This window comes from Protopterus annectens, chromosome 1.part1 (genome assembly GCF_019279795.1).
Source record: "Protopterus annectens isolate FY-2018-M chromosome 1.part1, PAN1.0, whole genome shotgun sequence".
In the NCBI taxonomy this organism is placed as follows: Eukaryota; Metazoa; Chordata; order Ceratodontiformes; family Protopteridae; genus Protopterus; species Protopterus annectens.
This window is the reverse complement of record NC_056726.1, coordinates 135602746-135665961: the sequence shown is the minus strand read 5'-3', so window position 1 is coordinate 135665961 and position 63216 is coordinate 135602746. Positions and strand designations below refer to the sequence as shown.

At 38.7% G+C, this 63216-nt stretch overlaps 1 long non-coding RNA gene across 1 annotated transcript; it reads left to right on the top strand.

The window, feature by feature from the left end:
- The first annotated feature begins 11728 nt into the window (after positions 1-11728).
- Positions 11729-31162, top strand: LOC122813222. The gene is made up of 3 exons (XR_006366651.1): positions 11729-11823; positions 15700-15704; positions 31152-31162. It is a non-coding gene; the product is annotated as an uncharacterized LOC122813222 (long non-coding RNA).
- The last annotated feature ends 32054 nt before the right edge of the window (positions 31163-63216 follow it).

Below are 63216 nucleotides of genomic sequence, written 5' to 3'. Positions count from 1 at the left end.
CCTCAATAAAACTCAGTAAGATCCTTACAGAAATGCAGAAAGATTTCCACTTCCATTGTTTCCATTAAAAAAAAATAAATAAAACTTGAAAAAAAAAGAGCCCACAGAGATAACCAGGCAACTCAGCATTCTAAAATTTGTTTAATAAAATCAGAAATGCACTAACAAGCAAACAAAAAAAAAATACATAGTTTGGTAAGCACTTTCATCTCAAAAGTGTCTGTGATGGACACAAGACTTCATCAGACTAAAAATACATCTTAAAACATTTCCATTTAAGTATTCTCCCCAAAGCATGCAAACAAATCATGTGACCAAACTTTTTTCTTAACTTCTTTAAATAACAGATAAAATAAATGCAGTGACTGATTTAAACCATAATTTCAGTAAGCATCTATTTTAATCCTCTGTTCATATTGTAAGTAATCAAATGTTCATCTCTGTTGCCTGCCTCTCCCCCCACCCTATGATATTTATAGGATCTTGCTCTAATACTAAGCATTAAAATGTTTTAAATCCATTGTACCCCTTAGCATATCTACATTAACCATTCCAGTTTACTATAGTATATAAATATTTATAAATTCAATCCTTCGATTTTCTATTCGCTTTACCTATATAGAAAGAGTCACATTGGGAACATGCAACAATGTATACATCATATTCAGATGAAAAATAAACAGGTGAGCCTTAAACTGCAGTTGTGTTAAAACAAAAACAACGGAACATTAATTGATAACTCTACACACAATGATGATAAACTCCTCTGAAAACATTGCTACCTCTTTCAACACTCACTTCACACAAACCGTTCTATCACTAGCAAAACAACACAACCCCTCTCCCCTACCCCCTCCAATAACACTTAGTAACCTGCCTACTGCATTCACTTTCTCTCCTATCCCAAACAAGCAAACAGCGACAATGGAGCAAGCAGAGGTCACGTAGCTTGAACAGCAGCTTGCACCGGGTGGTGTAGAAAAAATAATAACTAAATGTGCCGGAATGCACCGTATCCAAATAAACAGACAGCCTTCCGTTTAAAACAGTTCTCCGTTAAAAGCAGTTCACAATCACAAGATGGTAATCCACAAGGTATACGATACCACAACACAACGCCCAAGTCTCCACTCGTATCAATAGAAGAATGAAACCACTCGGTTCAAAATACACTATCTGGAGTTTAATATAACAAACAGCTGACACTAGTTAAGCGCTTTCATCTGCACAAACGCAGACTTCCTCAGAACTAGTGTGTCCCTTCATGATCATTCATTTTAAAAAACATTTGGCGCCAATACTTTAATCATTTCTTAAAGAGACAAACATATAAAAGGCAAACATTTTAAAAACCACACGTATACATTGATATATTCCTTTGACCTACATGTAGTGATGATTCAAACATAAAACATTACTAAACAATTTGAGAAGTGTGATTAAAAAATATATATATGTATATTAAAAAATGTTAAATTTACCCTCTAAAAATACAATCTTCATATTTTAATAATTTAATAATCCAGCATTAATATGGTGTACTTTGTCCATATCCTACTGTGAAGTATGAGCTAACTGTATAAACCTTTTGTTAGATTAATAAATTTACTAAGAATCCAGGATCAAGAAAGGTTTAATACTAATGAAGTCATTAATACCTGGACTTCTAGTGGAGTCTGTCAGGATCTGCCATTTACTCTCTTTGCTGGCCAATCTAGTCTTCCAATCACCCCCAAATGGTCCTTCTTTTTCTTCATCTATGATAAAAAATGAAAATGTATGTTCCTCTCCAAATTCTTTTATGTGTCTAAATAATGCATTATTACAATCCTTCTTTTGAATTTTGTAGTAATGTTCATACACACGCTTCCTAAGCTCCCTTTCTGTTTTGCCTATGTAATAGGCCGAACAGATTTTACATAGAGCTAAATAGACAACACGCTTTGTGCAGCAATTACCACCGATACTTTTAATCGGAGTATGGTTAATATCACCTAATACTATTTTACTACTGGTGTTAATAAACTTGCATTGGTTGCATCGTCCACATTTACTAGTAAAAATCCTTCCTTTCTTAGTAGTCACCTTCACTGGCCTTATACATTCCAATAACCTTTTAATGTTGGGACCAGTCTTGTAAACAATTCTGGGCTTGACCCCCACAATCTTCCTGTTAGAATCAACAACAGTAATAATGTCCCAATATTTATTAAGTATATCCAGAATTCTAACACTATATGGGGTGTATGTTAAAACACATACTCTACCTGTATACCCATTCATATGTTTAGTTGACGCCATACTTTCTTTGTTGTGACCCAGTAGGGGTTTATATTTGAGCCCCCATTGGGATTCCACATAGTCAATCACATGATTGATCATACCAATGGGGTACCCTCTTTTTCCAAATAATTGTTTGACAAGGCCCATTTCTGTTGCCATTATTTCTCTCGTTGATGACATCCGAGCACATCTGATTCCTTGCCCCTTAATAATGTTTTTAAAGATATGGGGAGGATGTTCACTACCATAGAATAAGTAATCATTGGAAAAAGTACTTTGCGATGAATCTTGGAAGTGAAACCCTTGTCAGTTAATTCAATAAAAACATCTAGGTAGGCTATACCTTGGTTACTCATATTGTATGTAAACTTAAGGAAATGAGTGGTGCCATTGATGTATTCAAGGAATTCCACTATTTTCTCCTTTGGACCATTCCACAAAATAAAAATGTCATCCAAAAATCTCACGTAGAAGGTAATAAACGTCGAGAATTGACAGGAGGTAATAAATTCATTTTCCCAATCTGACATCACCAGATTAGCAAAAATGGGGGCACAAGATGCCCCCATAGCAACCCCCTTATTTTGCCTGAAGAATTCTCCTTCGAATGAAAGATAGTTGTGGTCCAAAACCAAGCCCATCATATCAATAATTAAGTTGATTTTGTCCCATGACATGTTAGAAACTTCTCAGACTGTTCGCAAACCTTTCTAATCCTTCATCCTTAGGTATGCTCGAGAATAAATCACACACATCAATGGTGAGCAGTGTACAATCCTCAGTCCAAACCTCAGGGGTAAGCCTGGATAAAAGTCCCAAGAGTCCTTGATGATAAAGGGAACATTTTGAGAAACAGACTTGGTCCATCTGTCGATGGCAACCCCAAGGTTATGCGTCTTGAACTGGATCCCGATATGATGGGTCTAAAAGGTGGCTTACTGAGAGATTTGTGGATCTTTGGTATCCCCACTATACGAGCCATCACCGGATGGTCCACTTTTAAAAGTTGTATATGTCCTCAGTAATCGATGATCAATTAAATACTCTTCCAAAGTCAGATCGATTCTTTTGAAGCCTATGTTGATCTGATTAATGGAAACTATCTCATAGTTCCCCGAGTGATGTAAGAGGTGGTATATCTCTGCTTTGTAAGCTAAACTGGGGTAAATGACAACCCCCCCACCTTTATCAGGCTTCATTATTCTCACATCCCGGTTATGTCTGATCTCGTTCAACATAGCTCTTTCTTGCTTAGTAATGTTGTCTCCGAGGGGGTCTTTATAATTTCTTTTCTCTCTACTGATATCTTTGTTTAAATAGCAGATGTCCTTACATACCATTTTATCAAACACGTTGACCTGTGTGTTGCCACTGGGAACAAAAGTACTTCTTCTCTTTAATTCCACAGATTCATACGTACCTCTATCTTCATTGTGCTCATCAAATAATAAAGCCAAATTCAACCTTCTGCTAAAAAGTTTGATCTCTTTGATGTGATCCACTATGTTGAATTTCTGTGAAGGTACAAATTTCATACCTTTACTCAAAAGGGAACATAAGTCATCCTCAACGACTAGATCTGTATAGTTGAAGACTTTGAAGCCTTCAAAGTTTTTAATGATGGGAAACTCATCACCTGGCGAGGTTAACACTGTCAGTTCGGGAATATCCTGGATGTTGTCCCTGGTGGTAACAATAGATGGGGAGGGCATGTTCGTATCAGGACCACAGCCATCAGCGTCATCCACATTGCCCACAATTAATCGTGATTGTACTTCCTGAAATTTTGATGGTGCGTTTTCCCATAATTCAGGTGGTGTCTTCCCCCCTGAAAATTCTCCTGTCTGTTCATCTCCCTCCTACTCCTAAATTGGACATTCCCTTCTTCCAATCTAGTCTTCCTGTCATGGGGCCAAATATATACTCTAAAGGTTTTGTATGACTCAATGTCACGCTCCAACTTCTTGCTTTTCCTATTATGAGTATGCTCAACAGCAATGTCCGCCTGGTGAAATTGTTTGTGATATAACTCACTCCATAACTCGAAAGAGGGGTCTCTTAAAATCATTTCATTTACTTTTTCCACTTCTTCCACTAAAGTATTTAATTTATCATCGTAACATTTTAACAACAATTTCATGTACATAAAACCGAATTCATCAAACAAACTGTTGAATTCAGTGATAATGGTTTCCTTGTATTCAACTCCCATAGGGAGTTTAAAAAATCTAATACCCTTAGGCACAATCCTGGATTTAATACATTGAGTAAGATAAGCTTTATCCATCTTAATGTTTTGTATTTGTATTAAGTGGTTCCCCATACTATATATTTTACTTTTTACAGTTTCACCTATGTCATTATCAAACGATGTTTTATTCAAATTAGTAACATATCTGCGGTCAGAAGTATGTACTTCAAAGTTATAGTCATTATTGAGAAAGTTATTAATGGCTTTATAGTCCCTAGCTCCTTCTTTATCATTCATAACACTCTTAGAGACATGACGAGTGTCTCTAGAATGAAACAAATTGTCATTGTAAACAGTACCTTTGGTTTTGGTGTTTGGCATTCGAGCCGTCGTGGAATAAGTCCTTTGCGGTAATACGCTTTTGGGTTTAGCTCCTCTGTTTTCTGCTTCAACCCGACTTTGAAAAAAACTAAAGTCGAAAGTAAAATCCTTCTCCGGAGTTTCCGTTGTGTTTCCATCTTTAAGATCCATGTCAATACGACATGTTCTATGAAAAGAATTATCGTTGTTAGAGTTACAACCCTGTCCATTTGGGATGTCCCCATATGTCCCAACAGTAGGTATCACATCATTGCACAAATTCACCTGACCCCTTGGGGTATCATTTTGCGACGATGTACGCTCATTGCTGACACTATTCTGGGTTGCTTTACATAAAGTAGTTACCATGTCCATAAGTTTTTTGACATCTTGTTGCAAAACGGCTACTTCAGCCCTTAGTATAACCACCTCCTCACTGTTCGATACAGCCGACGCCCCTTCCACAGCTTCCGCCATCGCTGGAACCAGCAACTAGTAAATGAAAACTGTATACAGACAAAACAAGCAAACAGCGACAATGGAGCAAGCGGAGGTCACGTAGCTTGAACAGCAGCTTGCACCGGGTGGTGTAGAAAAAATAACTAAATGTGCCGGAATGCACCGTATCCAAATAAACAGACAGCCTTCCGTTTAAAACAGTTCTCCGTTAAAAGCAGTTCACAATCACAAGATGGTAATCCACAAGGTATACGATACCACAACACAACGCCCAAGTCTCCACTCGTATCAATAGAAGAATGAAACCACTCGGTTCAAAATACACTATCTGGAGTTTAATATAACAAACAGCTGACACTAGTTAAGCGCTTTCATCTGCACAAACGCAGACTTCCTCAGAACTAGTGTGTCCCTTCATGATCATTCATTTTAAAAAACATTTGGCGCCAATACTTTAATCATTTCAAGAGATCAAACTTTTTAGCAGAAGGTTGAATTTGGCTTTATTATTTGATGAGCACAATGAAGATAGAGGTACGTACGAATCTGTGGAATTAAAGAGAAGAAGTACTTTTGTTCCCAGTGGCAACACACAGGTCAACGTGTTTGATAAAATGGTATGTAAGGACATCTACTATTTAAACAAAGATATCAGTAGAGAGAAAAGAAATTATAAAGACCCCCTCGGAGACAACATTACTAAGCAAGAAAGAGCTATGTTGAACGAGATCAGACATAACCGGGATGTGAGAATAATGAAGCCTGATAAAGGTGGGGGGGTTGTCATTTACCCCAGTTTAGCTTACAAAGCAGAGATATACCACCTCTTACATCACTCGGGGAACTATGAGATAGTTTCCATTAATCAGATCAACATAGGCTTCAAAAGAATCGATCTGACTTTGGAAGAGTATTTAATTGATCATCGTATTACTGAGGACATATACAACTTTTTAAAAGTGGACCATCCGGTGATGGCTCGTATAGTGGGGATACCAAAGATCCACAAATCTCTCAGTAAGCCACCTTTTAGACCCATCATATCGGGATCCAGTTCGAAGACGTACAACCTTGGGGTTGCCATCGACAGATGGACCAAGTCTGTTTCTCAAAATGTTCCCTTTATCATCAAGGACTCTTGGGACTTTTTATCCAGGCTTACCCCTGAGGTTTGGACTGAGGATTGTACACTGCTCACCATTGATGTGTGTGATTTATTCTCGAGCATACCTAAGGATGAAGGATTAGAAAGGTTTGCGAACAGTCTGAGAAGTTTCTTGAACATGTCATGGGACAAAATCAACTTAATTATTGATATGATGGGCTTGGTTTTGGACCACAACTATCTTTCATTCGAAGGAGAATTCTTCAGGCAAAATAAGGGGGTTGCTATGGGGGCATCTTGTGCCCCCATTTTTGCTAATCTGGTGATGTCAGAATGGGAAAATGAATTTATTACCTCCTGTCAATTCTCGACGTTTATTACCTTCTACGTGAGATTTTTGGATGACATTTTTATTTTGTGGAATGGTCCAAAGGAGAAAATAGTGGAATTCCTTGAATACATCAATGGCACCACTCATTTCCTTAAGTTTACATACAATATGAGTAACCAAGGTATAGCCTACCTAGATGTTTTTATTGAATTAACTGACAAGGGTTTCACTTCCAAGATTCATCGCAAAAGTACTTTTTCCAATGATTACTTATTCTATGGTAGCGAACATCCTCCCCATATTTTTTGTAACATAGTAAAAAATCAAGTAAGTAGGATAAATAGGATCTGCAGTGATAAACTGGATGCACTAAATGTCTTAACTACTCAGAAGAATTATTTCATAGATAGGGGCTACCCCATAAAATTGGTAGATGAAATATGCGAACCTATATCTGCCAATATGCCATCACAGACTAAGAAATCCTTTAGTTACCAAAGATCCACTAAGAATCTAACTAATACTTTGACTTATGACATAAAATTTACTAATGATGTACAATATTTAACTGAAATAGTGAAAAGTAATTGGAAGATCCTACTCTCAGATTTATCTATCTCAGAAGTTGTTAGTGAGAAACCAACTTTCAGATATATAAATTGTATGAATCTGAAAAGACTTCTATGTAAGGAGAAATTGATTAATACATCCATTGATATAAGATCCCATATGAAGACAGGTACTTTCCCATGTGGTAAATGTTCTTTTTGTGGATACATCTTAAAAAAGCAGGGGCCTTCCCCTCAAAGTACCCACCTAGATATAGTATCCACGTTCTATGCAAACTGCAATACTAAGAACGTGGTCTACCTGGCTAATTGTACATCTTGCGAGGCTTACTATGTGGGTTTGACCTCTCGGAGGTTAAGGGACCGAATTTATGACCACATATATAACATTAGAAGGAATAATCTTAATAATGCTTTGGCATTACATTGTAGTTCTTATCCTGAGCATAGGTTTTCATTTCAGGTACTACAAATAGTTGAGCACAATAGGAGGGAGGGTGACCATATGAACACCCTGGAAAATTTTGAATTAAGATGGATTCTAAGGCTAAAGGCTCACATACCACCAGGTCTGAATACAATAGTTAATCTTCGTCCAGCTCTAGTAGGACCTAGCTAATACTTGATCCACAACACAAATGGTTATTCCATTTTTTCTAACTTTTCTAGCTTTTCAGCTTTGTAGCCTTTTAGCTTGGATATGCCTAATACTTTTATTCTTATGAAGTAGAAATATATCTTCTCGTTAAAGATCTGATAGAAGTGTCCAATGTGACAGAATCTATATAAACTCAAAGTACTGAAATGGTAAAGTATTATAATATCATGACCATTTAGTATATAACTTGAATATGGCCAATATGAATACCACATAGAAGTATATTATTCTTTTTAATAACATCCAAGGACTTTATGTATATGTCTGCTATAACAGAATTTACATGAGTAAGAAAGCGTGGTTCCCATGTTAATCATTGACTGTTATGTTTATTACATCTAACCTAATATAAAATTTTTCTTGAAAATATGTTGGGAACCTATATTTATTATAGTCTTCCGGACCACTAATTTGAACGTTTGGTTTGGATTGTGCCGTAGTGAAATGCATTACGCTAGAGCATATCCCTTGATACAATCATCTCTTTGTTTGGTCAAGAAGTAAAAAGAGACATTTTAGTAATATTGGGTTAGTCAGCTTTCTGATAAACTATGAATGGTTAATTGTATTTGATATATTCTTTGAAAAATTAATATTATTTTTAGTTTTTAATTTTTGTATTATAATTCTATGCCTTTTTTATACAATGTGAAACTTATAATATTGTTTACATTAATATACTAGCTCGTTGTTTTCTTCAAACTTTTTATGTCTTTTGATTAATTTAGCGAATGTATATTTTTAATGGCGCTATGTGTGCGAATGAATTTTGCTAATGAATTTTGCTAATGATTCTCAGCATGGTTTTTGCTATATTTCCTATGTAGTTGTCCTTTTATATGACTATACAGCCGCATATTATATATGCCATAACTTATTAATATATATAAATAACTGCCTAGGCTATTTAATTAGTATAGTTTTAGCTAATTATGTTTGTGTCTTTATTCGTTATTCGTTATGGCGATTTTTATACTATGTACTTTGATCTGAGCTCTTTATATTCTATAGCTCTGGTATTACCCATATAATATATAAATTTAAGGTGAAAACAAAAGGTTGATCCAAATGATAAAATTACTTATTTGTAATGAGGTTATATCTGGAAAAATATTTATTAATTACATGAAGGCTATGTACGCTTGTTTTATTATTATTTTTACCTAATACTATATATAGCCTTTTGGCTTTGTCCGTAGCATCTGCTTATAATTAATATAGCTTACCTTGTGATATCTGCAGACATGACACTTAGTCATATGAGTATAATCTTTATATGTAAATAGGAATATTTGGTTCCCGATTTATTTTTGCAATGATATTTTTTGCAATGATGTTTAGTTAGCAAGAGATCGGGCACCGTACAAGTGTTGACTAAGGCAACTATAAATGCTTTGGTGAATGTTATGTTCCTGACATGGATATCTAAGCTTATATTATTTTTAGTGTTTTTAAGCACTGATAATTTAGTAATGGCTGATTTAACTATATTTTAGATTGTATCTATATGCTTTGAGTCTTGTTTCTTTAACAAAATGACAATGAATTGCAAATGAGTTTATAGAACTGTTGACCTAACTTCTGGGAATAATGAATGTAAAGTGTTAATTTACTAACAGCCCTACTTCTTCTAAAAATGGGCATTATTTCCTGCTAGGCAGGATTGTATCTAGCAATCATGCCTTTAATTAAGGGGCATTTATGTACGCTGATATGAATTTTTTGCACAAACTTTGATATTATCATGCTGCTGAATTTATGAGTAATATTATTATGTTGCTTGCTTCAATATTATATCTAATATATTTGGATTGGGTATTTAGATGCTGATTTTAGCAAACCAATAATGTAGATGAGCTTAATTTAATTAGCAAAGTTAATTGAATTATTGTAGGTAAAGCACTAATATAAAAGATGTTGGTAGTTTTGAAAAATTGTAACCTGATGAAGCGCAATCTTATTGCGTGAAAGCGCTTGTTCCTGTTTTACTTTTTGTCATTAAATGCTGTTTGACTCAATTCGTGGTGGTTTCAAGCAATTTCTTCATTAAAGGTGGGGGGGTTGTCATTTACCCCAGTTTAGCTTACAAAGCAGAGATATACCACCTCTTACATCACTCGGGGAACTATGAGATAGTTTCCATTAATCAGATCAACATAGGCTTCAAAAGAATCGATCTGACTTTGGAAGAGTATTTAATTGATCATCGTATTACTGAGGACATATACAACTTTTTAAAAGTGGACCATCCGGTGATGGCTCGTATAGTGGGGATACCAAAGATCCACAAATCTCTCAGTAAGCCACCTTTTAGACCCATCATATCGGGATCCAGTTCGAAGACGTACAACCTTGGGGTTGCCATCGACAGATGGACCAAGTCTGTTTCTCAAAATGTTCCCTTTATCATCAAGGACTCTTGGGACTTTTTATCCAGGCTTACCCCTGAGGTTTGGACTGAGGATTGTACACTGCTCACCATTGATGTGTGTGATTTATTCTCGAGCATACCTAAGGATGAAGGATTAGAAAGGTTTGCGAACAGTCTGAGAAGTTTCTCGAACATGTCATGGGACAAAATCAACTTAATTATTGATATGATGGGCTTGGTTTTGGACCACAACTATCTTTCATTCGAAGGAGAATTCTTCAGGCAAAATAAGGGGGTTGCTATGGGGGCATCTTGTGCCCCCATTTTTGCTAATCTGGTGATGTCAGATTGGGAAAATGAATTTATTACCTCCTGTCAATTCTCGACGTTTATTACCTTCTACGTGAGATTTTTGGATGACATTTTTATTTTGTGGAATGGTCCAAAGGAGAAAATAGTGGAATTCCTTGAATACATCAATGGCACCACTCATTTCCTTAAGTTTACATACAATATGAGTAACCAAGGTATAGCCTACCTAGATGTTTTTATTGAATTAACTGACAAGGGTTTCACTTCCAAGATTCATCGCAAAAGTACTTTTTCCAATGATTACTTATTCTATGGTAGCGAACATCCTCCCCATATCTTTAAAAACATTATTAAGGGGCAAGGAATCAGATGTGCTCGGATGTCATCAACGAGAGAAATAATGGCAACAGAAATGGGCCTTGTCAAACAATTATTTGGAAAAAGAGGGTACCCCATTGGTATGATCAATCATGTGATTGACTATGTGGAATCCCAATGGGGGCTCAAATATAAACCCCTACTGGGTCACAACAAAGAAAGTATGGCGTCAACTAAACATATGAATGGGTATACAGGTAGAGTATGTGTTTTAACATACACCCCATATAGTGTTAGAATTCTGGATATACTTAATAAATATTGGGACATTATTACTGTTGTTGATTCTAACAGGAAGATTGTGGGGGTCAAGCCCAGAATTGTTTACAAGACTGGTCCCAACATTAAAAGGTTATTGGAATGTATAAGGCCAATGAAGGTGACTACTAAGAAAGGAAGGATTTTTACTAGTAAATGTGGACGATGCAACCAATGCAAGTTTATTAACACCAGTAGTAAAATAGTATTAGGTGATATTAACCATACTCCGATTAAAAGTATCGGTGGTAATTGCTGCACAAAGCGTGTTGTCTATTTAGCTCTATGTAAAATCTGTTCGGCCTATTACATAGGCAAAACAGAAAGGGAGCTTAGGAAGCGTGTGTATGAACATTACTACAAAATTCAAAAGAAGGATTGTAATAATGCATTATTTAGACACATAAAAGAATTTGGAGAGGAACATACATTTTCATTTTTTATCATAGATGAAGAAAAAGAAGGACCATTTGGGGGTGATTGGAAGACTAGATTGGCCAGCAAAGAGAGTAAATGGCAGATCCTGACAGACTCCACTAGAAGTCCAGGTATTAATGACTTCATTAGTATTAAACCTTTCTTGATCCTGGATTCTTAGTAAATTTATTAATCTAACAAAAGGTTTATACAGTTAGCTCATACTTCACAGTAGGATATGGACAAAGTACACCATATTAATGCTGGATTATTAAATTATTAAAATATGAAGATTGTATTTTTAGAGGGTAAATTTAACATTTTTTAATATACATATATATTTTTTAATCACACTTCTCAAATTGTTTAGTAATGTTTTATGTTTGAATCATCACTACATGTAGGTCAAAGGAATATATCAATGTATACGTGTGGTTTTTAAAATGTTTGCCTTTTATATGTTTGTCTCTTTAAGAAATGATTAAAGTATTGGCGCCAAATGTTTTTTAAAATGAATGATCATGAAGGGACACACTAGTTCTGAGGAAGTCTGCGTTTGTGCAGATGAAAGCGCTTAACTAGTGTCAGCTGTTTGTTATATTAAACTCCAGATAGTGTATTTTGAACCGAGTGGTTTCATTCTTCTATTGATACGAGTAGAGACTTGGGCGTTGTGTTGTGGTATCGTATACCTTGTGGATTACCATCTTGTGATTGTGAACTGCTTTTAACGGAGAACTGTTTTAAACGGAAGGCTGTCTGTTTATTTGGATACGGTGCATTCCGGCACATTTAGTTATTATTTTTTCTACACCACCCGGTGCAAGCTGCTGTTCAAGATACGTGACCTCTGCTTGCTCCATTGTCGCTGTTTGCTTGTTTGTTCTCTCCTATCCCTACCTCCAACATAAAAAAAAACTCTTATCGAAACTAAACCCCACAAAACTAGCAACTGACAACCTCCCAGCTGCGTACCTTTAAAATTGCAGCTAAAGCCCTAGCCTACCCAGTTGCAATCCTGATTAACCGATCTTTATCTTAAAGCTATGTCCCTTCACAATGGAAAATATCCCACATTATCACCCTCCACAAAGGTGGACCCTCCACAGAATTCACTAACTACCGGCCCATAGCAATTCTGTCTCCTCTATCAAAAATACTTGAGAGATGCATTCATTCTCAAGTTCTAAACTACCTCCTTACTAACAACCTCCAATCTAACACACAACATGGTTTTTGGCCTTACCACGCACAACCACTGCCTTACTTGCTTTCACTAATACAATCCATCAACATAAAAACAATGGTTATTTCAGCTCTGCAACTTTCTTTCCTAGACCTCTCTAAAGCATTCAACATGGTCTCTCATAAACAGCTCATCACTGTCGTCAATACTCTATCCTTCCCTCAATCTGTCACAAACTGGTTCCAGAGCTACCTGACTCACCGCCATCAATCCGTTGTTTGGCATAATGATATATCCCCCCAACTCCCTGTCTCAATAGGTGTTCCCCAGGGATCCATCCTTGGACCCTTACTCTTCTCCATATTCACTAATAATCTAGCCTCTGCTACCAAACAGGTCATTCTCATACAGTACACAAATGATTCCACCATCATCTGCTCAGCCCACTCCCTACCTGAACTTCAAAAGACCACACAAGAAGCCTTTTCTTCAGTTGAAACGTGGCTTTCAGATGAACAATTAATACTTAACCCAAACAAAACAAACCTCCTCATCTTCCAACCCACCAAACACAATCTAAACATCCACCAATTTAATATTAAAGCCAATGACAACGCCATTATCCCCCCAACAGACCACACCAAACTACTTGGAGTTGAAATTGAAAATAACCTCAGGTTTGACATCCACATCTTGTTAACCATAAAAAATACAGAAAAAACTAGGAGCTTCATACAGAAATAAGCAATTCCTCACCAAAACAGCCACGATTTCAGCTGCAAATAGCCACTTTATCTCCACCCTACTCTACGCCTCTCCAATATTTACCAACCTGAGGCAAAGTGAGTTAGGTAAACTAGAAGCTTGCTACAACAAAATAACAAGGTTTGCCACTAGCACAAACTACCATAGCCACCACTGCACCTCACCTACTGAACTAGGCTGGCACGAACTCCCTCACCTTCTTCAATGATACAAACTCTCACTCGCCTGCAAACTACTAAATCATCCTCTAAAAGTCCCCTCCCTCCAAAATCTACTCCAACCCTATCATACCACCAGACCACTATGCTCCAACAACAAAAATCAATTACAGGTAACTAGAACCAGAAACTCTGCTGGAGAAGCTCTCTTCTCCTACTCCATAGCAAAGTTATGGAATACCCTTCCTCACACTATAACTTCTGTGTCATCATGTACTAACTTCAAGGCTGCTCTAAAATCTCATCTAAAAGAGCACCGGGCATGCCCGTGTAATAAACCTCTCTAACATCTCTACCCCAACCTCTCTAATCCCTTTCTTCCACCCCTTTAACTACCTCAGATTGTAGCCAAATACATTGCTTGTAAACCTATATCTCAGCTGTAATCTTAGCCACTGTTATTCAAGGGGAATAGCTGCTAGCTCAGCTATTAAAATACTTGCTAGTCTTTATGGCACCAATGATATAAGTGTTGTACCATTTAACTAAATACTTGATTTCATTTTGAACTATAACTGCTTACTACTATTGTTAAACAAAACCTACCTATACTTCTTGTAACTTGTAATTAATTGTTGTTTTTAATTGTTTTTATTGTGGAGCTTTTCTCCCCGGGCCTCCACTGAAAAAGGACCTGTGTCCAGTTGGATTTTCCTGGTCAACAAATGTAAATAAATAAATAATAATAAATAAAATAATTACAAGACAACTGAAGATTCTTAATGGTTGTCCAGGGGTACTGAAATGTGTGGCAATGCTCCTAGTTTTCTCAACAAAAGGGGCATAAACCAAAAAAAAACTTTGTTGAACATTATAAGGAGACTAATGGGCATCAGATTATTAAAAATGACACTTGGTGAGTCTCCATGTGTAACTGTGCTATTTTTTTGAAAGTCTGTTAACATAGTGTAGGGAAAGCACACATTTGCTGCCTGTCATACATCACACATTTGGAAGTGTGATGTGTAGCTGCTGTTCTGGCATCTTACTTTACACTTGTCACAGCTCTCTGATGAGCCCTTTGTCTCTTTGCATGAACACAGCATGGCTGTAATTGGCATCTTCTGCAGGAGACAGGAGAAGCTTACTGCCAGGAACAGTTAGTTTTCCTCACTCATGCAGGTGTATGTTGTATTATATTCAGTACAAGGTCTTGATAGTTCATGTATGGCATACTTAGCTGTGTCTTTTCACTTCAGGTCTGCATGGTAAATTTGTTCAGCTGCCATCACTTCTATGTTCCACCCTTTATGGTGTTGTTGCTTTAGAGAATGAAAGCAAAGGGGCTGAGATTGCCTTGTTGGAGGGGTACTAGCCCACATCAGCAGATAGCTTGGGCCAGTTGTGAATATGAAATAGATAGTGGAAGCTACAGTGGAGAGAGCAGTGGGAAGGTATATTCTCCTGGATGGAGAGCATCCTTGACCAGATAGCTGATTCATTCATCCAGCCAGCCCCTACTATTTGGCAACCAGGAGAGGGTACAGTCCATACCACAAGCCATCCATATCTGTCAACTGAGAATGGATCCTAGTAATATCTCCCTGGGCTAGGATGACAGACAAACAATGTCTCTCATAACCCACCCTTTTGACAGCCACACATGCCCCCTTTCTCTTGTGTCAAGACCAATCTACACCTTGAGTTTTCTGAAGGATGACAATTACATAATACAGAACTGCAGTGATGTTCAATTTCTAAAATGCAGTTAACAGGTTTGTAATATTATGGGAGCTAAAAAATGTAAGTGTTTACTTGAGGATGCATAAAAATGTTAATCTAATCAATGCACAGCAATTAGAATTATTTGGATTACACTTAGGTTAGTGTGGGTTCAGCTGAAGTTCACACAATTGAGAGATGTTTTTCCTGAATGTAATGAGCAGCTACATCCTTTCCTCACTGAGAAAACACTGGGGACACACAGCAGTGGTAATTTGCTGGAAGACGGGGGTGAAATGAATGCAGACCAAGGACCAAATTCATAAAACATTGCTGCATCACCGTAGGCAAATGTAAGTGATGACCAGCCATGCACAGGGTGTGTGTGATTCAGAAAACCAAGCAACAAGACACATGCAATCAAAACAACATAATCAGCCATGTTATATTCTATTGACCATTTATTGAAGTGCTTCATATGATAATGAGACCAAGCAATATTCTGGGGTGACTCAGAAATGTTTAAATAGTGTGCAGTGACAATATACCTGCTTTACATCTGTTCATGACCAGATACTCATGTTCAGGCAGTGCAAGGTAGTGTACAATTTTAGGATTTGCTGCAGCCATAGTGAATGTGTTTCTGCAAGAGGCAACTGTAGCCAATGGTACACAAAGTCACCCATGTGGACACTAGGTCTTCTGACCACATTTAATATTTCATGACCTTTATGACAATGACATTCTGGACCGGTGCCATGTGGATAGGGTCACCATGCAAAAAATAGTGGATATGTGTGGGTCTTGTCTGCAGCCCATGGTAGTTGTGGAGTATCCATCACAGTGGATTAAAAGGTGTGTGTTGCAATAAATATGTTAGCAACAGAGACTTTTTAGTAACTCACTTGGGACACAGTAGGGGATATACCAGACATTTCCTGTAAGAATACTCCACCAGATCCTTGATGCTGTGCTTTAGTATGTTGGGGAAAATATGTGGTTGCCATGTACCTCAAAGGGGAGAGCAAACACCATGTTATAACCTGCTTTCTGAGTTACTGGAGACCACAGACTGTACCAACATTGAAATAAAGGTGCCACAAAGTGAACTGGGAAGAAGGTACATGAACCACATAGGATATAACTCCATCAACTTGCAGGTGGTCCATAATGCACAGGGTATCATCTACAATTTACATGTGCACAAGCTAATCAGGCAGTTTCCAGGGTTCACACATATGGCACACATGTGACATCTATCGACAGTCTGTGAGGGGTGACTTTCTACATGATCAACTGAGGGTGATGCACAAAATACCATGGAACCTTGGCTCATGACACCAGTTAGTAATCTTTATAACTAAACTGACTTCAGTTACAGTCATGCTCTAGCACAAACCTTAAACATCATAGAATGTGTGCTTGGTCAGCTTAAGTCAATTCAACACTGCCTGGATACATCCAGGGGTGCCCTCTAGAATGACCCCACCATGTTTGCAAAAATACTTACTGTGTGTGCCATGTTACAAAATATAACACTTAGGAAACATTTACAGCAGGGTGGCCTCCTCTGCAGATCATTGTTCCCAACAGCATAGGTACTGGCAGTTGAAACAGACAAGCAGTCTTGGAAGGAGCAAGCAGCAAGGAATGACCATGCCAGATATAGGTGGGCACAGTATGCCTTGGAACTAGCAATGAAGCAGTGGGCTACATACAGCTTTACAACATAACTAAGAGATAAGCAGATACACAGCAGTGAAAGTGAGATATGCAAAATACTAGACTGTACTTACCCATGCACAGGCAGGCCATGCTGTGCATCAGACATGGGCAACTCAGAGCACAGTGTACACAGGTCAGGCACAGTTATCAAATGCAGGCGTGGACAAGACAGAACTTGTCTTTCACAGGGAAGTGTGTGAATGGAAGTACTGAGGTTTATTAAGATAAAAGTACAGGTGTGGTCAGTATGAGATCTATTTTTGGGGATGGTACTGTGTAGAATGGCTAGGTTCAGTGCATGTGTGGGATGTGGTTGGGGCTGTGGTGGTGTATGTTTATCTGCAGGGACACAGCCTCAGTTTGTGTTGCATTGATCAGGAGCATGCACAACAGAGGGTTCAGCTTCCCATGCATGGCCCAGCCTATGACAGCTAGCTCTGACAGGGCTTGCACCGTCTATCCCACAGCCTTGGCTAGATGTTGATGTGCTCCACATGTTGCCCATCAGTTCATCATTATGAGAGGTGGTGTCCCACCATCTATAGATGGAAGGCTGACAGTGTTCATGGTATCTTTAAGCATCTGAAGTTGGAGTCACTATTCAGCATATATTCCCAACAGCAAAAAGACAGATGGAGGACTGCCATGTTTCACACATTAAAGTGTCATTGGAATTATAGTGAAGCGGTACCCAAAATGTATTATTTTCAATCCATTGCACAAATGAAATGTCAGGCAGAGACTATCATTGCACTAAGGATATGACATGAAGTGTCTGCCATTTTTCCTCAGATATTTAAAGGTGAGACAAGTGTGGCTGGAGAAAGTGAGGGTTGTACTATTTTTAGAGCACAGAGATTATGTGAGAATGGCTATATTGAGTCACAGTAAAAGACTGTTGCCTGGAATAGTTTGACCAATACTGTCACAGATGCTGCTGGCATCTCACACATAGAGGAATAATGCCATCACCACTACAGTGACATGAGTCACTGCAAGCCAGACCTCCTTGGTGATGGGATACTAAAGTTATACCACAACCACCATCTCCATACTGTATGCATAGAATCCTGTCGTTGAGCAAATGACTTGTCAGTGCATACCACCGTAATAATAATATCCATTTGTTAACCATGTAGCCCCACTGGGCACACAGTCCCTTATCAGGGGTGATCCAGCAGCAATATCTGGTTGAGTGACTTACTGAAGGTTACACAATAGGAGATAAAGGCTGAAGGAATCAAATCCTAAACCACCGGTACTACAGCTCACCTTCTTAACCTTCTGTGCTAACTAAAACTTTTTATTTGGCCCTTTTTATCTCCAGTACCTGCAGAAATTAAAAGAAAAAAAGGAAGTACATGAAATCAGGCAAGAACAACTAAGAGAGCATCAGTGTAATTATAGCTGCTCTTGTGAAAGATGTGTCTGCTTGCAAAGTATCAGTTGCAACCATTAAAACTAATATAACTTTTACATAGCAGTGCCACATCTGTCAGTCCTGGCATAACTTTGTGGAATTAGTATGACTATGCAGTTAAACTTAAGCTTCTCACCTACATAGGTGAAGAAGTGGAGAAGTGGTTTATCATGTTAGGCCTTTGTGCACTAAGGTAGTTAGGGTGGCTGTGGGTTCAATTCCCGCCACCCCAAAAAATATATGCTGTTGTCACAGCAGACTGTGTGTAATCCTAGTAATATCAGTGCACCACTACAAAGTACTGATCTATCATAGCTGTAATTATTAATTGGTTGTGCACTTCAAAATATACAGTATACATATCTGTCCCTTGTCTATCACCTGGGCTTGACATTTGTATTATGTGATTAGCATGTTTATCATCTATACTTACAGTTGTATTATTGTTAAAACTGAAACATCACTGCCCACAAGCACAGATATGCTGTCCTGAAAATAGCTTCTGCAGTTATTATGGTATTATGTCTGACTGCATGTGATTATGGCTTTTGTCTTAGACCCCCACATCCTCATATATAATACCCAGACAAACATTTTGATGACATTGATGACATAACTGTTTAAGTCATACACTTAAAAGGTTATATTTCTTCATCTAGAAGTATCAACATAATTAAGAATGTAATTTCATTGCTTTTGTATTACTCTTCTCCCAATCTCTTTGTTGCTGTCCTTTCTCTTTCATACATTTATTTGCTTTATATCCATCTCTGGTACTGTTATTTGCAGTAGTATAACAACCTGAAACAACCACACCAGCACAGCCTGTCATCCACACAGCATGCTGCACTGACCACACTGGTATGGTGTGTCATTCCCCCTTCCACATATGGCAGCAGCAGAGTCACTCCCACTATCACCAGAGGCACCTAGCACATCTGGGTTCCAGCCTGCCAGAGTCACCTCCACACCTCTAGGCCTACCTTCACCAACTGAGTCAAGTAGCCTTGCACTGGGGGAGGTACAGTGGTACCCAATGATAGCAGTGTGAGTGAAGGTGACACTTTTTACACCCATCAATAGCTTGCAGAGCTTGTGGAAGAGATAATAGGAGGTTAAATGCCCACATTGGCCATATACGGACCATGCTGCAGTGATTCATTGGGTTGTGTCTCTGATACAGGATCCAGGGTGTGAAAGAATCTACCACTGTGGCTAGGATGGCAAAGACTACATCTCTGAACACTCAGTCCTATCCCACAATTCAGTGTTCCTATCCCTTTTTAGTCTATAATATTTCCCTTACCATCATCTGACCTCTGTTTGTCTGATGTCTCCTTCACCATCATTTTCCACCTTCATCAGTGGGTTACTCCAAAGCTTGTCAGTCATATTGGTCTTCTCCTGTAACCTATTTTCCTCTTGAACTCACTCCTAAGCTCCCTGACTTCCTCTCTCAAATTTTCTCTTCTCAGTAAGAGAAAATTCACCAGCTCCGCAAAATTACCCCTACTAATACCTGCAACTTCTCATGTATTTCAGTAACGTACTCATGATTGGCTACAATTGTTCATCCTATAAAGTGCAGTCATCTTATAAGTCAGTGATAATTGCCATCAGGAGATAATTACACTTATTGTTGTACATTTACATCATTATTGAGCTAAGAAGCTGACAGTATGTTCCTATACCGCCTCCATCCTGCTCATTCCTCATTTGATCACCTTTTATTGTACCTTCTGATACTTTTCCTATTTTCATCTCATTTTCAGACCTTTATATGGTCAAAAACAGGTAAAAACACAATAAACATGTCTACATGCAGTTTATAATTCAAAATCATATTCATGTAGGCACATGTTTCATGACAGTTAGTAGAGATCTACATTGATGGTCATCTCTAACCTCAAGGAATGATAGTTCTCTTCCTATGGAAAAAAAACAAAGAAAAATACTTAACATTCACAAATGATCTTGCCATAAATCATGTAAATGAGCTCAGCATAGATAGGTGTGCAACACCATGCAATAATGAAATATAGCAAAGTCAAAACTTTCCCTGTAAAGGCCTCAGTGGTTCAATGTATCCATGATGTGATGATTCCTTTGTCAATAGACTACATGCAGGGTTCTAATACCTTACTGGTGGAATGAAATTTTACAATATTGCATTTTCGTATTCCATTCTCCTGCAGTGCTTTTTTTATGCCTTTCCTCTTAGACCTTCAGTAGCACCTGGTTAATGCTCTGGTTCAGGAATAGAAGCAATACAGGCATGGGCTGAAACCCATCGAGGCGTACACCATGTTTCTTGCTAGCTTATGATCTGCTATCCTGACACATATTTTTCTGACACCTTCCCTATATAAGATTCTGTAGCATAACTGGCTAAAATCTCAGTTTTAGAAAATATGAGTAACATGGGCATCTTTTCAAATCCATGCAAATGTAATCATCTTGTTTTTCTATCATATCTTCCCTTACCCTGTGTAGAACAGAGCATGTGTTGTAACTTTAAGAAGCATTTCCAAGTGTAGGCATGTGCATATAAATAGTGAGCACATGCAGGCAACAGTGCCAGTTTGAGGGAACAACCAGTGTATTAACATGTGTGAGTGTAGTAGCCAGTCTGTTTATATGTTTATTTAAGTTTATGTTACTAACTCACAACTGCAGTGGTGGTGCTGCAGTAGCATTGTTGCCTCACAGTAAGACATTGTCCTGTTCGATTCTCAGCTAGAGCGTCTTCTGTGTGGAGACATACGTGAATGGGCGTACCTTCATTGAAGGTTGTGCGTCAGAGCTGGCAACTCGGCACGTAAAAATCTACTGCCAATCATTAGCAGACCGGAGTTCCATTGTGGCGACCCCTAACTGGGAAAAGCCGGAAGACACAACAACAACAACATGTTACTAACTCACAACTGTTTGTCTGTTTTATCCTGACCAGACGAGTGACATTATGTCAAAACTGGGACTGAGAGTGCAACTTCTTCAAGCCATGAAGTGCAGAGTTGATGGTGAAGGTATATTGAGCAGGTTAGGTGATACAATGCTCAAAAGATTAAAAAGGGCCAGAAATGAACTTCAGGCAACTAAAACTTGCACAAATGATTTATTTTGGATAGAAAATGATACAGAGCATTCATAAGGCACAAAATGCATTATTAATTAAACAAAGTGTTTGAAACCACAATATTTGATAAAACTATCAGAAATACTTATAAGGGGTTCAGAATTATCTCCGGTTTGCATAACGAGCATGTTTAAAGTGAAATAAGTACAAGAAAAGTATAATGAGCATGATACAAGGTTAAATGGGCATAATAAGTACAATAAAGGCCAAAATAAGCTTAAAAAAGCAAGGCAACTGAATGTTTTTTAGTGAATGACTGTGTTATGGCATAAACTACTATATCACATTGACCGAAGCCATTCAAAGCATAACTAGAGTTGTCCAAAGTATCTCAGAGTGTGCAAAGTGTTTGTAGAATGTGTGCTTTATTACGGTGTAATTATTTCAAAGAGTTTTCTGTATGCAAAGTACAGTTATTTTGCATAGTGCAGTCAAAGTACAGCCATTTCCAAAAGTTTCTTGTGCTGTGTACATTTATTCGCAGAGTGCCGCCATTTCAAAGTATTTCTTACACTGTACAGAGTTATTTCGCAAAGTACAGGCATTTTGAAAACTTCTTGTGCTGTATACAGTTCATTTACAAAGTGCATTCATTTCAAAGTGTTTCTTACTCTGAGCTTCATGTGCTGTGTACAGTTCATTCAAAAAAGTACAGTGACTTTAAAGTGTTCTTGTGCTAAGGAGAATTATTTGGCAAAGTGCAGTTATTTCAAAGAGTCTGTTGAGCTATTGGGCATAATTACAAGTTCTGGCATAAAGTACTGGCATATATATGTGTGTATGTTCATACATAATTTCAAGCACCTTCACTACTATGTGTTGATATGACAAAGGCATTTCACAGACCCAGTCCACTTGTGTTTGATCATAATATTGCAGAGAATTAGAGAGTATTTGAGCAGGAATACAAAATTTTCATACAAGCAGCTTTTTCTGTCAAAAATACACATACAATGGCATTTATTTTGCTTAACTTAGCAGGGTCAAAAGCCATTAAAAGAGAGTGTATATTTGTGTATACACCAGCAGTATATGCAGGAGAAGGGGAAATTCTCCATGTTGTTGTACTAACTGAATCAAGAGAGGACCCTGAGTGCTTGAAATGTAAATTTAGAAAAATGTGCAACCCCCAGACAAATGTTGCATTAGAGAGGCACCTATTTTATACAAGAAACCAAAAGCCAGCTGACACGTTTAAGCTTATATCATTAACTTGAGAAATAAAGCTAAAATGTGCAGATTTGGTGATTAAAAAGATGAGTTAATAAAAGACAGACGTGTGTGGCGTTAATAATGCTGCAGTTCGAAGGATTTTGCTTCATGACAGTGATTTAACATTGAGAAAGCTATACAGATTTGTCAAATCCATGAGCTCACAGAAAGGCATACAAGTATGCTTCCAAGTGATGAGAGCATAGTTTCAGCAGCTACTAGAGCAAGCGTAGGCAGCATGCAGCATGTGGCTAACAGAAGCAGATCTAAGCACATGGCAGCTTCAGCCCCTGCAGGTTTTCAAGGGAGGACCAATAACTTTCCAGGAAGTTCCACGTCCAGCCCAAGAAAATGTACATGCTCAGTACAGTATAAGGGTGAGTCAGCAAAACCCAAGTCAAGTCTTATTGTTAACTGTCATAATTGTGGTGCCGGTCATAAGTCTAAAACAGAGAAGTGCTTAGCATTTGCTCAGCAATGCCACAAGTGTAAAAAATGGAATCACTTTCAAAAGTATTGTAAATCAAGCAAGCCTCATTCAATTATTAAGAAAGGTCACTCAAAAAAGCAAGCTGATCATGTAGAAAGCTGCAACCCTACTTTCTATGTAGATTGTGTATCAGTGGTTGGTGAAAAGGTTAATGCAGTAGATTTGTTGGCAAAGAATGAAGTGTTTTGTACTGTCCTGATCAATGGTAAACCCATGGAGCTCAAACTAGACATTGGTTCAAAGTGTAATATAATGTCAGCAGAAACATTTGCTAGAGTGAGAGCTGGTGAGCAATTAAATTTGGCTAACTGTGCAAAGTCTGTTGCTTTTGGAGGTGAAGAGATTCAAACGAAAGGCTCAGTAGTGCTTTCATGCTATTTGGCTAGGAACAAATACAGCTTGCAATTTTATGTAGTCAGAAGACCTGAGCAGTCATTATTAGGTCTCAGAGACAGTTTAAAAATGAAACTGCTTTCTTTTACCAAAGAAGTGCATCATGTAAGCACATGTCCCAGTTCCAGCTTCAGTGATGCTATTTTCTCAGAGTAGGCTGATGTTTTCAATGACAAGCTAGGCAAACTTCTAGTTGTGTACTCCATGAAAGTAGATCCAGAGGTCAGTCCAGTGGTCAGACAGTGTGAAGACTTCTAATAGCTATGCAGAACAAGGTCAAGGTCCAGTTAGATAAGATGGTGCAGCAAGGTGTGATTTGTCCAGCACAGAACCAACAGAGTGAATTTGATAATCTCAAACAGCAAATTGCCAGTCCTACATTGAGATACTATGATGTCCACAAACCAGTAGTTTTTTCCTGAGATGTTTCAAAGTTCGGTCTTGGTGCAGTTATTCTTCAAGAGGGCAGACCAGTTGCCTCTGCATCTAGAGCTCTTACCTAAAGTGAAATGCAGTATACTCAAATTGAGATGGAACTTTTGGCAATTGTGTTTGCATGTTTGAAGTTCCATGATTATATTTATGGCCGAGCTATCCAAGTCAAAACTGATCATCAACCTCTAGTCACTATTTTAAAGAAGCCTATTAATACAACTCCAGTAAAACTACAAAGAATGATGTTCAGATTACAAAAATACAACTTCAAAATGGTCTATACAAAAGGCAAACTTCTTTATCTGGCTGATACCTTATCCAGATCACCCAGATATACAACAGAACAGTTTGATGCAGAGAACTTTGACTTTGATGTTGTGGACGTGCGTAATATTTCTACCACAAGACTTGATGAGCTGAGAGATCACACAAAGACTGATCCAGTTTTGCAGAAGCTCAACCACTTCATAAATGTTGGATGGCCTTCAAAGCAATCTTGTGTACCACCAGAAGTACAACCTTATTTTCCAAAAGGAGATGAGGTGCTGATGGAAGATGGTATAATTTTCAAAGGTCCCAAAGTTATTGTTCCTACTTTCTTACAACATGAATACATTCAGATTTTGCACTGTCACCACCCAGGTTCCAAAGCTACCAAAAGAAGGCTGAGAAGATTAGTGTTTTGGCCTTCTCTGTCAAAGGACATTGATAAGGTGCTTTCAACTTGTTCAGTATGCAATAGTACTAAACTGCATTTGCAAAATGAACCACTTCATCTAAGCCAGATTCCCAAACTACCTTGGTCAACAGTAGCCACTGACATATTTGAGTGGAACAATCAGCATTACTTAGTGTTGGTAGACTCTTATTCAAACTGGTTTGATATTGATTTGCTACCTAATGCCCAGTGCTATTATTACTAAGTTGAAATATCACAAGTCCACACAAAGTTATTTCTGACAATGGTACCCGGATTACCAGTCAGTTGTTTCAGAAATTTCCAAAAGAGTGGGACTTTATCCATGTTACTAGTAGTCTGGGGTACCCACAATCAAATGGCCCTGCTGAACATGCAGTACAGAGTGCAAAGCAATTACTAGAGAGGTCAAAGTGTGAAAATACTGATATCTTCCTGAATTTACTTAATCTCAGAAATATACCCCATGACAACCTGCTCGGCTCGCCTGCTCAGAGACTTATCTAGGCAAACCAGAACAACCTTGCCTATCAGTTCTAGTTTGTTGGTGCCTAATTCTAAAACCAACATAGCAATCAAAGCCCAACTCTTTAAGAAGTGTTCCTTTCAGAAGTCCAGCTATGATAAAATGAGCAGATTTCTTTGTCCGTTAAAAAAAGGAGAGGTAGTGAGGATGCAAACAGTGAAAGGCTTTGATTGAATTTGTCAATTGAGAGGCATATGTGCTGAGCCAAGATCCTACTTAGTGGAATCTGATGGTATAGAATGCAGGAGAAACCACAGGCATCTTCTTCTAGTGTCTGAATTGATATTGCAGCATCATACCTGTGATAAAGACTCTAGATCTCAGAGCAACCCTGACAATGTTCCTACTGAAGAACATGTCTCAATATTTATTCCCATTCCTGATGATGTTGCAGATGTCCCCAAAGTTGAACATCCCTTGAAGACAGTCCCCGTTTCTAGATCTAATTTGGATTTTTATGTTACATGATCAGGTTGTATTTCTAGACCTAGTGAAAATACACAGCAACCTGGACATGATTGTTTCATATGTGTTTCATTTTGTATGATTACATGTCAAATAATTAGCTCTATATAACTGCATGTCAATGAATACTGTCATTTGGTGCGTGATCTATTTCTCAAAGAAGGAGAATGTAGAACAGAGAGTGTGTTGTAATTTTAAGAAGCATTTCCAAGTGTAGCCACATGCATATAAATAGTGAGCACATGCAGGCAGCAGTGCCATTTTGAGAGAACAGCCAGAGGGTTAACATGTATGAGTGCAGTAGTCAGTCTATTTATAAGTTTATTTAAGTTTAAGTTACTAAGCCTTAATCCTGATGTATTTGTGTGTAATAAAGCTGCATGAATTGAACCTACAACTGTTTGTTTAACCTTGACCGGATGAGCAGCACCCTGAAATAAATAATTCCTATCATCACTGTGTGCATTCTGTATGGAGGTTTTGCAGTGTATAACATAATATGAGTCATCTAGCATTACTGAGCAAAGAAGTTGTGAGATATGCTCCCTGCCCACCACCATTCAGCTCATTCCTTAGTAGCTCAACTTGTTTTCTACCTCCGTGTGCTTCTTCTTTTCATTTCTGTCCTATACTCCTCATTTCCAAACTTCAACCTGGCCAAAAAATAGATGAGTACAACAAACACATAACCACAAAGGGCTTATAAAGCAACTCATATTTCCATCGTCATATATCGTGCGACAGTTGCCATGGAGCAACATTGGTGGTCATATATAACCATAAGATACCTAGACAGTTCCAATAGTAGTAGGAGCAATGGGGCTTATAAAAAAGAATTTACAATCATATGTAGATATGTTACCAACTCATGTAACACCATACAAATTGTAGGAGTCATTACTGGGCACATTGCGGGTGCTGTGAAGAGCAGTTTTTGCTGACATCAAGGAGTGAAACAATACTAATTTCATAAACTTTAATTATACTTTGACTTAGGAATGGGGTCCATTCCTGTCATGGTATTAGAAACCAACTAAGCAGCAGACTCAACTACCACCAACTAAGAAATCTAGCCATAAAACAAACCCATAATGACAAGAAATTGTACTACACTCTAATCCAGCAAAAAACATAAAAATAATCCTCAGAAATTCTGGCATGTCATTTAACAACTCTTATCCCCCTGCCAAACCACCACCCCTTCCCCCTTTAATCCCAAATAACAACACATCAATAGCAGCCCAATTCAATTCACATTTCATTAACTCCATCCAAACCTTATTAAATAACAGCAACAACACTGCTCTAATTATACCCATTACTCTTGACCTTCATTCCCCCACCTTCTCATTTCAACCCATCCAGACTAGTTACATAAAAAAACTCCTTCTTAAACTTAAACCCAATACTCTTGCCACCAATCAACTCCCAAATTAATTTCTAAAACTCGGAGCTGACTACGTTTTCTACCCAATATCCATGCTCATCAATCGCTCTATCACTGAACAATAGGTACCAGTACTATGGAAATTCTCCCACATCATTTCCCTGTATAAAGCAGGCCCTTCCACAGAAATAACCAACTACAGGCCCATTTCCATATTCTCACCCCTTAGCAAAATATTGGAGAAATATATACATTCTGACCTACTTACTACAAAACAACCTGCTCTCTAATGCTCAGCAGGGCTTTAGACCTAAACACAGTACTAGCACCGCTCTCTTAAGCTTCACAGATACAATCAGTAGCCACAAAAATAACAATAACCTTGTCTCTTCCATATTCTTAGACATGTCTAAAGCTTTCAACACTGTTTCCCAGCAAATACTACTGCAAGAACTAGCATCCATGCACATTTCTTTCTCAGCACTTACTTGGTTCCATAGCTAACTGTCTAACCAACAAGAAGCACATCCATGATCTATTACTGTTGTTGGTGTCCCACAAGGTTCTATACTCGGCCCTCTATTCTTCTCCATCTTTACAAACAAATTAAATACTGCCACCCCGCTTGCTAATATAGTCCAATATCCAGATGACTCCACAGTCATTTGCATAGCCTCCTCGAACCCAGAACTACAACTCAAAATCCAGCAAGCCTTCTCAGATATAGAACTATATCTCAATGAGAACCAACTCATATTAAACCCTAACAAAACAAAGCTTATGATATTTACACATAATAAATCCATGGAACCCACTTCACCTCTCTATATCCTCTCTTCCAATGCCACCAAAATCGTACCAGTAGATAACACTACACTTCTAGAGGTAATAATAGACAGCTCCTTAAGATATGACAAACAAATAGCCCTTTCTGTCAAGAAGATACACATTAAACTCGGCTGCCTATATAGGTCCAGTACATTCATCACCCCTCTCACCAAACTGGTCCTAGCTGGAACCTACCTTCTCTCCACACTTCTGTATGCTTCCCCCATCTTCACTTGAAAGAAAATAGTATTCTGTCTCCATTTAAACTGTTGTTAGCATGATTATTAGCTTGAATAAAAAGCTGCAAGCATGATATGAAATATAAAGGGTTCATTTAGAAATAGTATAAAATGTTGAAAAATAAGAAGTAGTAAGTGTGCTGACATAGCTTAGATATTGGCATCCATGTAAAGGAGTATGTTATTGAGAAAAAAAGTCTGTAAAAAATAACTGCACAGATGGCAGCTGGAAGGACATCAACGAAGTAAAGAGATGTAACATCAAGTTTCAGATAGTGCTGGAACACCACATTTCAGATAATGCAAGACTGAGTTTCCATGGATCATCAAACTACAGAGAACCAAGGACAAAGGAAGAACTATTATACATCAGACTCTGAGAAAAAATATAAAACTTTTGGTATAAATATGAATGTAATTAAACCAATTTAAAACTAAACTAAAAGGCTACCTGGGGTCTGATATTACCTGCCATTGTTTTAACCCTGGCTAGCTATCTCTCTGAATATACTACTCCTTGATCCTGGTTATCTGAGTACTCCTTACTATAATAAATTTCTGTCATCATGTATAATTATTAAGTAAACTAACTAAATTTAAGCTATTATTTACATATCATGTAATGACTAACCTCACCTTGCTGTAAATGCTTATGTTTTGTTATTTCTGTAAATGTCTCATATTGTCTTGCTTGGAGCTTTTCTCCCCGGGCCTCCGCTGTAAATGGACATGTATCCAGTCGGACTATCCCGGTTAACAAATGTAAAATAAATAAATAAATAAAATAATAGTAAACAAGCTTTGGGGATTTGCTACAGAGAGCTGACAGCATCTGTGTTGCATGCTTGTAGATCTGAAAGGAAAATGTAATAGTAAAAAAATGCGTACTAACTGAAGCAGTGCCTCGGTGTATTTATTGTACTTAGTACAATACAGTAATAAGACTAGTTGATCACAATAAGTAGTTACATATACTTTGGTATGTTTGCATTTAAATGCAAGTAACAGTAAGAAACAAACAGAAGATATCATATAATTTTTCATCACTAACCTTAGTAAATCAGAATTCTCCAAACTAGAGCTAACACAAAATTGCTCCTTTTGCTGCCAACCTCCCTAATAGAGCACATCACTGCATTGCCTTAAAGCAACTGCACTGGCTAGAACTACCACATCTTCTATTACTAAGCCAACTGACAATTGCTCATAATATCATTTATCAAATGGTTGTCTGTCCAGCACTAAAAAACCTAGTCCAACCCTATTCGCCACCCGTACACTTTGCTCATCCAATATAAACAACTTTTAAAAAGCCGCAAATCTAGTAACTCTTTTGGTGACTCTCTATTTGCTAATAACATTGCTGAAATCTGGAACTATATCCCACAAAGCATACTCACCACCCTCACCAATATTAGATTTAAGCAACTACTCAAAGAACACCTCTTACCTGTTCAATAACTGGCTCTGCACCTGTATTACCCCTGGATAATCTCCTTCCACCTCCTTTTCTTTCTCATTCATACTTATGTTACTATCTAGGGAGCTTTTCTCCCCAGGCCTCCGCTGGAAATGGGCTACTAGCCCAGTTGGACTATCCCGGTAAACAAATGTAAAATAAATAAAATAAATAAACATGCCCCTGAAATGTGTTTTTCAGAAAACATTCCTACAAGTGATTCTGTGGCATGGCTTACTAGTGCACTACTCTATGGAACATCAGTAAAAAGGCATAGGTTCAATTCCATTTTGATATACATCTCTTTTATTTATATAATGTGTTGCATTTTCCTGAATATTTGTTCAGAAACCTTTCCTGTGAGTGCTTCTGTGGCATGCTGTGATAGCCCTCTTGTCTGCCGAATCTCAGTAATAAAGGCATGGGTTCCATTCTATTCACGTTTATGTTTCTAAGACATAGGTTCCATTCTATTCACATGTATGTTTCTAAGGCATGTGTTCCATTCTATTCACATGTATGTTTCTAAGGCATGGATTCCATTCTATTCATGTGTATGTTTCTAAGGCATGGGTTCCATTCTATTCACGTTTATGTTTCTAAGACATAGGTTCCATTCTATTCACATGTTTGTTTCTAAGGCATGTGTTCCATTCTATTCACATGTATGTTTCTAAGGCATGGATTCCATTCTATTCACGTGTATGTTTCTAAGGCATGGGTTCCATTCTATTCACGTGTATGTTTCTAAGGCATGGGTCCTATTCTATTCACATGTATCTTTCTAAGGCATGGGTCCCATTCTATTCATATGTATGTTTCTAAGGCATGAGTTCCTTTCTATTCACATGTATGTTTCTAAGGCATAGGCTCCATTCTATTCATGTGTATGTTTCTAAGGCATGGGTCCCATTCTATTCATGTGTATGTTTCTAAGGCATGGGTCCCATTCTATTTGCTTGTATGTTTCGTGGTTCATAGGTTCATAGGTAGGTACTAGGCTATCGGCCCTAGGGCCTATACAAGCCCAACCAAAAAGGTACCCTGGCTTTTGCCACCCAAGAAAATTATTTTCCTGTGCCATTGTTGAACAGAGCCACAGAAGTGATCCCCAGGGTGAATTTCCTATTTCCCATCCAGTCATCAAGATTTTTCTTGAAGAGTGCTAATGAGCAGCTTTGTTTGATATAGATAGGTAGTTCATTCCAGAGTATAGAAAGTCTCTGGGACAGGAATCTATCCCTCCGGCATGTTCTGTTTATTGTGGTGACAAGGTTTAGGTCCCTAGAGTGTATATCTTGGAGGGATTGGGATTTCTTTGTGAATGTAATCCATGCCTTAGAAACATACATGTGAAAAGAATGGAACCCATGCCTTAGAAACATACACATAAATAGAATGGGATCCATGCTTAAGAAACATACACATGAATAGAATGGAACTCATGCCTTAGAAATGTACTAAGGCATATATTCCATTCTATTCACATGTATGTTTCTAAGGCATGGGTTCTATTCTATTCACGTGTATGTTTCTAAGGCATGGGTTCCATTCTATTCATGTGTATGTTTCTAAGGCATGGGTCCCATTCTATTCACATGTATGTTTCTAAGGCATGGGTTCCATTCTATTCACATGTATGCTTCTAAGGCATGGGTTCCATTCTATTCACATGCATGTTTCTAAGGCATGGGTTCCATTATATTCATGCACATGTTTCTAATGCATGGGTTCCATTCTATTCATGTGTATGTTTCTAAGGCATGGGTCCCATTCTATTCACATGTATGTTTCTAAGGCATGGGTTCCATTCTATTCATGTGTATGTTTCTAAGGCATGGGTTCCATTCTATTCACATGTATGTTTCTAAGTCCTGGGTTCCATTCTATTTGCATATATGTTTCTAAGGCATGGGTTCTATTCTATTCACATGTATGCTTCTAAGGCATGGGTTCCATTCTATTCACATGTATGTTTCTAAGGCATGGGTTCCATTATATTCATGCACATGTTTCTAATGCATGGGTTCCATTCTATGTTCACATGTATGCTTCTTTTCTTGTGATCATGAGTTGAATTCCCCTTAAAATCTACTTACCTATCATACATTTATAAATTATGTTAAGGCTGGCACTTTGTAAAAGAATATATAAATGGACTCATGCAAAGGTTTTCAGCTGAGAAGCTGAGAAAAATAGGCTTCTATTCCACTTCCATCCCACTTATTCCTTGGTGGCTCAGTTAGTGTTCTACCCTCTCCTTCCTTCCCTTTTTCATCAATGTGTTACACTTCCATTTCCAAACTAAAAGACTGCCAAATCATAATAGCAATAACTAACACATGCCCACAAAGGGCATATTAAAAAGCCATATTTCTGCAGTCATATATTTTATTTTATTTATTTTATTTTACATTTGTTGACCGGGATAGTCCGACTGGATGCATGTCCATTTTCAGCGGAGGTCCGGGGAGAAAAGCTCCAAGGGTAAGCAGATACAGCATTACATAATACCAGCATCACATATTACAAACAGACTATGTACAAGGATTACATAAGTAAGCAAGTTAAACAAGTTCCACAGGTTAGAGTTAATCCCGAGCGTAAATCAGGATTAAATTAAATTACACAGTAAACTGGTTAACAAATTTTTGCACATTCTAGAGAGAGTTAGCCAGGCTTGATACATTGACATAGCCAGTTAAGTGATAAATGTTGTTTGAGTCTAGTTTTAAATTGACCTAAGGTGGAAAGTAAGGTAATATCAGCTGGAAGAGAGTTCCAGGATCTACTTACAGAGTTTGCAAAGAGAGAATCACCGGCTGTGTTATTAATTTTGCTAGTCTGAATTAGTAGTTTGCTAGAGGATCAAAGCGGTCTAGGATTGTTATAGGGGGTGATAATATTTTTAAGTGCAGGAGTATTGTCCAGATTATAGAGGATTTTATAGGCCATAATCAGCTGGTTATACTGGATTAGGCTGGTAGTTCAAGCTACCCAAGCTGATTTAGATTGATGCAATGATGTGTCCTAAAAGGCAGCCCAGTGACAAACCTGGCAATGTGGTTGTAGCAAACTGAGAGTTTATTAAGGACAGTCTTGTTTAAATTCGAGAGTAGAGGGGATGCATACAGAAGGGTTGAAAGAAGGTTTGAGCGAGCTATGGCAATTTTAGCTGGAGGGGTTAGGAAGGCTTTTATTCTATAAAGTGACCCTAGTTTTTTATTGATGGTTTTGATAGTTTGGTTAACATGTAGGTCAATTTTTAGATTATTATCTATGATGACACCTAATAGTTTTGTAGAGGGGTCAGGGGAGATTATTGTGCCATCATTTGAATTTATGGTAAAGGTGAAAGCAGTAGACCTATGTGTTTGTGAAAATAACAGCATTTTAGGTTTTTGGGGATTTAGGATCAGACGACATTCAGAAAGCCAGTTTTCTATTGTATTAAAGATGGTCTGGGTAGCTGACCATAACTCTATTGGAGATGTGGACGAGCAAATCAGAGTAGAGTCATCAGCATATTGGATACAGCTGACGTTTGGGAGGACAGTATAAAGTTCGTTAATTGAAGATAGAGAACAGCAAGGGCCCTAATATAGAGCCTTGTGGTACTCCATGGGTGTTAGGTAGAAGATTAGAGAGTTTGTTCTGCCAGAGGACAGCCTGCTGTCGACCAATCAGGTAGGATTGAAACCATTGACGGGCTCTAGTATCTAGACAGAATGTTTGCAGGGTGTGGATTAAAAGTTGGTGATCAACCATATCAAATGCCTTGGAAAGATCCAAGAAGAGGGCTGAGGACATGCGCGCCTGCACCCCCCTGGAACTGGCTGGCCAAGAAATTCATTGTATTTTAATTTAAAAAAAAAGTTTTTTTGTTTTTTTTTAAAGGGTGTTCCTCTTTAAGAATGCCCTTTGCATCCCGTCCAGTCGTACAGACACAACAGGTGTTTGTGACCTGTTTTCATCTTCTGTGTCTGTGCGACTGATGGTTTATGTCTGTCTTTCACGCCTGCTGGGAATTTGAATTCCAGAGGACAGTCAGATTGCGCGGATGAAGTGAGAGGTAGGTGTGTATAATCAGTGAAGTTTAAGAGGGAATTACGTGTTTGATATGCATTTGCAATTCAGCTTCTTTTGGAGTGTTTTAGGCTGCACCCTTTAAATCTTATCTTCTACATGCTCTGCTGCTTCTGCTGATAAAAGGTAGAACAAGTGCTAAGTATGTTCTCTGGCGAACCATGTCCTGTCATACTTAAAAAGGGTTGTAAGGTATCTTGTGGGAAAACTAGTATCTATGTGGTTATATATAGCAAGTAATGAAGTAGGTGTGTCATTTTACTGTTTTAAATAGCAGCCATGCATAATGTTTTAAAAATAAATAGCTTTAAAGTTTACATTTATTGGAAACCAAGCACATTATACAGCCGCTTTACTGTAAAGGTTTAGTAAAATGTGTTTTGGACATAATTTACGTGCACGTAATTAAAAGTTGTGTGCCCGTTTCTACTTGAGTATGTTCTATAAAGGTTGAAGGTTGTACTCTCCTTAATATACGCCCACTTGTGTGCATGCTACACTAAAAAGTGCGTATGTGTAAAGTAAGACTGTTGACTCACGGCTGCCAGGCTATAGCAGGCTAGTTGAATGTGCAGTTTGTGACCAGGCATGAACTTTTTTAAGTTGAAATTGAGAACTCTGAGCATTCTTCTAATCATTACACCCCTTTAGAAAATGCTGCAGTGGTGTCAATTGGAAATGTATATATGACATGTCTCTTTATATCTTTAACAGTGTTAATAGTGATTAAAGTAGAAGGTAGTATAAAAATGCTTTGTGGCTGATTTGGTAGAATGAGGTTGTATTACCCCATTAAAGGTGTGTGTACTTGTCATGATACCCCTTTAAAAGTTTAATTGCATTTAGCATAACATAACAAGTAATATGGTTTTGTGTGTGTGTGTGTCCAACTGTTGTATTCATAACCTGATAAAATAAGCTTCCTGTCTCCATTTTGCTAGGAATCTTGGCTGATTTTAGCATATTAGTTAACTCCTCTTCCATTTATTTCAACTAGGGTTCTAGAGTGTCGTTGCTCCAGCCACATGATCATTGAAAATAAAACTGGTCATCCCTTACTTTTGGGGTGTATCGTGAACTCCACTGTTCATCATGAGATACACGCACCGAATCATACATTATGGCTAAGGTATGGCTTTAGTCGCCCTCCATCTGTACACTTGGGTTAAGTTACCATTACTAACATTTGAATTTTTCAAGATAAAGGCATTATTAAACTCATGTTAAGTTGATTTGTTGTTTGAGTCCTACAGTAATGCTAGCTATTTTTATTTAAAGCAGTCTCCAGGTTCATTTAAGCTGGTTAGTGGTTCATTCCTGTTGTTTACTCTCCTACAGGCCTCCCAAAAATAAACTTAAATTTTGAGTATTAGATTCCTCTGGACTTAACTGGGAACAAGAAGAGGGCAGTGACAAATCCTGTTGCATTTTCAAAGAATCTTTAGAAATCACATTTGCTAGCCATCCACAAGAAGAAAGGTGCTCTGCATTCAGTATGTTATAGAGGCCTTCACTGTCTACTTTTTTGGAGGTTGTTGAAAAGGCAAGATTGTCTTAGCTTTTGCAACAGATGTTGTGTCTTCAGTTTGCAACAGTTAACTTTAGCAAACACTACTCATTCCTAGGTGTGATCTGGAACTGGAAACTGCATCTCTTTTAGGCAGTCTTTCACATCTTTTCTTGTTTTCCACAGCTGCTGCTTTAAGAAAGCTGTTTATATTAATTAACTTGGTGAGTACTGAGACAACCAAATATATCTGAATATAGCTGGTTAATAAATAATGACATGCATTTCAGTTTCAGACTTCATATCATTCAAAAAATGCATTCTAACACAAATCATTTTATTCTAGCAACTTTCTAAACATGTCCCTAGTTTTGGGCCTTTATCCCCAACATTATAATAGGCTTTGTCCAGATTTCTTGTGTTAAGAGATTGAGAGGTATGGTGTGTGTGTGTGTGTGTGTCTGTATGTATAAGAAGGAGGTAGCATACCACTCAGCTGTCCAGGTTTTTGGAGAATGTCCAGATTTTTGCCCCATATGCCTCCTAAAAAGCACTGAAATTGCTAAATAATGACAGACATTTGAGTTTTAGATGTCATATCCTTTAGAAAAATGCATACTAACATAAATGCTGTTATTCTAGCAATGTTCTAAGTTTGAGAGGAATATTTATAATCTACTCTTATTTATTTTAGGCTTTGTCCAGATTTCTTGCACTAAGAGGTTGAGGTGTTTGTTAGAGAGAGTGAAATGCCCTAGTTAGAGTTAGCAGGTAGAATTTATTTTCAAGTGCATTTTCAAGGAATTCTGAGTTTCAAGGGAATAGAAGTTTACTGCTGCTCATGTTAAGTCTGCTTAAAATATGCAACTGTTTTGTTTAGCAAATGCTATCACTATTGTGGTATAGAATTTTAAAGCAGTGTTAGTGGCACAGCAGGTAGCATACTTGCATCTTGATACAGAGGGCTATAGGTTCTATTCCCACAGCATGTAGATTTGTATTTTAAGGGGGTGGAGTGCTGCAGTCCTGAGTATGTTCTCCTTTGGATGAGATGTCTAATAACTATGAACTTGTTTTTCAGCTAACCACCCATACCCTATTGCAATATACCCGCTTACCATTTTTTTAATATAACTTAGGCAATTTATTCTTCAAAGGCAGCAGGCATTGAATTTGTAGATGAAACACTGAAATATAAAGTTGTTTTCTAGCAACAACCTCTTCATTAGTTTCAGATCTCTATAATGTGGAATTATTCAGATGACTTTTACTTCTGCAGAAATTGTGCATATTGACTGATATTGGTAGATTGTAATGACGGACGTTTGAGTGGCCTTTTATGGTTGAAATGAAATTGGGCAGTTTGTCATTATTGGTTCATATGTTTTATTAAATTGCTTACTGGGAAAATGTTCAAAACTATAAATTTAAAATACATTCTATCAAGTGGTGCTGTATTATATAAGGGATATAATTAAATTGTTATATATTAGAATTGATTCACTTTCCTGATTGTATTAAAGAACTTTTGCATGGTCCTAAAATGTGTGCAAGGGGCCAGTGATTTGAAAACAGCCCAAAGGTAAACAACCTGCCAATGGCTAGATGCATTTTCTTTGAATGTGGGTTTCAATGCGGTTTCAGTTAATGTGACTTTCAAAAGGTGGAGAAGTTTTAATGCCAAGTCTGTTTTCATTGTAAGACTATTACTTCATTTAGCAAATGTCTGTCAGTGTTTGTGCTATAACATTTGTAAATTAAATCGAAATATCTGTAATATCGTAGAAGTAAAGCATAAAACAGTATGCACATAGAGTTTGAACAGTGTGTATAGCAACTGGGGAGAAATAGTCAAGTAATGGAATACTGAAATGGCTGCATGGGGGGTGACTGTGTGGGGGGGGGCTGTGTGGGGGGAGTGGGCGGGTCTCTGGGTTTGCACTCCCCTGCAAAAAATCCTGCAGGCTCCCTTGGCTGAGGATATATAATTATTGTTGCGATTATGGTTTATGGTTTTGGTAAAGGCTAGGAGGGCTGAAGTAATGCTATGATGAGGATGGAAGCCATGCTGAGTGTCTGCCATAAGGTGATTCTGGATTAGGTGGTGCATGAGTTGAATATGAATACATTTTTCCATAATCTTTGCAAGTGGAGATAGTATAGCTATTGGCCTATAATTGGAGAATTCAGTAGAGCTGCCTCCTTTGTGAAGTGGGATTACATAGGATATTTTCCAGATGGTGTGAATTTTAGCTTCTACTATGGCTCAATTGATTAGTATTGAGACGGGGTAAGCAATAGCATCAGCCGATTGTTGTAGGTACTCAGCAGGGAGTTGACCAGCAGACAGTGTAGTGGGTTTTAATTTTTTGATCAAGGTATGGATAAGTGAAGTGGCGACTGATTGGAAGCTGAATGCGAGTATGTTTCTAGGGGTGGTACTTTCAGGACCAGGGGAGCTAGGAGGTAGTTGGCTAGCTAGGGCTTGAATTGTCTCAGTAAAGAATCAGTTAAAACTGTCAGAAGCATCTTCAGGGGTTTTATCAATTGTAGCAGCAGGGATTGGGGTTGAGGTTTGTCCAGGACGTAGTAGATTATTTAAACCTGCCCAAAACTTCTGAGAGTTATTTTGATTTACTGTCTGTAAATTACAGTAGTATTGTTTTTTGTCTTGTAAAATGGATTTTTTAGTTTTGTTCCTGGATTGCCTGTATTTAAGGTGATCTTGAGGGTCTTTAGAAGAACACCATAAAGCCCATGCTTTGTTTCTGAGGGTAATTTTGAGTTTAGACTCTTTAGAAAGCCATGGCACAGTTTTTGCCTTTGTTCTCTTTGAACGAACAGGTGCATGCAAATCAAGGATCTCAAGGAATTTGTTGTTAAAGTATGCTACTGCTTCCTCTAAGGGGAGGTGTTTTAGAATAGAGCAATTACATGAGTTTAGTTCTTGTTGGAATTTGGAAGGGTCAAAGTTATTATTGTTTCTAACCTTTCTGAGTATGCGTTGTTGGAAATTAATGGCTTAGTGCTTAATTACATATGTGAGAAGGTGATCGCTTAGGCCATCAGGGAGGGTACCAGAGGTGTACAGTTGGGGGTGACTATTTATGAGTACCCAGTCAAGTATGCTTTCTTTTTGGTTGGGTTTACCTATCCTGGTAGGGGTGGATATGATTTGTGTAAATGCATGCAGGTTAATATGGGTGGTTGGGGATTCTGAGGAACAGGTGCCCCAGTTTATGTTAAAGTCTCCAAGTAGTAGGGTTTCTTGGGGGTAGTGACATGATAGCCAGTGCAGGATATCTTCAAGTGTAGATATATTGTTACCTGGGGGAATGTACATACAGATGATATTAATTCATTTATTTTTATTAAGTTGCAATTTGGTGGCAAGAATCTCTGAGTTATTAATCTGAGGTGGTTGTATTACATCTATGGTGACATTCAACTCAGATTTATAGAGTACAGCTACCCCACCCCCCTTCCTGGAAGCAAGATCTAACCTGTGTATGTTGTACCCAGGTGGTAACACTTCATTGTCTATAGTGTTAGGTTTTAACCAGGTTTCAGATAAATAGAGAATCTCAGGGGAGTGGACATCCAGAAGTGCATGCAATTCATGCACCTTGTTATTAATGCTTCTAATATTGAGATGACAGGCTAAGAGAGAGTTAGTTGGCCTATTAATTGTAGATTTGTAGCTTAGATTGCAAGTAGAGGGGGTATGGGTATCTGAAGTGGGTGGGCCAGGGTTGGGGTGAATATCACCACCAAGTATTAGGTTAAGTCTATACTTGGTGATGAACTTCAGGAATTTGTTTATGAGTTTGTGGTAGTGTTTGCATCTAGAGCTAATGTGCCTGGGGTTGAGATGTTGATAGACTGAACAAGATGTTGGATAGGACCTGGTACTGTAAGTATGGTTTAAGGTGGGAGGATTTACAGTTGGGGTGATAGTATGGCCTTTCGGGACCTGAAATCCCGTAAGAAACTGGTTTTCATACAAGGTAAGGAGGTATGGTACAAACAAGAGGGGTAGTAAAGAGGAGTATATCATTATTTGTGATTCAGCTAGTGAGTTAAGGAACTGTTTTACCTGGTGATGCAACACCAGAAGATAGAGTGTTGAGGTAAAGGTACTGGAAGGGGGACGGGAGAATGCCAGATGAAAGCTAATAGGTGCTATTAAAATGTAGGTAGAAGAATGGGGGTGGGAGGAATTATCCCAGATGAAAGAAGATAGGATCTAGAAAGTGGGGGAGTGGCTATACTACTTTAAATTTAGAGGTACTGGGGGCGGGAGGTAATTGGGGGCAGGGAGGGGAGCGAAGAGAGCCCGAGCATAGCGAGGGTGAATGTAGAGGGGCTATTGCAGTTTACAAGGTTTCCTAAGGTGTCCTAAAGCTATAAGGCAAGTATTATAGCTCTTAATGTAAGAGTCAGTTTACTTAAGTCACAGGGGAAGGAGGCAAACACTCAAGTAGAAAAAAGAGCCCTATGGCTGACCAAAATGGTCACAGCACTAAGTGAAAGCTTAACAAATGCTTTTTGTGTGCAACCTACTCTGCTTAAATGCTGAGAGAAAGGAGTTTTGTTATGGTGACCAATTGCAGTCCTGTAGACTCCGTTTTGTAGGTAAATGTAGAGTTCAACTAGGAAAAGAGAAAAGCAGAGATTCTAGGGTAAGCATCATACCTCTCAACCTGGAAACATCAAAAATCTGGACAGGGCCCACGAAAAATAGGTACAAATCTGTACGCTGATTAACATCTAATTTGCATACATAATTACGTAACCCCACCAACTCCGATGGAATTGTGGGATACCAACCTTCAAAGGCAAACTGAAGAACAGACAACTAAAATATGGCACCAGAGTCCCCCTGCAGCCATCCCAATGTCCCATTACCTGACTATTTCACCCCATTTACCATAAACACGAATGTGTGCATACTGCTTTACTTCTACAATGATTATTTGCATTTTATTTTTACATTTTACAGCACAACAATGCAGAAACACTAATGGACATCAGGTAAACAAAGCAATACTGTCTCACAATGAAAATAGGCTTGGCATTAAAACTTCTCTGCCCTTGAAACTTACATTCATTGAAACAGCATTGAAACCCACACCACATCCAAAGAAAATGCATCTGGCCAGTGGTGGATAAAGATTACCTTTGGGCTGTTTTCAAATCATTGGCCCCTTGTGCACAAAACAAGAACCATACAGGTTTTCTTTTCTTTGATAGACCTTCCTGACTTTATTAAATTATATTCCGTGTATAATACAACACACTTGTTAGACAGAGCGCATTTTAAATTTATTATTTTTCCAGTAGGCTGTACTGTAGGCAATGAAACAAAATGCATGAACCAATAATAACAAAACTGCCAAATTCAGAACATTTCTATCATAAAAGTCTACTTCCACACCCACACTATAAATACAGCATCAAAAAGGAGGTGGGGACTCTTCTGTATCATAGTGCTGTGTCTCTCACCAAACAGAAGAGTATGACTGATATTTGTAAACAGTGATGCAAATAATTTCAACATATATAACTAATAATATAAATAATGATTATAATGTTATATACAGAATGCATTGTAAACAGAGCAATGTAGACCCTGTAATAAATGGTAACCATTTTTTTAAATGTGTCTAAATAATTCCACATTAAAGAGATTTATAACTAATGAAGAGGTTGCTGCTAGCAAACAACTTAATATTTCATTGTTTCATCTACAAATAAGTGCCTGTTGCCCTTGAGGAATAAATTGCCTATGTTACATTAAAAAAATAATAAGCTAATAATATTGCAATAGGGAATGGATAGTAAACTGATAACAGGTTCAGTTACTAGTTATCGCTGCCAAAGAGGGTGTTCTCAGGGCTGCAGCATCCACCTCTTTAAAAGTACAACATTGACACAGTACAGTATCAGTAATTCATCTACATACTGTGGGAGTAGAACCCACAGCCTACTGCATCAAAAGCAAGTAATCTACCTGTTATGCTACTAACAGTGGTGGAAGCCAACTTCACATAAGCAGCACTAAACTTCTCTTCCCATGAAGCTCTCAACTAGTCAGCTCTTTATAAAACCCACTCGACACTCACCTGTATCTCTCAACTTTGCAGCAAAAAAATCCGAAAAAAATTTATTCGTTGGGGCAAAAGCCCAAAAAAACAGGGAGGGATACATTTTAAATGTCGCTTGTATAATCTTGGAAAGTTGCTAGAATAAAATGTTATGTTACCACAATGTGTTTCCTGAAAGATAGTGAGACAAACTTAAATGGCTATAATTTAGTGAATTCAGTTCTCACCATAGCTCCCAACCTCTTAGCACAAAACACATGGACAAAGCCAATAATGGGGGAATACAGCCCCCAGACATATTCAGTGAATTCAGTTCTCACTATAGCTCTCAACCTTTTAGCACAAAAAACTTGGACAAAGCCAATAATGGGAGAATACATCTCCAAAAATAGGGACAAATTTCAAATATTGCTCTTATAAACATAGAAAATTTCTAGAATGAAAAGTTTTGTGTTACCATGTATTTTCTGAAGAATATGAAGTCTGAAATTCAATTGCCTGTCATGTAGTGACTTTAGTCCTCACTGATTTGCCACAAAAATCCAAGAAACCACAGATTTTATGAAGAACAGAACAAAAATTAGGCAAAAAGCTCTACAGTTTTCACAAGTGGTGGTGGGTAGGGAATTCGGGCTCTTGTTACCTGTACCCAAAATGCAGGGTTTGAGCCTGAGTAACTCTAGCCACCAGGGATATTTAACTGGGGAAAGACACAGAAACACACACACACCTATAATGCAGACTAAAATGCATAACACACACACCTAATGCAATCTTGCAGAATGCAATACATAACTATAATGCAGACTAAAATGCATAACACACACACCTAATGCAGTCTTGCAGAATGCAGTACATAACACAGCCCAAATGAACTTCAAAAGGAGCATGCAGACTAAAATGCATAACACACAGCAGCTTTGTTTAAATGAAGAAGCAGCCCAGCAAAAACTCGCGCTCAAACAGACACACTTCCTAATTTGTTTAACATACCTGCCTAGCCCAAATAAATACAGGAATGGAGCACCCTAAAATGCAGTCTTGCAGAATACAATACATAGCCCAGCAAATGGAGCAGCCAAAATAAACACTTCAAATTGCATGCAGCCAGCAGGTTAAATTACAGTAGACAAAAATGCAGAGCAAAAACTTTCAGAATAAAATACATAACACACAGCAGCTGTGTTTAAATGGAGAAGCCCAGCAAACAGCAGCTTTCTTCAAACGGAGCTGCACCTCAGCAAAGACTTGCACTCAAATGGAGTAACAGACACAATTCTTAAATTGTTTAAAACGGGATGTACTGAGCCCAGCAAACACAAGCTTTCTTCAAACGGAGCTGCACCTCAGCAAAGACTTGCGCTCAAATGGATTAATGGACACAATTCTTAAATTGTTCAAAACGGGGTGTACTAAGCCCAGCAAACAGCAGCCTTCTTCAAACGGAGCTGCACTACAGCAAAGACTTGCACTCAAATGGAGTAACGGACACACTTCTTAAATTGTTCAAAACGGAGCATACTTACTTGTCCCTAGCTTGCAGCAGAATACACGCAGCAGCCCAGCATGGAGCAGAAAGATAACCAGTAGCCTCAGACACATCAGACAGACACACACCCCTCTTAAGAGGAAGATTGTGCAGCACAGTCCCCAGAAATATGGATAAGTAATTAAACTCCATCACTGTGTAGCTAAATGAAAATGGCATTACCTAAACGAATAACTCTGCAGCTAAACTCCATCACTGTGTCGGTAAATGAAACAGCATTAAAATCTGCCCAGACTGCAAACAGATGCTCGCGAGTATTCAAAACAGGCAGCTCCATTTACAAAACAAGTATTTAGACATACATCTGTGTCTGAACTGAATTCTGACAGGCTGGCGGAGCTGACATCATTGTGCGGGTGATGACATCAGCTCTGAAAGTGCAGAATCTAAAAAATAGATAAAAAAATCGGAAATGAAGGGGTGCCACTCGAGAATCATGGCACCCCTTCATTGGGACCCCAAAAATAGGTAAAAACCGAGTAATTCGGGACGGTTGGGAGGTCTGGTAAGCATAAAGGCAATAACAGGCAGTTATTTTATAATAATACATTCAGAAAGGTTTGTGGGTGGGGGGGGGTAAAGTAGCACACCAGAATGAACTAAGATTTATAGCTAAGAAACCTAAGCAAGAGAGCAATGCAGTAAATAAACATTTGCCAGATTTTTTAAAGATATACCTGAAAAACTAAATCAATTGTTCACAATTGTACAACTGGAAAATTGCCAGTAAAAGCACTTCAGGTATAGCTAGCCCAAGTTATTCAGGTCATAAAAGCACTTCTTCAATGTGTGTGTGCAATTTAAGCATTAAAAACGCATGCAGCAAGTAGGAGCTCTGATTATACACTTTCTCTAGGTACAGGTTCAGTTTAAACACAAATATTACCACAGAAATTCAGTAAAGTCACTAGTGACTTATAGAGCCTCTGCAAAAAAATGAAGCAGTCTGTGCAGAATCAGAATTTAGCAGCAGGTCATTCAGTTACACAAAAAACAGTAAACGATCCATACAATGAAGAAACTTACATTGTCACACCAGGTCAGGCTATTGCAGTTTATAAGGTTTCCTAAGGTGTCCTAAAGCTATAAGGTAAGTATTATAGCTCTTAATGTAAGAGTCAGTTTACTTAAGTTACAGGGGAAGGAGGCAAACACTCAAGTAGAATAAAGAGCCCTATGGCTGACCAAAATGGTGACCTGCTTAAATACACAGCACTAAGTGAAAGCTTAATAAATGCTTTTTGTGTGCAACCTACTCTGCTTAAATGCTGAGAGAAACTGATTTTGATATGGTGACCAATTGCAGTCCTGTAGACTCCATTTTGTAGGTAAATGTAGAGTTCAACTAGGAAAGGAGAAAAGAGAAAAGTCAGTGAGACAGTTGGCAGAGAGTGGCATTGATGGCCATCTATAACCACAGTGGAATGTCACTCCACATCCTATGGCAATGCCAATCTGAAACAAAACATAATGCACAGTTAATGACTTTACCCTAATGCCTTCAATGGCCAAGTGTAGTCATGTACGTATTTTTAGCGTGTGAATACACTGGTTGGGGATTTAAATCCCCTGGTGTATGTTTGTTTCGTAGTCTGCACATGTGCTACATTTCCCTAATTTGTGTGGTTTACGGCTGACTTTACTCTGTCGCAGTGGCTCAATTTTCTAGGAGACTGTGAATATACTGATATATGGAGTGTACTGATGGATGGACTCCCCTGAGGTTCTTATATTCCTTATTTAATGACACTAATGACATAGTACAGGTCCTCTGCTCACACTCTGATATTGTCTGACTGGTGCAGGTTGGTATTTCATGGCACCCCACCAACTCTTATGCATATATTTCACATTCACATATTGTCATACCTCCTTCTCTGTTTTGTTTTTCCTACAATGCTTTGTTCTGTACAACTCTTTGCACTTTTTTATGTCCATCTCTGTGAATTTTGTTGCTATAGCACAACCTGTAATCTACTCTCAGCCATCAGTGCTAATTTCCCTCCCATTTTACACCTCTCTCTCTCTCTATATATATATATATATATATATATATATATATATATATAGTTATAGATATAGATATATAGTACAGTACACTAGGAGTACTCATGCACCATCATTATTTACCTCTGCTTCTCGAACTTAACTCTGTTCACGAGGTAAACTAACATAATGTAGCTACAGTGTTGTGCTGTGAATCAGACAAGAAGCTGCTTTTCATGCACACTGGTTGCATGCATATATAATTAGCATTGCCGCTCATCATGCAAACAATGCAAATAGTGATGGCTTAGCCATGATTGTGGATCCAGCATGACTCAATCTCAGGACAAATTCTATACTTTTGCTATTAACATTTGATATACCCTTCCTGGGCTACGATTGCAAACAGTTATGTTCAATCAGTGCTCTACCCAGGTAAACAATCATAAATGAAAATAAATAGAAAATCTGTGGGTTGACCTGAAGAGGGCTGTGCACAAGAGATGCCCTTGCAATCTGACAGATTTGGAGCACTTTTGCAAGGAAGAGTGGGCAAATATTGTCAAGTCAAGATGTGCCATGCTGATAGACTCCAACCCAAGAAGACTGAATGCTGTAATTAAATCAAAAGGTACTTCAACAAGTATTAGTTTAAGGGTTTGCACACACAACAAAGTATTAGTTTAAGGGTGTGCACACTTATGCAACCAGCATATTGTACGTTTTTTATTTTTTATTATATTTTTATTTTTTATATTTTTCCCCTAACCGATTTGTTTGTGTTTCAGTTGCATTATATAGGTTATAGGTCACATTAAAGGTGGGAAAAGTTTTGAAATTATTTATTGTGGTCTCATTTTTTTTTATATCACAAAAACCTGGCATTTTAACAGGGGTGTGCACACTTTTTATATCCACTGTATGGTAACATATTAACAGACTGAGAAAAATGTATTAAATGTATTCTATTATTCATGTTATTGAATGGTAAGTTACCTAAACATCAACATGGTACCAGTTACAGGTAGATGCAATGAATGGGTGCTCTTTAAGTGCATCTTTGAAGTTTTTAATGGTTTCTTCATTTCTGATGTTTGTAACGGGTAGTTCCAAGTAGCAGGTCCCAGTCAAGAGAAGGCTCTCTCACCTACAGCAGTTTTAACTGGGGGACGTATTATAAATTACTGATTTGTGTACTTCTGAGTACAAAAGGATCATCTATTAAAGGTAGTTTCACTCAATTGGGGACAGTGAACATGTTTTAGCACATTTTAAATTAAGAGTACTTTGAAGAAATATGGCCCTGTGAGGCAGTAAAAGCCATTTGGAATTTTTTTAGCAAATTGTAATGGTAAATTGGGGGGGTGTGCTAATATAATTAATCTGCAGATTTTAATCTCAGCAGTCTGTTTCTGTGAGTATTGTGGGCTGAATGTATAATGAGAAAAGCAGGGCCACATTCAAATGTGGGTATTAAAGTATATTTTGCAAAGCAAGCAAAGGGTGAAAGGAGGTAGCTGATGTTGTAGCAAAGGTTAAATTGAGCAAGGACATTACTTACAAAATGTGTGTGTGTGTGTGTGTGTGTGTGTGTGTGTGTGTGTGTGTGTGTGTGTGTGTGTGTGTGTGTGTGTGTGTTTTAAAGGAAAGGGAAAGTATTAGGCCTAGGTCCTGTTGTCAGTGGCATTAGATATTTTATTCCCATTAAGATCTGTTAAGAGAATAGGAGGAATAGTGGGTAGATTTTTGGATGAGACAAAGATCATGACATTGGTTTTCTTTGGGTTAATTAGTAGTTCTTTAGTAATGGATCAGGTGCATACCTGAGTAAAATCGTCCTGTAATTTGGTGTGTAGGTCAGAGTGGCTAGTACTGGATTGCAGGACTAGCATATTATCTGCATTAATCATTGATTTAAGATTTGGTAATTGTAGGGGGAGATCATTAACAAAGAGAGAGAAGAGAAGAGAAGAGAAGAGAAGAGAAGAGAAGAGAAGAGAAGAGAAGAGAAGAGAAGAGAAGAGAAGAGAAGAGAAGAGAACCTAGCACAGGCCCTTGTGGTACACCTGTATTAGGTTTGCCAGCATTAGAGGATGAGACATTGCTGTGGACGTGAAAGGCTGTCTCTTTTAAAAGCCCTTGTCATGTCAACAGAGAAACCTACAGTAAAAAGTCCATCATTCTAATTGCAATAAATGGTATCAGTGGCCATTACTAAGGCAGTAAACTGCTGTTATAGTGCTGTGCTTTGACCTAAATCCATGCTGTTTGTCAGACAGTAAGTCATATTTATTGCTATAGTCCAACCTTTGAACATTTGCTCATAAATAAGTTTCTCAACTAGTTTCTCCAACTAGAAGCTGTTAGTGACAGGACAGTAGTCATTGGGAGAAGAACGTTCAGGTACGTTTGGAAGAGGGATAATTAGTGAATACTTGAAACTGAAGAGATAGTCTTTCTGTTTAAGGCTAGATTAAATAATAAAAGAGTGACAGGACCCCTTAAGAATGTACTACCTGTTTGAAGAGACCTTGAATGCAGAATATGGAAAGCAGGATTATCTTTCAAGTCAATGTTTTCAAGTAAAGACTAAATGATTCATTTGTTAATATCCTTCAGGCAAAATTGAAGAGACTGCAATAGCTGTAATGTGGTAGCATTTGGAGTGCTGGATTGTTTATTTATTATTTGTTGACTATGCTAGTTCCACTAAGATAGGGGCTTCTTTCAGAGGAGAACTGAGGTAATATTTCTTCTGCTACTACAAGAAAACTTTGCAAGGGGATCAGGCAACTTCCTCTTCTCTAGTCAATATGTGTGATGAAATCTTTTACATCCAGCTGAGCTACCACCAACACGAGTTAATAAGATCTTAGCTCACTGTCTCATCTGAAGAGCAACACAATCAGGAGTGCAGCACCATCTAATACCAGTGATGTCAGCAATCCAGTCACCAGTGGTGAGAACAGAATCAACAGCCTACTGGTTTTCCGGCACTAAAGGCAAGCATACTACCCGTTGTGCCACTAATACTGCCTCACTTTAGCACTGGTAAAATGATTAGCAGTTGCTTGTTTGAGAGATATAATGATATACTGTTTACCTCATTTAGGCTAAAACTAATAGCAACACTTGATGGGCCCTTTGAGAAGAGCTTATTAGTAATGATTGGCTTGATGGATTGCCAGAACTTCTTTGGCTGCCCCAAGAGCCTTATTTGCAAGTTATGTATGTCGTCAAATTAGGTTTTACTGGCATTTACTCTTGTTTTTATGGGCTTCAGAAATGGTTGTACTGTCCATCTCCTTACATTATTTTCTGGGGTTACATGTGATGCAGAATGTCTTTTTTTTCCTGCACCTTAGTGAGAAAAGTCAGTCTTTAATGGGTGTAATCCAATTATAAAATGTAGCTAATGTGAAAGAAGGACTTTTACACAGATAAACCGCTATCCGGCCTGTTCATTGCAATTCACTAATCCATACATATTTAGATGACTCTGGAATAGAATGATTTATAATAGTTGCAGGTGGACTGTTATGTGTTCTAGACCCCAATTGTTAAACAATGGAAGCAACTACTTAGGAATACTATAAGGATCAAAACATTCATTACTCTGCCTGGAATGGTGGTAATTACTATACTTAGAGCTGTACATTTAGCCATAGTTATGTTTTACTGTTTGGTTAAGATTTTTCTGAGTTGGTTGTCTGTTTAATTGACCTTATAGAAGTCCTGCTAGTCTTTACTAACGTCAACCTCAATTACTAACTTTTGGCCCTTGGCATATTTCAGTTATGATGTTGATAATGTTTTGAACTACCACTTGGCTGGAGTGGGGTGAAATGCTTATGATGGCTATAAGAAGCTTTGCCCTCCACCCATTCATAATTTATAAATAATTCAAATTGGGGTTATCATCACTTGTATCATTACTCATACCGATAACTGTAGGAGCTATATTGGCTGCTTTCCTGAATAAAACCACTTTGCTCTCATATACGTTCATAGGTTCATAGAAGATTAGGAGGCTAACAGCTTAAGGGGCCTTATAAACATAGCCAATGTTACCTGATTTTACCCACTATATGCCCCCTAGGGGCAAGATGATGACATGGATTTGTGCCTGTGCATTGAGTATCTTACAGATTGCCCCTGTCCATAAGGGGCATAGGCAATTCCTCTAGTGTAAATTTGTGATTCCCCACCCATTGATCCAAATTGTCTTAAAGATGGCCAGGGAAGGGCTCTGCTTAATGTGAATAGGAAACCTGTTCCAAAGTGGGAGCCCATCTTTGAGACACATATCTCTCTCTAGCATATTTTGTCTGAGTCACTAACTAAGTTTAGATCCCTTGATCAGGTGACTCTCATGCTGTTTGATTTGCAGATGTGTAACAACTCCATCAGGGCTGGATTTATGAGTGCCTTGTAGGTCGGGCACAGGTCACCTCTTAATAGTCATTAGGAAACAAAGTAAAGAGATAGGGCTTTTAGTCTATCTGCATAGCTCATGTTGTTTACATCTTGTATTTTGTTTGTGAGAAATCTCTATGGTATCTCCAGCTGCTGTAAATGCCTAGTCAAGTGCACGCCAAATGGCGCACTTTACTCAATTATTGTCAAAAGAGGGCTGAGTACAGTTGAACAATAATTTCCTTGTATCTGGATGCCATACCTTTACTTATAAGTTGTGCCACTTAAAATAACTTCCTCACCACTGTGGACACATGGCTTTCAAAATTCAGGCTACTATCTATCTATGTACCTATATCTCCCACCTCTGAGTCTACTGTAGAGAGGTGTTCTAGTGGTGCTGTAATTTGCAAAGGTATTTGACTTCCCAATGGGTATGGTAATACATTTTTTTGCATTTAGTTTTAGGCCATGGTTCTAGCACCAGTCATATATGTTATCTAGACCTTCCAGAAGAATACCTACATCAGTGTGGGATTCAGTACTTGCCCCCAGCTTGCAGTCATCGGCAAACTTTGTGATCCAGAGGCTTTACACATTAGCCTAGACTTCAAAGAAATAGAATTCTGAGCAGGAGTGGTCCCAGCACTGGGCCCTGTGGCACACCACTAATAACTGGTCTCTTGTTGGATATGGACCCACCCAATTTAACCTCATGTGTCCTGTCCATGAGCCAATTGGCTATCCCTTTGGTGACATGGGGATTTATGCCCAGTTTTGAGTTTATTTATAATACCTGAGTGGGGAATTGTGTCAAATGCCTTGGCCAAGTCAAGGTAGGCAGTATATACAGTTTTACCCTCATCCATGGCCTTAGTGACTTTCTCAATGAAATCCACCAGATTCAGTAGGCATGATCTGCAATTCACAAAGCTGAGTTGGATCAGGTCCAGTGTTTGGAGGTATACTATGTCAATATTTATCAAGTCCATGATTGTTCTTACATATAAGACTAGTCAAACTTATGGGTCTGTAATTTCCTGGGTCAGAAGATGGTCCGCCTCCATGCAGAGGGATGACCGTTGCTGTCCTCCACTCTATAGATACAAAACCAGTCCAGATGCTGTGGTTAAAAGAGAGATCTTAATGGGCCTGATAAGTCTTGAGTTAAGCTGTTTAAGAGGCAACCTGGTATATTGTTAGGCCCCATTGAAACAGTGTGTTTAGCCTTAGGCAATGCAGTGGCAACCTGTTCTTTGGTGATAATTGGCAGTGGCGTGGTGGAGTGTATTTTTTGGGAGAGAGCTGAGGGTGATGGGACGTGAAATTTGAGCTGAATTTGTTGGCCAGCAAAGTTCCTAAGTCTTCTAGCTGAGTATAGGTGATGCCACCTACAACTAATTCTGCACATTGTTGGGTGTTGCCCTTAAGATTGCAGACATAAATGAAAAGGGCCTTATGGTTATCCTTAGTTTTAGAAGCTATTTTTACCTCAAAATCTGCTTTCAGAGACTAGATTAGTTCCCTGATTTGCTTGTTTAGACTAATGAAGGACTTATTTCTCAGTTGTGCGCATTCCCTCTTACTTCTCAACAGGATTTTCTTTCTTTTGTTGTGCAACCTATAATTACTAGGGGTCCACCAGGGTAGCTTGTTTTGTGGTTTGAACTGGGTTTATTTTGGTCTGATACCACCATTTTATGGAGTTGTTTATATGGTCATACAGGTTTTTTGTGCATGCCTCTGTAAAAGGTTTCTGCATTTTCTGGATTTAGAGGAGCTAGGAAACTTGCTATGCCATCTCTTAATAGAGGGTAATTTAAAAGTTTTTGGATTAGGTGGGGGGAATTTATTATAAAGGCTCACCCAGACTCTGCTACACTTTGCTGCGAATGAAAGGTTAGTTTGCTTTTTATTTGTTGTATTTTGTATTAGTTTATTGCCTTTTTATATTTTGAATACTGTGATTTGTTTTCTTTACCTTGTGTTTTACTTTGCTTTTAACTGCATGTTAAAACATCAAAAGAGACCACAGCTCTGAATCTTGTGAGTCAGGCAGAAATTAGAACTGATCAGTTAAGGACTCATACATAAGATAGAAATGGTCACTTAAGGTTAATCATTTGTGAACTGAGGGTGTGGAGCTAGGAACTAAACCTTCTATTTAAGGGGTAAAATAAAACATTTCAGAGCTTTATTCGAAAGGCTCGCCCAAACTCTGCTACACCTTGCTGTGAAGGAAAGGTTAGTTTGCTTTTTATTTATTGTATTTTGCATTGGTTTATTGCCCTTTTATATTTTGAATACTGTGATTTGTTTTCTTTACCTTGTGTTTTACTTGCATTCTGCTTTTAACTGCATATTAAAACTTCAAAAGAGACCACAGCTCTGTCTCTTGTGAGTCAGGCAGAAATTAGAACTGATCAATTAAGGACACATACATAAGACAGAAGAGGCCACTTAAGGTTAATCATTTGTGAACTGAGGGGGTGGAGCTATGAACTAAACCTTCTAGTTAAGGGGTAAAATAAAAGATTTCAGAGCTTTATTAGAAAAGCTCACCCAGACACTGCTACACTTTGCTGTGAAGGAAAGGTTAGTTTGCTTTTTATTTGTTGTATTTTGTATTAGTTTATTGCCTTTTTATATTTTGAATACTGTGTTTTGTTTTCTTTGTCTTGTGTTTACTTGTATTCTGCTTTTAACTGCATATTAAAACTTCAAAAGAGACCACAGCTCTGCCTCTTGTGAGTCAGGCAGAAATTAGAACTGATCAGTTAAGGACTCATACATAAGATAGAAGAGGCCACTTAAGGTTAATCATTTGTGAACTGAGGGGGTGGAGCTAGGAACTAAACCTTCTAGTTAAGGGGTAAAAATAAAACATTTCAGAGCTTTATTAGAAATGCTCATCCAGACTCTGCTACTCTTTGCTGTGAAGGAAAGGTTAGTTTGCTTTTTATTTATTGTATTTTGTATTAGTTTATTGCCTTTTTATATTTTGAATACTGTGATTTGTTTTCTTTACCTTGTGTTTTACTTGTATTCTGCTTTTAACTGCATATTAAAACTTCAAAAGAGACCACAGCTCTGTCTCTTGTGAGTCAGGCAGAAATTAGAACTGATCAATTAAGGACTCATACATAAGATAGCAGAGGCCACTTAAGGTTAATCATTTGTGAATTGGGGGGAGGTGGAGCTAGGAACTAAACCTTCTATTTAAGGGGTAAAATAAAACATTTCAAAGCTTTATTAGAAAGGCTCACACAGACTTTGCTACACTTTGCTGTATAGGAAAGGTTAATTTGATTTTTATTTGTTGTATTTTGTATTAGTTTACTGCCTTTTTATATTAAAACTTCAAAAGAGACCACTGTCTTTTTAGTTGCCTGCCTCTTATGTTAATTTGACCATATATCTCATTTCCTCTCTGCTTTCACTGGCTTGTGTGAGTAAGCACAAAATTATCATTTTGTGAAATCACTTCCCTTCAGCTATTTAAATTTATTGGCAATCCTACTGTATTCCATAGTACAGGAATACAAAAGGGATCACCCCATTTCAATCTATCTTGCTGTTTTAAAAATAGTGATTCTCCACTAAATCTTAAAATTTTAGACGGGTAAAACTTAAGTTACTTACTTTCACATCCAACTTCTCTAGTACACACTGCTGTGTTTAGGATAAACCATTTTTTTCATCTTACTTTTAAGCATCCCTGTGACTAGCACTTGCTCTAATACCTGCTGGAAAGCACTAGGAAGCCTTAGACTGATACAAGCACTCAGCTCTCCTTATTAATAAGGAGATATTAATCATAGGCACTAAACAACCTATAATTGCAAAGTACCTTGCTAAGGTAAGGGAAAACAGCTCCTGTACTTAAAAAAAAAAAAAGCACCAAACCAAGCATGTCCAAGGGTCAGCTTCCGGTGATTTCTCCTGTCCACCTGGTGAATCTGGGCATACTGGGGCAATGCAGCAATTGCCTCATGTACACAGACAAACCTCTCCTCCTACCACCCAACACTACAACCTGTGAGAGATGCACTTACATAGCCAAACTGGAAGCAAAGCTCTCTCCACCAAAGATTGTGCTAGACAGTAAAGAGGAGAAGGTTAACACCTGCACTACACCTCAAGCAGCACATAGCCCTTCTAAACTCACACGACCAACACCCACACATAGCAACACTAAATCCTCATATACGGAGGCCCTTAACTGTAACCTGCCCAAGCAACAAGGACCTCCAAAGCTAAAATGCAAACAAACACCAATCACAACCAAAGTGTCACATAGCTCACAACACCAGTGTGCCACCCAGCAACAGCTCCTAAGGCAAGACAACATACCTAACACTTTAGTCATAACTGACTCTATAGTCAAGCACACTGATGTCCGACTCACCAGGCTGAACAAGGAGAAAATTACATTCAGCTGCCTGTCGGGTGCCAGGATCCACCACATAACACATACACTCAAGTCACTCTACAACAAGTATAAATATGACTCTGTCATTGTCCATGTTGAAGGGAATGACTTGAGATGTACCTCCCTGGACTACATGAAAAGAGAAATGGAAGAGCTCTTGGATCATGTGGCCCAGGCAGATATGACCCTAGCCCTGAGTAGCATCCTGCCTTTGCCCAGAATTATACCACAATATAAGGACAAAATGACTGACTTTAACAATTGGCTAAGCTTCTGGTGTCATTCAAAGGGGATCCAGTATCTGTCTGCCTGGAATGACATGATTGACAGACCACGATGCTTTGCCAGAGATGATCTACACCTGTTACCCATGGGATTCAGGTTACTGGCTAAGGCTCTTACAACCCCTATAGTGCCTTTTTTAGGCAAAGTTCAATGGACAAAACCACCATCATAACAGGTACAAGCCTGCAAAATCTGAAGGTAATGCTACTCAGTGCTAGAAGTCTAAACCTCAAAATGCACTCTCTTGGGGCACTCCTAAAAATGGAGAACATCGATATCTGTGCAGTAACTGAGACCTGGTTCAAGGCTCCAGAGAGCATCCCTGCAATACCAGGCTACAACTCTTACCACACTTTTCGGCCACCAAACCAGGATCGAAACACTAAAAGTGGAGGAGTGTCCATATTCACCAAGGATATATACATCACAAGGCTAATTGCCCAACACAATGTGTCTGAAATTCTCCAGGTGCAACTAACACTAGGTAAGACTGCAATCCAAATTGTAGCTTGCTAAAGATCCCCCATCATGCCCCAAGATTCTCACTACACCTTTCTAAACATACTGGAAAATATTAAGATACAACCAAACACCCTAATACTGGGTGATTTCCACTACCCTGCCATTAACTGGAAAAAATACTCATGTGCCAACACCTTTGCCCAACAGTTCTTGGAATTCATAAATTCCAATGCCCTGGATCAACTAATCCATAGTCCTTCCAGGGGCTCCAATATCCTAGACCTGGTCATTACCAACATGGGAAATCAATGCTCTACACCTGTGGTCACCCCCTCATTGGTCAGGTCAGGTCACCCTTAACATCCACATCCCACCCCCACCCCCCAGTAAGGAAACCTCCATAAAAAACTTCTCCACAGCCAACTTCATGCTACTCAAGTCAGAAGTGACAAACTTCATGACACCCATGCAGACGAGAATTGAAAGTTCGACTGCTGAGTCCTACACTAAGGCACTGTACAAGCACATCCACTCATGCATGAATCGTGCCATCCCAAATAGAACCAAGATGCTCTCCTCCAAAAAAAGGAAGCCAATCTGGTAGTCCCCTGCCATAAACAAACTTTACAACAAAAGGAAGAAACTGTTGCAGAAAAGAGGAAACTCCCAGGATGCACAAAACTCCCTTACCAGCCTCAGTAAAAAGCTGAGATCCCTCATAAAATCCTCCAAAGCTAGTTACGAAAATAAAATTGCCAAAGATTCCAAAGACAACCAGAAGGCATTCTATAACTATGTCAAGAATCTAAATGGCAATGCTCAGATCTGCTCTGAGCTACAACAGAATGGCATTAAATATACTGATCCCAAGGATATTGCCAATATCCTGGCAGATCGATTCAGTGCAAACTTAACCCCCCTAAACAGCCCATCTTAATACTGGAAGATTGCCAAATTCTGGTAATAACAGCCACACAGGTAAAAAACGCATTCTCCAAAGCTAAGAATACAGAATCCATGGGACCAGATGACATCCCAGGCTGTGTACTACATGAACTACAAAATGAACTGACACCTCACCTAAGTGTCATGATAATCTCACCTTGGGCTTCGTGCTCACTGAGTGGTGCACAGCTACAGTTATCCCACTCCACAAGGGGCGATCCAACTTGGATCCCGGGAACTACCACCCCATCAGTCTGATGAGCCTGATCTGCAAGGCCATAGAATGTATTATCATGGAACTTATAAACAAAGACATTGGCAACCTTCAAACACTGGACCCCACCCAGTTTGGGTTCGTGACGGGCCGATCTGAACCTGACTGACTTCTTCAAATCAGTCTCCAGAGCCGTGGACGAGGGTAAGGCAGTCCACACAATCTATCTGGACCTCACCAAGGCCTTTGACACCATCCCCCACTCTGGAATCATAGATAAACTTACTAAACTGTGCATTAATCCCTACGTCACTCAATGGGTTGCCAACTGCCTTACTGACAGAACCCACACTGTAAAAGTAGCTGACTCCAAATCCAGCTCCAGACAAGTGACAAGTGGAGTACCTCAGGGATCAGTCCTGGGACCGCTCTTGTTTGGCATCTACTTCTCTGAAGTGCAGGCCAACACTAAGGGATTTTGGCTAACAAAGTTTGCAGATGACTGCAAACTGGGAGTCATTATTGAATCCCCAAATGATGTGGATACTCTACAAAAGGGCCTTACAGAAACAGATGCTTGGTGCCAGAGCCATGGGCTCAAGCTCAATGCCAAGAAATGTATAGTTATCCCCTTCGGGGAAAAAACATGTACCCATGAATTACCACATAGGTGGCAGTACACTAAACACCGAAAGTGTGAGAAGAGACTTAGGGACCCAGGTGGACAGTGGTTTCACCTTCAATAACCACATCGCCACAACAGTCAGGAAATCCTTCTATGTGGCACACCTCATCACTAAGGGCTTTTCATCCAGAAAAAAGGATGTCATTGTCACACTGTACTCATCCCTCATTAGACCCATTATAGAATACAACGCCCCATTTGGTATGTACCTCTCAAGACATCTGCAACAACTGAAAAGGCCGCAGAAATACCTCACTAAAAGAATCACAGGCCTAAAGCAGATGCCCTATGCTGACCACCTTAAATAAATCCAGCTATACTCTGTAGCATATTGTCTACTCAGAGGTGATCTCTGCCTAGCATACAAGGCCATGTCAAACCCAGAGCTGTTGGACATGCTACACTTAAAGAAATAACAATCCCTCAAAGCCACATGCTCCAGGGATCTAAACATTGTCATAACAATAAACAAATCATGCTGGAGGGATAAGTGAGGGGTAGGTTCCTGATCCAGAGACTCCCCAGACCCTGGAATAGACTGCCCATACATGTCAAGCAGAGCACCTCTTTGGCCCTCTTCAAAAGGAACCTTGATGATTGGATGGGAAAAAGGAAATTCACCCCGGGGATCACATCAGTCACCCTGCTAGACAGGGGTCTAGGGAAGTAAATAGTGTGGGAAGAAATAGCCAGGGAATTGTTATGGCTAGGCTTGTATAGGCCCTAGGGCCAATAGCCTAGTACCAACCTATGAACTAGTTTACTTTTATTTCAAGGGAGTCAGCTTTGTGATCTGATCTTACTAGTGATGACATAACACTGGGAGGGGGTGCAGCACTCTCCCCTGTCTGTGAGTACCAGATCTAGCATATCTGTTCACCTAGTGGGAGTGCAGTCTAGCTGCTCTAGGGCATTTTAATTTACAAAGCTCAGAAATCTTTGGCCTGCATGTTACTGGTAGGGGTATTTAAAATCACCCATGAGTATGGTATTGGGCTGGTTTGGGAGTGATTCTAGTAACTTCGGGTATGATGTATGGGTTTTCTGGTTCATACTGGGGGGGACTTGTAGCTATCAAAAATATGGTAATGGATTTTTCACATGGTTAGTTGGACTTGGAGTAGTTGAAGCATGTCCTTGATGTCTTAAAGTCTCTTGCCCCAACTTGAAAAATCATTATCAAATCTAATTTTGCTCCCTGGCTCTCTGAAGCTACTCATGCTTTGATGCATGAAAGAGATGCTCTATGGAAAAAATGGCACACCACTAAAACTCCCACCTTTCTCCAAGGTTATAAGCAACTCAGAAATTGTGTGAAAAACTTATTTTGGATAAATGCCAATATTTCACAAAATTTCAAAGCTGTCACCCAAATGGCCTCAAAAAAATTCTAGAGTACTATCAACTCCCTGCTCCACTCTGGTTCTCCTACCATCCCTAACCCTTTCCCCTATCACTGTCCCTCTAAAACTGCAGACTTACTCAACAAACACTTCACAGACAGCATCTCTAAACTCCTACCCTCTGGGAACTCTGCTCATCCCAACTCTACTGTGTCACCCTCACCTCCCCATAAACCTCTATGCTCTTCTGTCTCTCAGCCATTTACCTTGCGACCTGTTTCTGCTAAATATATCAAATCCCTGCTTCTTAAACTAAAACCATGCTCTCCCTCCACTGATAACCCCCCCCCTCAATTTCTGAAAATTGCTGATGACTCTGTTGCATACCCTGTATCTGTCTTAATCAACCACTCCTTTCAGGAATCTACAGGACTGGAAATATGGAAATCCTTCTGTACCACTCCTCTGGACAAAGGTGGCAACTCTGTTAAACCCTCTAACTATAGACCAATCGCTATTCTCTCACTGCTCTCTAAGATTCTTGAAAAATGTATACATATTCAACTACTGTCCTATTTCATTCACAAACATTTCCTCACCCCCTCGCAACATGGTCTCCACCCTAGACACAATACCTCGATTGCCTTACTATCCTTTACTCAAAAGGTTGGAGAAGCTAGGGACAACAACCTCCTCATATCCTGTATATTCCTTGATCTCTCTAAAGCCTTCAACACTGTGGTCATCCCATCCTTCTTAACAAACTCTCAGACCTAAACCTCTCTAAACCTAAACCTCCTTCTACTCGTGGCTGGTTCCAATCCTACCTTACTGGCAGAAAACAAGATGTTAGATGGCAACAGGCTTTCTCACCCATCCTTGCTGTTCAAACAGGAGTACTCCAAGGCTCCATACTTGGCCACTCGTTTTCAACATTTTTACCAAAAACCTACATTTATCCTGCAGTGTCTCATTCATAATACAATATGCAGATGACTCTATTCTCTTATCTATCTCCAACACTATCTCTGAACTACTGAACTACACATACTAACACAAAATTCCTTTATCTCTGTTGAAAAATGGCTCAGAAAGAATCAACTAATCCTTAACCCTAAGAAAACTCAACTCCTTCTCTTCCTACCTTAGACACTCTCTCACCGTAAATCCAATTTTTCTCTTTCCTCCCTAGATGGCATAACTATCTCTCCTGCCTCACACATCAAACTCTTGGGGTAATGATTTATGACCGACTAAAATTTGACTTGCACATACAACAGGCCATCAAGAAATCCCACTAAAAACTCGGACTACTTTATAGGAACAATAAATTCCTCACTACTGCCACTAAATGCACTCTTACACAGGCATTTCTTTTACCTAGTCTTCTATACACTTCTGCCATCCTTACCAATATCCAAACTACCTCAATGCAGAAAATGGAACAAACATACAAAAAACTGACAGATTTATTCTAAACCAACTGCTCTCTTCACATTACTGCCTCTCACTAAACAAACTTCAGTGACTGGAATTTATTCACCTTCTCCTACAGTCGCAACTCCACACTAACTTTCCATACTCAACAACCCCTCTGCCTGACCTGCTCTCACCTCCCATATTAGTCTCTACTCTCCCCCAGGCCTCTCCAGAGTGCGGATCAGCATATTCTCTCAGTTTATAAACCCAAAAGGAATATTGGCAAACTACTTTACAAACACACTGTCTCACTAAATTGAACAAACTCCCTCTCCATATTAGATCCAACATTTCCTTTCCCTGTTTTAAAAAGGAGCTTAAAACCCACCTACTAAACTTGAAATTATGCCATTGCCTTGACCACACGTAGTCTTAGTCTTTCCTGCTGTATAACCTGTTTCATCTCCTAACTTTCTTTCTCTCTTATTAACTTCTGCTTAAGCTAACCTCCTAAACCCTCAGCTCTACTACTATAGCCTGACTATAGCCCCCTCCTTTCTCTCCCCCTCCCATTCTCCACACTATTTATCTTTTCTTCCCCCACTTCCTATCAATGTCTCTGCACTGTCCTTTTTTTGAACAATGATTATCTTTTTGTTTTTACTCTCATATGTAGTACATTTTGATGACTGCTATCAGTGCAACCCTTAATGTTCATAATTTTTTCTTTTGTTTTTCTCTTTATAATTAATTTTGTATTTGCATTGTTATCTTTAAAATTTTTTGTCCTGTATGTTTATCTTTGCTTATGTTTGCTGGGGCTCTTTCCCCTTGTGTCTCCACTAAAATGGGTTGCTTACTATCAATGCAATGCAAATAGTTAATAACCTTTTCTTTTTGCAATCATTTTGTATTGTGATTGTTATTTAATATTTGTATATTGTCACTTTATCTTTACTTATGTTTGCTGGGGCTTTTCGTATCGGTTCTCCACTGAAAATGGGTTTGTTTGCAAATTCTGCTGGACTATCCCAGTTAACAGATGTGAAATAACTAACTAACTAACTAAATAAATAAATAAATATTGTCTGACCAGCCTTGAGGTGTGCTTATCCTTTATGATGATTGATACACCTCCACCTTTTGCTCTTTCATCTTTGGTGGGTGGTTGGAATGTATAAAAGGCATTACAGCAATGCACTGCTGGAATGCTTCCCATTACTTTGAACCATGTTTCAGTAACTGCACAGATGTCAAAATTCTCCCGGGTGAGAAGAGCTTCCATGGAGTGCAGTTTCTTGTTGAGGCTACTAGTATTGAGCAGTAACACCTTTAGCATGTTTTGTGCATCTTTTGTTATGTTGGAAGGTTTTTTCTGTTTGGAAATGCCTATAAAAGGCATTATAGGGGTTGATAATCAGCAAAAGCCTAGAGGTGACAGGCAAAGACCATCCCTGACAAAGCAGTGTGGCCTGTCAACCATGTCCTCCCAGGCTGACAAATATTGGACCCCTTTGGAATTTTCTAGGATGTAGTCTGCAGTCAATAAGGCAGTCATATTCATTTGACATTTTGTGGGATATCCAGCTGTTTTTTTGTAAACCATGCCTCTGAAATGGAGAGCACCTTAGGTTTATTTGCAAACACCCATAATTTTAATTGTGTCAATTTATTTTTAATGCAATATATATATTACTGTGAGTGATGGAGAGTGCCCATATGTTAGACAGAAGGGAGATTTTTGCTTTTGAATATGAAGTGGCCCAAGGTTGAATTGCATGTCACCAGATTGTAGGAGAGTAATACTAGCGTTATCATTTGCACTCTAGCAAAACATGTGAGGACGACACCTGCAGATATATGATGCAACAGCTGTATTTTCTATGGGAAAATGAGACTGAATAGTAATGGTGTAATCAATAAAGGTGAAGGATACCAACTAAAGATTTGTATTGTGAATACACTGAAATCTTGAGTTAATAAGGAGAATACATGTTGGGTTGTGAGAAGGAGATGCAGTAGAGGTCAACCAATCTCATCATCATCAGCATCAATCTTCTTTTTCCCATTTTCTATGCGGGGTCAAAGTGTTATGTCAATGTTGCCATCTCTCTTTCTCCATTTAGTGCCATTCTTCTTACCTTCTTAGACACTTATGCCTGACTGCCACAGGTCTTCTCTCACACAATCCATCCACTTCTTCGCTGGATACCATCATTTCCTCTTGCCTTCTTCCTGTCTGTCCCAAATCTTCTTCACCAGATTGTCTTCTGCTTTTCTGCACATGTACATGGACCACTGCAACCTGTTCTCTTTGACCTTTTCCACAATTGGAGCTACTCTGGCATTTGCTCTTATACCCTCATTTCTTTAAAAGTCCCACAGTGTGCATCCTATCACCCATCTAAGGCACTTCACCTCCATCACCTGTAGCTTCCTCAGCTGCTCTGCCTTTACTGCCCAGGTTTCTGTACCATATAGTAGTACTGGTCTCAACCACTGCTTTGTATACCTTACTTTTCTTCTTCTTAGGCATTCTTCTCTCATACACTGCCCCCCACTCTGTGGCAGTTAGCTATACCCTCTCTAATTATAGCTTTGACCTCAGACCTTCAGACTTCCCTTCTCCTCAGCCTCACCTTTCATATACTTGAAGTTCTTAACCTGTTCCACTATCTTTCTTAATTTCTATGTCAATTACCAGTTTATTCTGATTTTTCCCATTTGCTGCCATTACAACTGTCTTATCTGTACTCAGTTGCATTCCATGTGCCTTCAGTTCTGCATTCCATTCCCCTACACTTTGTTGAAGTTCTTGCTCAGAGTCTGCCTGTAATGCCACATTGATAACCTGTCTCCTCCAACCTGTTTTCTAGTGCAGCCCATCACCAGTATGAGCAGTAGTGTGCTCTCATCTGAGCCCTGATGTCATGCATTCCCACTGGGAACCCCTCTGTGAGACCAAACACTGTTCATATTTGTACATAGCTTGCAATAATTCTATCAGTGTTTCTGGATTTAGAACCATTGCAGGACTGCCCAAATCAGCTTTCTTGGGACTTTGTCCTTTGCTTTCTCCAAGTCTAGGAATGCCCAGTTGGACTCTTTCTTTATCTCTAACTTCTTTCTCAACTATCTGTCTCACTGCAGACATCAGGTCAGTTTTGCTAAATCCTAATCTGAATCTGAACTGCTCATCTCCCATCTTACCTTCTGCAACTCTGCATACTGATTTGTCAATCACCCCTCTCCAGAATTTAATGAATTGTGATAGGAGTCTGATGCCTCCATACTGCCCACAGCTGTGAATGTCCCATGTCCCCTTTGGTCTTGAACACTGGCACTAGTATGTTTATCCTCCAGTCATCTGGGATATGACTTTCTCTCCATATTGCTATGAGTACCCTCAGGAGCCATTTCTCCCCATCTCACCCAGTATCGTTGTCATATCTGCTGTGACCTCATCTGAGCCTGCTGCTTTCCCAGACTTCATTGTTCTTAGTGCTGTTCTTATTTCTTCTAGTGTGGGCACCACCTCTTCTCTCATTTTAAGCTGTGTCTGGGGCAGTACAGCTTCTGTGGGATTTTTCTCATTCAGAAGCTTCAGGAAGTACTCCTTTCATCTGCCTTTGATTTCCTGTGGACTGGTAAGCAGGTTGTTGCTGCCATCCCTTATGACGGATATCTGACTATCTTATTTATCTTTCTGTTTTTGCCTTGCAACCTGGCATCTATGGTGTCACTTTCCAGAAGTTGGTAGAGTGCCTCGGATGCCCTGTTCTTTGCTATTGCAACTCTTCCCTCTTATTGTCTTTGTTAGCCAATCAGTATTCCTTCCTAGCCAG